This window comes from Pristiophorus japonicus, chromosome 2 (genome assembly GCF_044704955.1).
Source record: "Pristiophorus japonicus isolate sPriJap1 chromosome 2, sPriJap1.hap1, whole genome shotgun sequence".
In the NCBI taxonomy this organism is placed as follows: domain Eukaryota; kingdom Metazoa; phylum Chordata; class Chondrichthyes; family Pristiophoridae; genus Pristiophorus; species Pristiophorus japonicus.
In genome coordinates this window covers 138,266,822-138,338,910 of record NC_091978.1, presented here as the reverse complement: position 1 = coordinate 138,338,910, position 72,089 = coordinate 138,266,822, and the positions used below count along the sequence as shown (strand labels likewise).

Sequence of the window (72,089 nt, the reverse complement as noted above, 5' to 3'; positions counted from 1 at the left end):
TGACTTTGGGGGGGGGGGGGGAGTGATGTTATGTGTGCAACATCTTGTAACCAGCATTCTACCGCCACCAGAGGACGCATCTGTTGGAGTCCCAAGGTATCCCAGCATCCCTTGGGAGCACTGCATATAAGCAGGCCTCCTATGCTGTGCTGGCACTCTGGAGTCAGAACAAAGAGCCTAAGGTCACATTCACTCAAGTCTACAGTACTGTCACATTGCTTTATTTGAGACATAACAGAGGGCAAAGGTGTTGATGGTGAGGATATGAAGTCTGTGGTGGACCCTGAAAATAATGGGGATGAAATTGGATTAAGTCCGAAAATGGGTGTGGGTATCATGAAACAAGATCTGCTCGTGCCCCTTCAAAATTCGTGCTGCTATAATGATTGGAATGCTGAACTCAGCGCTAAACACGCTGCTGTTTGGCTCAGCGGTTAAGAGGGGAGTCAATATCAGGTGCAGTGTGCTCATCAATAACATTTTCCTAGCCTCGCTGCAGTTCTTAAAGGGGAGGTGCTTTTTTGCAGAAGTACCTCATTGTCACTGTGGATGTAACCATGATGCAACAACAGGGACGAGAAAGGGCACGGCGCTTCTCAGATGCAGCCCTGGAGGCCTTGATCCACAGATGAAAACAGGTTCTCTACTCACAGTGGGGAGGAGGGGGGGAGGGGCAGGAGGCCTTCCAGACAGAACACCAGAAGGCAGTAGGAGGAAATAGCACACGCCGTCAGTGCCACAAGTATTGTCCCCAGGACCTAGATTCAGCGCTGCAAGAAGTTTACTGACCTCACACGAGTGGTCAAGATGAGTAAATCATTTTCAAACGCCATATCCTATCAACTGTGCCAAGAGCCTCACAAACTGCTCAATGCACCACACCACCATCACTCACCTACCAACAATCTCTAACAATCACAACTCATACCTCACAGTCATAGTTTCTCCTCACTCTCACACACTTATCACTGCTGCAAGCCTCACACTCACCTCTCATACCTTGCACACAATGCCTGCTATTCAACCATGACAAGCACATCACCAAACACATTGAAGCACACTTACTGACACACTTCCTTTTCTCTTGCAGGCCAAGGTGGCTCACAACCAGTGTGAGCAGAAGCAGACAGGCAGGGGTGAAGCACATCTGCAGAACCTTACTGTGCTGGAAGAGACTGTGCTGGAGATAATTGGTGCAAGCATGCACATCTTGCTTCCCCACCCCTCCCCTCACCACACCCTGACTCCTGTTCCTTTCTCTTTTCAGATACCCAGGAATTGCCAGCAACCAAGCCAGTCCCCGACCAAGTAGACGAGGAGAGTGATGAAGAAGAAGATGCACCATGACACATCTGACACTCCAGGCACCAGCTCAGAAAATGACACTGTGCAAAATTTAGAGCGTAGCACAGGGAGGTGGGATCTGCATGTGGTGAGTCACCGGGCATGAGTAAGCTGCAGCCAGGCCAGGGGGAAAGGGTAGCTCGGGTGCCAGCTCGCCGGATGGCGAGTTCACACATTAATTCTGCTGCACAGGACTCAGTTGAGGACTTTAATGGAGCGGCCTCAGAAGAAGGATGATGGGCATGCACACAGAAATGCTTGATGCAATGGCAGGCCTGGCCAAAGAGCTTCTTGTCAGTGTCAAGGAGCATGAAGGGCTCTGGCTCCTACATTGCACGGGGCTTTGCACGGAGCTTGGAGCCCATGATTTTCAGGATGGAAATGATGGGCAACTTCATTAGATGCTGGGTGTGATGGGCGATGTCGCAATTTCCATTGCAGCACTAGCGGAAGTGACCCAACGTCTGAGTGGTGTAATGGAAGCTCACACTGCTCTCAGGCAGGCTCAGTTTGGTGCCACGCAAGCTCAAACTGATGCCATCGTTTATGAGTGTGGATAGGGGCTGACAGTGTCTCACAACAGTCCAGCAATCTGTCCTCCCAACAGATGTATAGGAATGCTATCTCCTTCTTAGGCAGTCTCTCGGAGTCGAGGATGACTTGCTTCCATACTAATATGAGTTCTCAGGTGACTGAGCAGACCAATGCAGGACCCACGGTCTCTGTTACAGGTAGGCTAGATGGTGGTTGAAGGGAAGGGTGGGTGGAGTGCTTGAGTTGTTGTGCGCTCCTTCTGCTGTTTGCGCTTGGCTTCCACGTGTTCCCGCGAAGAGACTCAAGGTGTTCGGTGCCTTCCTGGAATGCTATCTAGAGTGGCAGTGGCTCCATGGAGCAAGAACTTGCTGTCCTTTCTCAGCATCCCTACTCCCATCAGTGCTACTCCACCAGTGCCATTGCTGCTGCCTATAAGCCAGCCCAGACTGCTGCCGCCCATGCCAAGGCAGTGCAGTCTACAGCCTTTCCTTCTCGGCACAGATGCTTGAGGTTGTCCTGCAAGGCCACCTGCAGTGTCCCCTACGGAAAGTCAGCCACCTTCCACCAGCCATGTTGCAGCCACTGGGGTAGCACTGCGTAGGAGCACTAGAATAGGCAAAGGGGCATGAAAGACAGGCACTAAGGGTGATTAGTTGATTTTGTTATGTAGTATTGGATTGAATTATTTATAAATAATGTTTGGAATGTTTATTCAGTGGTGACTCTCATTTCAGCTTTGTGCCCAAGAGGACGCTGTGATCTTCCATGACAAAAGGATGGTAAGCAATGTTCTCTTTAATTTTTTTTTGGGTGCATGGCCTCTTTAAGGGCTGTGCAGCCTATTCAAAATACCGCACCTGCACGGTTTTTCCTATTTAAAAGCTGATGAGCTGGCTACGCGGGCCTGTAGAGTGACGCGCGGCTGTGAAGCTGTGCAGCTTAACGGGAACATTGATGGTAAAATGGGGAAGCATTGAACAACGGGAATCTGTTTCATTCATTGGAACCAGAGTATGATGAGGCACTCATGGACAGCCCATCCAGAATGGGGATCTGCTGCCTGCCTCCTCCCTCATCCTCCTCCTCATCATCCTCCTCCCCTTCCTCCACCTGAGGTGGTCACGGAACCCGTGGAGGCAAGGGCTGCACTCTCATTATGGCCAAGTTGTAGAGGATGCAACAGATCACCATGCAATGGGACATCAGCTGTGGCGTGTACTGGAGGGCTCCTCCCGAGTAGTCAAAGCAACGTAACTGTTGCTTGACCCTGATGGTCGTCTCAATGAGGTTTCTTATGGCAGCATGGCTGTCATTTTATGAGAGCTGGCCATGAGTGGTGGGGTTGTGGAGGGTAGTCAACAGCCAGGTAGAGAGCGGATAGCCCTTGTCTCCGAGCAACCACCCTCGGGTTCGACATGGTGGCTGGAAGATTGCTGGCACTGCGGACTGGCGCAGGATGATGGCATCATGACTGCTGCCAGGATACTGAGCATTCACCATCATGATGTGCTGGACGTGGGCGGACACCAACTTTACACTAAATGAATGGTAGCCTTTGCGGTTGCGCTACTGTGTTATTTTCTCTATGACATCATAAACACACACTTACAAGATGGCTTCCACTCAGGAACTTGTCAGGTGACCTGTCACCTGATGCTTTTATTGTATTTACAGCAATGGCTGCATTACCACAGCAGTCCACTATTCATCCCCTTAATGAAGAAGTAATTATAACAAAATAATCATCATACATAACTTGCATGGTTATACATAACAAAAGATATGGACTTATTTTGCCATATTTACAAATCAAACTTAACCACTGGTTTTCTGTTTCGCAGAGGATACCTTCGCTCTCGAACAGAACTTACCAAATGTGGTGTCAAACTTAGACTTATTCTAGGCTGAGCCCAAGGAGTGTTTTTCTCCAAGAGATACCCTTGATCTACATTTAGACTCTCTACAACTTCAGACTGCTGGTCTGCCTGACTCGGACTCAGACTTAAATTCTAACTTTCTCTTGGACTTGTTTCTATTACATCTGATGTAGGATTTGCTACTGGTACTCTACTTATAACAAAACTATCTGATGAGTCAGAAATAATCGAATCATTCCAACTTCTAACTCCTTCCACATCTGTCGGTATAATATGATCAATGTGAACAAACCTAACTTGTCCATGATCAAACATCTTGACCAAATATGTGCGAGGGCCACATATCTTCACCACTCTTCCTGGTAACCACTTTAATCATTTATGGTGATGGTTCTTCACTCTAATCTTCTGATTTTATTTCACACTTCTCTCTCTATTGGGTGTAACATGATGGGGAAGGCAATCTAGACATAACATCAGCATTACTGTGATCAACTGATCGTCAGTAATCAATGTCATATGTATATGCTGACAAAATCAAAGCCCATCTTTACAATTGGGCTGCAGCTAAGGTTGGAACTGGGGACTTTGGATGGAGGATTGCGGTCAGGGGCTTATAGTCCGTAACGATGGTAAACTTATGACCATACAAGTATTTGTGGACCTTCTTGACCCTAAACTTAATGCCAAAGCTTCCCTTTCGATCTGCGCATAATTACGCTCAAAGGCACTGAGAGTGCATGAAGCAAAAGCAATTGGTCTCTCCTCCCCACTATGTAGTACATGAAAGATCACTGCCCCAACTCCATACGAAGAGATGTCACATGCTCGCTTGATCTTCTTAGATACGTCATAGTGAACTAACATGGTGCTTTCTACCAATTTGCTTTTACACTCCTTGAATGCTGTGTCGTATTCTTCTGACCACTTCCAATGGACCTGTTTTTTCAATAGTTCATTCAGTGGATGTAACACTGTAGCCAAATTTGGTAGGAACTCCCATAATAGTTCAAAAGACCCAAAAATAATCGAAGTTCAGTGACATTCTTTGGAGTGGGTGCATTTCTAATTGCATCCAGCTTTCCCTTGGTTGGATGTAAACCATCTTTGTCTACACTGTGCCCTAATTATCTACTGAGTTTAGAAATAACTCACACTTGTGAACAGTCACTCATACTCTGTGCTTCTCTAGACGTTTGAGCACTGCATTCAACACGTTATTATTGATTTGCCTGTTGGATGCTGAAATTAGTATGTCATCTAAATAGCATAGTACCCCTTCAATGCCTTGCAAAATCTGGTTCATCACCCCTTGGAACATGGCAGAAGACACTCCATATGGTAGCCTATTAAATTGATATTGGCCTAGATGAGTATTTATAGTCAAGCATGACTTGGACTCCTCATCTGGTTCAAATTGTAAGTAGGCATTTGTGAGATCTAACTTTGAGAAGATCTGACCACCTGTCAGCATTGTGAACAAATCTACATTTGGCAATGTATTGGGGAGATTAACCTCTAGGACCTGGTTTACGGTTACTTTATACTCACCACACAACCTTACCTTACCATCTGACTTAGGTACAACAACAATGGGTGTAGCCAATTGCATAGATCTATCTTAGAGATAATGTTCTCATTTAGACTTTTGAGTTCTTGCTCAACTTTCTCCTTGAGTGCGTATGGTACGGGACGTGGCTTGCAGTAAACTGGTTTAGCATCCTTCTGTACTCTGACACTTGCCTTGAAACCTTGGATCGGACTGCCTGTTTCACAGAACACCTTCGGATACTTCTTGATGATATCACCCTTCGATGCAAATCTTGTTTCAACATGAAAAATCTCATTCCAATACAGATTCAGCGATCCCAACCAATTTCTACCTAGTAAGGCAGGCTTGTCTGCTGCCACTACTAAGAGAGGAAAGCTCTGAAATTGATCCTTGTATTATGGTGATACGTCCTACCACAAGGATTTTCTCTTCTGAGTAGCCTCGCAGTTCTATCTTCGACTTTTCCAGTGGAAAATCACTCAACTTGTCGAGATATATCGATTCCGGTAGTATGCTCATGGATGCACCAGTGTCGATTTTCATGGGTATCTTGGTTCCTGCAATATCTACTTGGATGTTGATACTTTTCGAATCACTGTTAGATACCCTCGTGCCCCTGGTGACGTGTATCTCTTCGTCCTGTTGCTTTTCTACCATGCTATGTAGCCTCTGGGGATTTCTACATATAGCCTTGAAAGTTGGTTTACTCTTCAGTCGGCATGCCTTCGCAAGATGCCCAGTTTTCTTGCAGAAGAAATATTCTGCCTTTGAGCAATGTGTTGTCCCAGGCACTGATAGCATGACTTCAATGCTCTTTTACCTTGGCCAGTTGCTGAGGCCTTAGGGCCCAACTACCTTTTACTTTTAACCTGCAGGCGTTTCACCTCGGTTGTCTGAACGACTGGAAATGGTACGAAATTCTCAGGAATATTGGTCGGCCATATCCATTGACATAGCTTTCTGACAAGCTATTTCAAAAGTCAAGTTAGGGATTGTCAACAACTTTCTTCCTACAAACAAAGTGGTCACGCAATGCTCGGTCCTGAAAGTTTCTGAAATGACAGTGATGCTACAATGCTACAATGTACTCAGTGATACTTTGTGTGAATTAATTGATCCCTTGTTCTAAAACAATAACTTTGAGCAATTTCCAGGGGCTCAATACAGTAGTGCAATCTCCATAAGTGATGTGTCCTTTGGCTTGACGGGACCAAACACAGTTTTCAGGGTTTCATACACCTCGGGGCCTGCTTTAGTCAGGAAAATAACCCATTTTCTTTCTAACACCACCCGGTTACAGTTTTCATCATAAGGGACTTCGATGATACTATTTGCGGTGGAAAACATTTTTTTGCTGCTCCACAGTCACATTAAAATGCACCCAAGTGCCCTATTATTGCCATAGGCGCGGCCATCTGGACTCTTCAGTTCAGCCAGGTGTGCTTGTAATTTATCTTGGATTTTTAGCTGTGCTGCAACACAAAGTATCTCTCTCGTCTGGCTGGAATCATCCAAATACAAAAATTTCAGCTAGGATATCCAGAAATCCAATCCTTCATCGCCAATGTGTTATTTTCTCTATGGCATCATAAATTCACGCTTACAAGATGGCTTCAACTCAGGAACTTGTCAAGTGACCTGTCACCTGATGCTTTTATTGTATTTACAGCAATGGCTGCATTACCACAATAGTCCACTAGATGGAGAAGTAGTCCACCATGTGCAGCTATATATTATAGCTACATCTCAGGATTGATATGCAGCACCTGCAAAGCCATGCATGTGCAGTCGATGACGCCCTGCAGATTGAGGAAGCCTGATATCCTGGCAAAGCCACATGCGAGTTCCTCCTGCTTCTCTTTGTTCAAATGAAAGGGAAATCATGTTTGACAAATTTGCTGGAGTTCTTTGAGGATGTAATGAGCAGGGTAGATAAGGGGGAACCAGTGGATGTGGTGTATTTGGATTTCCAGAAGTCATTCGATATGGTGCCACATAAAAGTTTACTGCACAAGATAAAAGTTCATGGGGTTGGGGGTAATATATTAGCATGGATAGAGGATTGGCTAACTAACAGAAAAAAAGAGAGTCAGGATAAATGGGTTATTTTATAGTTAACAAACAGTAACTAATGGGGTGCCGCAGGGATCAGTGCTGGGGCCTCAACTATTTACAATCTATATTAATGACTGGATGAAGGGACCAAGTGTAATGTAGCCAAGTTTGCTGATGATACAAAGATGGGTGGGAGAGTAAATTGTGAGGAGGACACAAAAAATCTGCAACGGGATCTAGCAGGCTAAGTGAGTGGCAAAAAATTGGCAAATGGAGTATAATGTGGGAAAATATGAGATTATCCACTTTGGCAGAAAAAAATAGAAAAGTAAATTATAATTTAAAAGGATAAAAATTGCAAAGTGCTGCAGTACAGAGGAACCTGGGAGTCCTTGTGCATGAAACACAAAAAGTTCATGTGCAAGTACAGCAAGTAATCAGGAAGGCAAATGGAAGGGGGATGGAGTAGAAAAGCATAGAAGTCCTGCTACAACTTTACAGGGTATTGATGAGGCCACACCTAGAGTACTGCAGACAGCTTTGGTCTCCGTATTTAAGGAAGGAAATACTTTCATTGGAAACAGTTCAGAGAAGGTTCACTAGGTTGATTCCGGAGATGAGGGGGTTGACTTCTGAAGATAGGTTGAGCAGTTTGGACCTATACACATTGGAGTTGATAAGAATGAGAGGTGATCTTATTGAAACTTATAAGATAATGAGGGGACTTGACAAGGTTGATGCAGAGAAGATATTTCCACTCATAGGGGAAACTAAAACTAGGGGATATAGTCTCAGAATAAGGGGCTGCCCATTTAAAACTGAGACGAGGAGGAATTTCTTCTCTCAGACGGTTGTAAATCTGTGCAATTCTCTGCCTCAGAGAGCTGTGAAGGCTGGTTAATTGAATATATTTAAGGCGGAGAGGGACAGATTTCTGAGCGATCAGGGAATAAAGGGTTATGGGGAGTGTGCAGGGAAGTGAAGCTGAGTCCATGATCAGATCAGCCATGATCTTATTGAATAGCGGAGCAGGCTTGAGGAGCCAGGTGGCCTACTCCTGCTCCTATTTCTTATGTTCTCATGTTCTTAGAAGACAATGAAGTCCGTTCTCCTGGAGAACAGAGCTTCTGTGTTGAATGGCAAACTGGGCGATGTTAGCTATGTTGCATGGAATGATCGGTGGCAAAAAAATCAGGGCCACAGTCACCTTGAGGGCCACTGGCAGAGCCATTATCGCTGTACTCTGAGGCAGCAGGTCTGGTTTGAAGAGGTGGCAGCGTTCTGCGACCACTTCCCTGTTGAAGTAGAGCCTCCAAATACACCTCCTCGCTTAAGTGCAGGTAGGAGAAGTGCTCTCTGAAGACCCTAGGTGGGTAAGGCCTCCTGCCCCTCCCCCTTCTCCCTCTGTGAACAGCTTGTCCTCTTCTTTGCTTCCTCTGCCCCATCTTCCTGTCGTGCTGCAGCATAAGGGGGACAGCAACTATAGTTCCCATGACTGGGAGCAAGTAGTTTGAGCAGAACCCTTGAAATCGGAAGTAAGACCTTCTCCACTTGCAGCACACTCCCTGTCACCTCACCGACTAATAACTGTGAAAAGCTCCAAACAGTTGCACCAATTACACAGAGGCAGTAGAAATCCAGAAGCAAGTTACCTGAAAGTTGTTGATGATCCTTTTAAATACCATTCTTGGGCGGTCCCTCATGCAGCTGAACACACCTTCAGTTGTGTGTGCTTTGGAGAGGGTGTGCAGTTGAGTGGTGACTTCCAAAATTGCATGTCGTGTGTCAAATCAGCATTGCATGCAACGAACTGCCCACAGTGGCAACCGCCGTGACCCATGCCGGAAGTGGCTGCAAGCGAGGCAGCCGTCATATTTCTGCCGAAACCGGCCGTAAATGCCGGTGCTAAGAGGAAGAATTTTGCAGCCAATGGCTTTGATCTTCCTAATGCTTAGCTGGAAGAAAGTTTTGCTCATCCAAGACTGAATATCAGACGTCAGTCTGACAACATAGAGGCAATGGAATTATTGAGAGAGGTGATAAATAGGGCATATCAAAATTGGACCCACCTATTCTGAGAAAGAATGTAACCAGTACAACATCCACCATGAAATAATGTATTTAGGTTGCTTCAAAATCTACTATCTGATTAAATTTAACGACTTGCTGACTGTCATGTAGTCTTTACCTAGATGGTTTGTTACGGCCTTGAACTCCACTGAATGTTTGTATTGTAAAAGCTCCTTTTTTATGTTCCCTATTTTTTCAGCTCCAGCTGCTCTCCTAGTCTTGTAAATGTTTCAATTGTAAATTAGGGGACAATTTGGCTATTTTAAGTTCCCATAAACATAATAGGCCTGATAATCTGCCAGTGTAGGTGCGATGGAATGGGCACCATTGGCCCCGATAACAACAGGAGGTGGGAAGTGAGTGGGGGTGTGATGGATTTAGCAGTTGGGAAACCCGGCCTTTAACAGCAAGCCCTGATTCCAATTTTTTCAATGGGTTTCCAGGCCGCAGCCAGCCAGATTGACAGGCTGTTTTGAAGGGTGGCAGCCAGGGAGCAGAGGTGAGTTGAACATGGAGGGGAGGGAGACGGACATTGGAGGGGTCGGACGTGGGGGGATGTGAGTCAGACATCAGGAGTCTGTCTGATCGTTGGCGGGATGGGTGGTGGGAGCGGTTAGCCAATTGAGGGAGGTCGGATAGTGGAGTGGTTTACAGGGTAGCTTGGGGGACTGGAAGCAAAGCACTTCTGCTCCTCCTGGCCCAAAAGCAGTGCTGGAAGAACACTTACCTGTTCCATCTAGCTGTTATTGTCTCCCTTCAGCTGCTGGGAGTTAAATGTGAAATAGAGGTTAAATTTAAGGCAAACAGACTCATTTAAATATTTGAGGGATGAAACCTCCTCCGGAGAGCAGATTAGTTGCCCGGCCCCCAACCTGCCTCCATTACAACCGTAAATGTTCCCGTTGGAGGTGGGTTGGGATCGTGTTTGCCATTTTTAAATTTTTAGTTTTAAATCCAGAGCATTCAGGGTCTACTCGTGGTCAGACATTTGCTCTCTCTTTGGTGGGTGCCTGTGCCAGTATGGGCAAATCTTGGATGCGCACTGTGAGGAGGGGCAGGAAATGTGGTGCACAATAGCCACTTGGTGAAGACTTCCCTGCTGATTAGTCCCCTTTATAGGAAGGCCAATTCTAACTTTGTGTGGCAGATTTTCCAGTGTTTTCCAAGCCTTGAGGATGAGGCCATTTACATACCTCGGGGCGGGTGCCCTGTGCCTGTAGTGGTGCAACAGAGGTGCCCGCCCCCAGGTGCTGTCACTGTGAAGGGCCGAGCCCAAGGCCCTTATCGGAATGAAGATTGAAGTGGAAAAAATGTTTTTATTCTCCCCAATGAACGGAAATATCAATTATCTTTGGTCCTTAACTTCATTGGTGTCTTTAGGAGGCCCACAACAATTGTACTGGGCCTAACAAGGGTGAGTTGAAGGGAATTCTTCTAAACCACTGCTGGAATCGTGAGGGGAAAGGTGGATGCAAGATGCATTCAATCCCCTGGACTGGGAATTGCTTGAGAAAGTAAGGCTGGAACCTGTTGGGTTCTGGTTCTGTTTTAAATGGTAACATTCCCCCCTCCCTCCATGACTCCTTTGCTGACATTTCCACCCTCCCGTGCCCCCTTGAATTTTGACCCCTTTGCATTTTCCCTTGACTCAATTGGAGAACTTATACCACGTATGGAAAAATACTTTCCTTGTTAATTTCCCCACCAATTATTTCCTCTCCACTCCTCTCTTAAACTCATTGGACTTCCAACAGAGGTCACTGGAGAAGAATCAGAAACGAGAACATTGACTGTTTTTCCTTCCCTATTTTTCTTTTTACAGCAGTTTGCTGTCAGGAGACACACTGATGTTCTCTCCAACAAGGATGTTATATAAAATGCAAAAGGTGCTTTGTGAGTCAACATGACCGAATGGTGATCAGACTGGCTCCATTAATCTAATCTCTATTGCTGTTCACTCAATCAGACTGTTGCTCAACTGGAGGGAATTATTTGCTGGATTGGTATTACTGCTAACTTGGCTCATTGTAGACCTTTGCCTGACTATTGCAATGCGCTTTAATCAGAACTCAATAAAACAGACTCCAGACTGTAATTGTGATTTAATTATGTTATAAATGGTGAAGTAGTCAAGGCCAACTTTTTATCTGGCATTAACTGTAATATCAGTAAGCATAAATTTAAAAAACAGATCAAACCAGGTGCAAGGTGCATTTACGAACTGAACTATTGGGGGAGTTCACTGGCAAGTCAGGAGTGGCGCTACAATACTGAATCATTCATCAATGACCACTTCATAGCCTTTGACAGAGTTTGGCCATGTGCATTTCCAAACAAGTTACCATCATATAGCATCCTACCAAACCTATGTTCCTGCCCACCTAGTTTCCTTCCAAATTGCATTATCTCTGGTGTAACTGTAGACTCATTCTTTGACTCTTTTCCCATTAACTCAAGGGTTATTAAGGCTCTGACCTCTCTTCTACTCGGTCCCTTCTTCTTCTTAATGATCTGCTCCACTTGCCATCAAACGCTGTTCACTATCTATGAATTGAAGCATGAACTTATGTGCAAAGTATCTGATAAAGTAATGCTAACGTTACTGATAACTCACTGGAAATAGTATGAAAGACCTCATACTGTCATGGTCTGTCTGACTGATGGGCAAATAATACTCTGACAAATAAGTCTAAACCCCAAATCAGTCTTAATAAAGAAGCAACATTGAGTAAAAGCAAGATCAAACATTGCAGATTTCTTTAGATTACAGCAAAACACTTGATTTCTCATCTGTACTTTAAATAATAATTCATTAATTCCTTAATTTCATAGATAATAACCATCTCAAAACTTTGATATTTTTTGTAACTTGGTGCACACACCTGTGGGAAAAACTTAATAGAGAACTGGAATATTCATGGAGTATTTCCACTCGCTCCAGCTAATCAACCGCTTGGAGAAGGAGAAAGTCGCCAGAAAATCACAAATGGGTTTAAAGTTATCAGTCTAACCGATAATTGTAAACATTATATCAGGAAAGACTATAAAGCAAAACATCTCTCATAAAAGCAAGATTAGTTTCCCCCTCCCACTGGTGAGCTGGCAAATGATTAGCTCGAGCTCCTTCTTGCAGTTAGATAGTCAATATTAAGTGTTTTTGTCACCAATGTGTATTTGTGAACTAGTGCTTTTTAAGCAGTGCATCTAGATAGAGGTAACTAACTTGCTGCTTTGAAGTATCTTTGGCACATGAGACAAATAAAGTGTACTTCGGGTAACGCACAGATCAAGAAACAAGCATAACCCGTCGAAACTTTGGTCAACAATCTGTAATGCTGGATCTCTTCCAACTTTGTGTATCACATGCAATTCTGGTGTTGAAAAAAACAGGAGCAAGAAGCTCTATCTGAAACAAATGGAGATTTACTGTGTTATTTAAATGTAGATTGGGTGACATAATTTTGACATGCATCAGATTTCCTAATATTCCAGCATGAATTATGTTGGCTGATCTTGTTACCCATTATTCAGGGTTGGTAATAATTGAGCTATATGTGGAAGTTTCAAAAGGCTTAGTAAGAGGATTCAGTGAATAACAGTGAGGCAACTTTTGTGTCAATTGTCTTGATTTTATTCCGCTGCCACCTTGGTTTTCCAGAGCCTTTGTGGCAATTGTTCTGCTGCCTTGCTTTTTCTACAGCCCAAAATGCCACAATGAGTTGCCTATGACCAGGAATGAATGCATGCAGCCAACTACCTACATTGATCAACTATTGTCTCAGTTTTTCTTTTCAACCTTGGTGCTATCCTGCACTATGGATATTAACCTTTAGCATTGGCTTGTCAGTAAATTCAATGATGGCTGTTGGATAATGGACATGGTGCATGTCGGGTAAGGATAGCTTTGAGCTTGGTGGTAATTCCCTTCATGGTCAAATAGCCTTCCGACACCCAAGCCCATAAAATTCATGGGCTTTCTGGTACACTCTCAGATGGTTTGGCAAATAGGCTGTGACCTGCATATTGTGGGTCCCGGTATTCGCTAGTAGCATCTGGACGAGCTAGTCTGGACCAGAACCTCCATCCATCCCAGTCATGGGACCCTGTGCCAACAGGGACAGGGTGGGACTTGCTCCACTGGGTGTTCCAGTTTTCTTGGCTTCAGTGGGATATGGAGGCCAGTACGCCCAGTATGAAAAATCCCCAAATTTGACGGGAATGATTGGGCACTTGACCTCAGATGGTTTCTGGCCCTGCGATGAGCCCATTGGGGTTTGGGCACCCACCAGACTCATGCTAATTAGATTCCCTTCCTCTAACCCATACTCACAATTTATATATAGAGGACTAGAATACAAGGGGGTAGAAGTTATGCAGCAGCTATACAAAACCTTGGTTAGACCACATCTGAAGTACTATGAGCAGTTCTGGGCATCACACCTTAGAAAGGATATATTGGCTTTGGAGTGAGTGCAGCGTAGGTTTACCAGAATGATATCCAGACTTTTAGGGTTAACATATAAGGTGAGATTACACAAATTAGGGTTGTATTCCCTAGAATTTAGACGGTTAAGGGGCTATCTGATAGAAGTTTTCAAGATAGTAAGGGGAACAGATAAGGTAGATGGAGAGAAACTATTTCCACTGGTTGGGGATTCTAGGACTTGGAGGCATAGTCTAAACATTAGAGCCAGATCTTTCAAGAGTGAAAATAGGAAACATTTCGACAATCAAAGTGTGGTAAAAGTTTGGAACTCTCTTCCGCAAATGGCAATTGATGCTAGACGAATTGTTAATTTTAAATTAGAGATTGATAACTTTCTGTTAACCAAAGGTATTAAGGGATATGGGCCAAAGATGGGTACATGGAGTTAGGTCGCAGATCAGCCATGATCTCATTGAATGGCGGAGCAAGCTTGAGGGGCTGAATAGTCAATTCCTGTTCCTATTCATTGAAAGTTTGCAGACGTATTTGTGTTGCCAACAATGCTTGGATGTACTTCTGGAGTTTTGATCACATGATACTTGATTGTATGACACTTTCCTGCAGTTTGCAAATGTAATTGCATTTACCGTATAAAGGTTGGATCCCCTGTAGTTGAGTGTATTAGATCCCCGTGAGCTTACCAAAAAATAGTTTTACTCACTGGCAGAGGCACTCTGGTATTGGGGAATTGGGAAATTTCCCAAGAGCCCCCATGAATGGTTTCCTACCAGCCATGGGAGGTGTGCTTTCTGATCTCCCTCTGCTCTGAGAGTTATGCTCTTTGATTCGTGATCAGCCCAAGAGGTCTGCTCTCTGAGCCCCCACTGTATGTGAGAAATAAAAGGTGGTCAATTCATTATAATATAAAACAAAAGCAGAAAATGCTGCAAATGCTCAACAAATGAAGCAGCAATCCGGGAGGGTTGGCAACCTTGCCACACACACAAACAGGCACTGGGATCTTGAATTTCAATACCATTTCACCCTTCACTCAATGAAAAATGATAGAGATATGTCATGTATGTACATGCTGTCTGTAGCCACCAGATGGTGCCATTGTTGGAGGCCACTGAGCAGTACGCACATCGTGCTGCTCTGGTATAAAAGGCCAGCCATTTTGTGAGTCAGGCACTTTGGGCCATAATAAAGCAGAAGCAAGGTTATACCTTGCTTAGTTAAACAGTAGTCAGTTTGTACCTTTATTGCATACATAACAAAATAGAAATGTATTTGTTGGAGGGGCGGGTGGGGAGGAAAGTTCAACAGTGTTTATTAACTATTTCAGTCCCAAAATGATCTGATAATTCCTCCACAGGTAGGTTACAGATGCAACGAAAGTGGGGAAAGGCAAATAGAAAAAGGAATTGTTATCATCATCATCATAGGTAGTCCTTCGGAATCGAGGAAGACTTGCTTCCACTCCTGAAATGAGTTCTTTGGTGGCTGAACAGTCCAATACGAGAGCCACAGACTCTGTCACAGGTGGGACAGACAGTCGTTGAGGAAAGGGGTGGGTGGGACAGGTTTGCCGCATACTCCTTCCACTGCCTGTGCCGGACATCTCCACACTCTCGGCATTGAGACTCGAAGTGCTCAACGCCTTCCCAGATGCATTTACTCCACTTAGGGCTGTTTTTGGCCAGGGACTCCCAAGTATCAGTGGTGATGTTGCACTTTATCAGGGAGACCTTGAGGGTGCCCTTGTAATGTTTCTGCTGCCCACCTTTGGCTCATTTGCCGTGAAGGAGCTCCGCATAGAGCACTTGTTTTAGGAGTCTCGTCTCTGGCATGGTAACTATGTGGCCTGCGCAGCGAAGCTGATCGAATGTAGTCAGTGCTTCAATGCTGGGGATATTAGCCTGGACGAGGACACTGATGTTGGTGCGCCTGTCCTCCCAGGGGATTTGCAGGATCTTGCGGAGACATCGTTGGTGATATAAGCTCCAACGATTTGAGGTGTAGAAACATAGAAACATAGAAAATAGGTGCAGGAGTAGGCCATTCGGCCCTTTGAGCCTGCACCGCCATTCAATGAGTTCATGGCTGAACATGCAACTTCAATACCCCATTCCTGCTTTCTCGCCATACCCCTTGATCCCCCTAGTAGTAAGGACTACATCCAACTCCTTTTTGAATATATTTAGTGAATTGGCCTCAACAACTTCCTGTGGTAGAGAATTCCACATGTTCACCACTCTCTGGGTGAAGAAGTTTCTCCTCATCTCGGTCCTAAATGGCTTACCCCTTATCCTTAGACTGTGACCCCTGGTTCTGGACTTCCCCAACATTGGGAACATTCTTCCTGCATCTAACCTGTCTAAACCTGTCAGAATTTTAAACGTTTCTATGAGATCCCCTCTCATTCTTCTGAACTCTAGTGAATACAAGACCAGTTGATCCAGTCTTTCTTGATAGGTCAGTCCCGCCATCCCGGGAATCAGTCTGGTGAACCTTCGCTGCACTCCCTCAATAGCCAGAATGTCCTTCCTCAAGTTAGGAGACCAAAACTGTACACAATACTTCAGGTGTGGCCTCACCAAGGCCCTGTACAACTGTAGTAACACCTCCCTGCCCCTGTACTCAAATCCCCTCGCTATGAAGGCCAACATGCCATTTGCTTTCTTAACCGCCTGCTGTACCTGCATGCCAACCTTCAATGACTGATGTACCATGACACCCAGGTCTCATTGCACCTCCCCTTTTCCTAATCTGTCACCATTCAGATAATAGTCTGTCTCTGTGTTTTTACCACCAAAGTGGATAACCTCACATTTATCCACATTATACTTCATCTGCCATGCATTTGCCCACTCACCTAACCTATCCAAGTCACTCTGCAGCCTCATAACATTCTCCTCGCAGCTCACACTGCCACCCAACTTAGTGTCATCCGCAAATTTAGAGATACTACATCTAATCCCCTCGTCTAAATCATTAAAGTATAATATAAACAGCTGAGGCCCCAGCACAGAAACTTGCGCTAACCCACCCACTAGTCACTGCCTGCCAATCTGAAAAGGGCCCATTTACTCCTACTCTTTGCTTCCTGTATGCCAACCAGTTCTCAGTCCGCGTCAGCACACTACCTCCAATCCCATGTGCTTTAACTTTGCACATTAATCTCTTTGTGTGGGACCTTGTCGAAAGCCTTCTGAAAGTCCAAATACACCACATCAACTGGTTCCCCCATGTCCACTCTACTGGAAAGAACCTCAAAAAATTCCAGAAGATTTGTCAAGCATGATTTCACTTTCACAAATCCATGCTGACTTGGACCTATCATGTCACCTCTTTCCAAATGTGCTGCTATGACATCCTTAATAGTTGATTCCATCATTTTACCCACTACCGATGTCAGGCTGACAGGTCTACAATCCCCTGTTTTCTCTCTCCCTCCTTTTTTAAAAAGTGGGGTTACATTGGCTACCCTCCACTCCATAGGAACTGATCCAGAGTCTATGGAATGTTGGAAAATGACTGTCAATGCATCCGCTATTTCCAAGGCCACCTCCTTAAGTACTCTGGGATGCAGACCATCAGGCCCTGGGGATTTATCGGCCTTCAATCCCATCAATTTCCCCAACACAATTTCCCGACTAATAAGGATTTCCCTCAGTTCCTCCTTCTTACTAGACTCTCTGACCCCTTTTATATCTGGAAGGTTGTTTTTGTCCTCCTTAATGAATACCGAACCAAAGTACTTGTTCAATTGGTCTGCCATTTCTTTGTTCCCCGTTATGACTTCCCCTGATTCTGACTGCAAGGGACCTACGTTTGTCTTTACTAACCTTTTTCTCTTTACATATCTATAGAAGCTTTTGCAATCCGTCTTAATGTTCCCTGCAAGCTTCCTCTCGTACTCTATTTTCCCTGCCCTAATCAAACCCTTTGTCCTCCTCTGCTGAGTTCTAAATTTCTCCCAGTCCCCGGGTTCACTGCTATTTCTGGCCAATTTGTATGCCACTTCCTTGGCTTTAATTCTATCCCTGATTTCCCTTGATAGCCACGGTTGAGCCACCTTCTCTTTTTTATTTTTACGCCAGACAGGGATGTACAATTGTTGTAGTTCATCCATGCGGTCTCTAAATGTCTGCCATTGCCCATCCACTGTCAACCCCTTAAGTATCATTCGCCAATCTTTCCTAGCCAATTCATGCCGCATACCTTCAAAGTTACCCTTCTTTAAGTTCTGGACCATGGTCTCTGAATTAACTATTTCATTCTCCATCCTAATGTAGAATTCCACCATATTATGGTCACTCTTCCCCAAAGGGCCTCGCACAACAAGATTGCTAATTAATCCTCTCTCATTACACAACACCCAGTCTAAGATGGCCTCCCCCCTAGTTGGGTCCTCGACATATTGGTCTAGAAAACCATCCCTTATGCACTCCAGGAAATCCTCCTCCACCGTATTGCTTCCAGTTTGGTTAGCCCAATCTATATGCATATTAAAGTCACCCATGATAACTGCTGCACCTTTATTGCATACACCCCTAATTTGCTGTTTGATGCCCCCCCCCAACATCACTACTACTGTTTGGAGGTCTGTCCACAACTCCCACTAACATCTTTTGCCCTTTGGTGTTCTGCAGCTCTACCCATATAGATTCCACATCATCTTCTGTACATGTCTTCTGTACATCGTCCATGCCTCTGAGCCATAAAAGGAGGGCAGGTATTACTACAGCCCTGTAGACCATGAGCTTGGTGGTAGATTTGAGGGCCTGGTCTTCGAAAACTCTTTTCCTCAGGTGGCCGAAGGCTGCACTGGCGTATTGGAGGCGATGTTGAATCTCCACTTCAATGTCTGCTTTTGTTGATAAGAGACTCCATAGGTATGGAAAATGGTCCACGTTGTTGAGGGCCACACTGAGGATCTTGATGACTGGGGGGCAGTGCTGTGCGGCGAGGACAGGCTGGTGGAGGACCTTTGTCTTATGGATGTTTAGCTTAAGGCCCATGCTTTCATATGTCTCATCGACTATATCCTGGAGTTCAGCATCAGAATGTGTGCAGACGGAGGCGTCGTCCGCGTATTGTAGCTCAATGACAGAGGTTGGTGTGATCTTGGACCTGGCCTGGAGGTGGCGTAGGTTAAACAGCTTCCCACTGGTTCTGTAGTTTAGTTCCACTCCAGTGGGGAGCTTGTTGACTGCGAGGTGGAGCTTGGCAGCGAGGAAGATTGAGAAGTGTGTTGGAGCGATGACCCAGCCCTATTTGACCCTGGTCCGGATGTGGATTGGGTCTGTAATGGATCCATTAGTAAGGATCACGGCCTGCATGTCATCATGGAGCAGGCGAAGGATGTTGACAGACTTTAGGGGGCATCCGAAACGGAGGAGGACGCTCCATAGACCCTTGCGGTTGACAGTGTCAAAGGCCTTTGTAAGATTGAAAAAGGCGCTGCTCTCTGCATTTTTCCTGCAGCTGTCACGCTGCAAAGATCATGTCCATTGTGCCCCGTAGGGGACGAAACCCACACTGTGACTCCGGGAGGAGCTCCTCGGCCACAGGGAGAAGACGGTAGAGGAGAACTCTAAGCGACGACTTTCCCAGTGGCTGACAGCAGGGAGATTCCCCTGTAGTTGTTGCAGTCGGACTTGTCCCCTTTTTTAAAGATGGTCACGATCACTGCATCTCTGAGATCTCCCGGCATACTCTCCTCCTTCCAGATGAGAGAGATGAGCTCATGTATCCGCGCCAACAGCGCCTCTCCGCCATACTTTAGCGCCTCAGCAGGGATTCCATCTGCTCCCGTAGCCTTGTTATTCTTGAGCTGTTTTGTGGCTTTTCCTTCCTCATGCAACGTTAGGGTTTCACTGAGGTGGTGGCGGGTCGCATGCTGCGGGATGGAGTTGAGAACACGCGAGTAAAAGGTAGAGGAGATCTTCAAGGTGCTCCTTCCAGCGGGCCCTGACAGCCTCGGTGTCCTTGATGAGTGTTTCCCCATTCTTGGCCAGCAGTGGGGTGGGGCCTTGGGAGTTTGGACCATAGGTTGCCTTGACTGTGTTGAAGAATCCTCGCATATCGTGGCTGTCGGCCACTTGTTGTATCTCCTGTGCATTCTGTGATGTATGTATGTAAACCTCACCAATATGTAAGTCTTGCCACCAGGGGGCACACCTGTGGGAGACCCAAGGGTCACCTGTGCACCCTGGGCAAGTAGGTATAAAAGGTAATCTACCATGCTGCTTCCTCACTCTGGAGTCACATTAAAGAGACCAAGGTCACAACAGTTTGAGCATACGATACAGTCTTGTGGAGTTATTCTGAACATAACACTTTCTCCATTCAGCACCTGTTCTTTAGGTCCCGGGTTTTTTGTTGGACCTCAGCCTTGAGCCGTCTGTAATGTTGCTTTGCTGCTCCCGACTTGGGTTGTTGCTTGAGGCTCAGAAATGCTATGCGCTTGCGATCTCCTGATCATTTTCATCAAACCAATCCTGATGTTTTCTGGTTGAGTGATCAAGTATCTCTTCACAGGCACTGGTTATGGAGGCCTGGTGGGCATTCAGCATCTCAGGGTCATCAAGGCATGCCAGGTTAGCTGTGAGGCACTGGCTGTATAGGGCTCTCTTAGCTGTGTCTTTAAGTGTCCCGGCATTAATTTTTTTTGCAGCACTGCTTCTGCTGTCCCCTCTGTTTTAGGGCTATGTTAATGTCGATGATGGATCGGATTAGGCGGTGGTCCGTCCAGCAGTCATCAGCTCCTGTCATGGCGCGGGTGATGCGCACATCCTTGTGATCCCTGGCTCGGACGATGACATAGTCAAGCAGGTGCCAGTGTTTGGAGCGAGGGTGTTGCCACGATGCCTTGTATTTGTCCCTCTGGCGGAACACGGTGTTGGTGATGAGAAGTTCATGTTCTAGACATTTTATCAGAAGTAGGGTACCGCTGGTGTTGGCTTTCCCGACCCCCTCTCTGCCAATCACACCTCTCCAGAGGGCTGTGTCTTTGCCGACCCTGGCATTGAAGTCACCTAGGAGGATCAATTTGTTGCCCGTAGGGACGCGGGACAGGGATGTCTCGAGGTTGGAATAAAAACCCTCTTTAGTCTCATCCGTTGCATCGAGTGTTGGGGCGTATGCACTGATGACTGTGGTGCATTGGTTCCGGGATAGGGCAAGGCGAAAAGTCATGAGGCGTTCGTTAATCCCGCAGGGGGAGTCTTTGAGGCGGTTGGCCAGCTTATTTTTGACGGCGAAGCCAACTCTGTGAAGGCAGCGTTCTTCCTCTGGTTTTCCTTTCCAGAAAAAGGTGTAACCTCCACCTTGTTCCTTGAGCTGGCCTTCCCTGCTCGCCAGGTCTCGCTTAGGGCGGCGATATCGATGTTAAAGCGTCTAAGTTCCCGGGCAACTATGGTGGTGCGGCGTTCTGGCCTGTCGCTGTTAGAGTTGTCCATGAGGGTCCTGATTAAAGAGGAACCCCATCTTATTAAATGCTTACTTTGTAGTGGTGTTAATAAGCACTGGCTTCAAATCATTGCTGATTTAGTCCAGCTCAATTAAAGGTAGACTGTTTCAAAAAGTTATTTGTATTAGTACTAGTCCCCATGGATAAAATGAGTCTGATTGATCTGAAGTGGAAATTGTAGTTGGGCATGTATATAGAATCATAGGCCTAGAAATTCCCTGGTATAGCGCCAGCTGTTAAGGCCGGTTTTGTTGAAAAAATGGCGGGCGTGTCGCTTCCGTCCGTTTCTGGAGCGGGACACAGTGGCCACCATTTTGGCGAGGGCCATAGCGCTGCCATTGACAACGTGGCCTCTCAAATTTAAATAAGCAGATCATGATGTCAATTGGCATGCAACATCTGATTTGACGCCATGACAGTTATTTTGGAGGTTCTTACACTCCATATTGCCATGTCCTGAATACTCACAGAAGTAGCCATGTAGAGATGCTGTCAGCGCTTCTTAAAGGGACATACACATTTTCAGGTAAGTTTGGATTTCAGCTTTTGGACTAAGTGGACATTTAAAAAGTTGTTAAAATGGGCAAGGAGTGCAGTGCTTGCAAGGCTTTGCCTCTGAGAAGACAGAAAATGCTGGAAATACTCAGCAGGTCAGGCAGTATCCGTGGCGAGAGAAACAGAGTTATCATCTCAGGTTGAGATGCTGCCTGACCTGCTGATAATTTCCAGCATTCTCTGCTTTTATTTCAGATTTCGAGCATTCGCAGCATTTTGCCTCTAAGAGGACTGCTCACAGTCCTGGGGGGCACATGGAGATGAAGCAGAGGCAGCAAAGGGGATAAGCTGCTCGCAGAGAGAAGAGGAAGCAGAAGAGGTGGAAGCAGAAGGAAGGATGCAACCTAGACAGCCTCTTTCTGTCTGGGATATCTGGGATAGAATCATGCACCTGCAGTACCAGTGACCACAACCCCAATTTGGTGCTACACCGGGGAATTTTTAGAACTGGATCTCTATGCGTAAAGACAAGGATCCCTTATGCCTTCTTAACAAACTTTTCAACATCCTGCCACCTTCAAAGACATGTGTACGTACACCCCAGGTCTCTCTATTCCTGCATCCCCATTAAAATTATACCAATTAGTTTATATTGCCTCTCCTCATTTTTCCTACAAAAATGAATCACTTCACACTTCTCTGCGTTGAATCTCATCTGTCTGCTCAGTTCACCAGTCTGTGTCCACCTGAAGTCTATTATTATCTGCCTCATTGTTCGCTCTATTTCTGAGTTTTGTGTCATCTGCAAACTTTGAAATGATGTCCTGTATACGCAAGTCCAGGTCATTAACATGTATCAAAATGAGCAGTGGTTCCTACATCGAGCCCTGGGGGACACTACTGCACATTTCCCTCCACTCTGAAAAACAACCATTTACTATTACTCTCTGCTGTCTGTCTCTTAGCCAATTTTGTATCCACACAGTCACTGCCCCTTTAATCCCCTGGGCTTCAATTTTGCTAACAAGTCTATTATGTGGTACTTTATCAAACGGCTTTTGAAACTGCACTATCTTCATCAACTCTTTCCATTAATTCATCAAAGAACTCAATCAAGTTAGTCAAACAAGATTTGCCTTTAACAAATCCGTGCTGGCTTTTATTTATTAACCCATATTTTTCTAAGTGCCAATTAACTTTGTCCCAGATTATTGTCTCTAAAAATGTCCCCACAATGTTAGGGTGACTGGCCTGTAATCACCGGGTTTATCCCTCTCCCCTTTTTTGAACATGTAACATTTGCAATCCTCCATTCCTCTGATACCACTCCCATATCTAAGTAGGATTGCAAGATTGTGGCCAGGATCTCCACAATTTCCACCCTTACTTCCCTCAGCAACCTCGGCTGCATCCTTTCCAGACTGGGTGTCTTTTCTACTTTGACCACTGCCAATCTTTTAAGTACTTTATCTATTTTCATCCTATCCAATTTCTCTACTACTTCCTTCTTTACTGCTACATTGGCAGCATCCTCTCCTTTAGTGAAGACAGATGCAAAATACTCATTTAATAGCTCAGTCATGCCCTCTGCCGCCACAAAAAGATCTCCTTTTTGATCCTTAAATAGCCCCACCCTTCCTTTGACAACCCTTTTACTATTTATATGCTTATAAAATACTTTTGTGTTCTGTTTTATGTTACCGCCCAATCTATTCTCATACACTCTACCACTTTTATTTCCTTTTTTAGTTCTCTCCTGTAATTTTGGTGTTCAGCTTGGTTCTATATTGAATTATCATAAGCTTCCTTTTTTGCTTCATTTTAATCTCTATTGCTTTAATCATCCAGGGAGCTCTAGCTGTGGATGCTCTTTCTTTCCTCTTTGTGGAAATGTGCTCAGTCTATACCCGAACGATCTCCTTTTTAAAGGCTTCTCATTGCTCATTTATTCTTTTACCTGCCAATCTTTGATTCCAATCCAGCTAGATTTTCAATTTACTGAAATTAGCCATCCTCCAGTTGAGTATTTTCACATTTGATTTATCCTGTTCTTTTCCATAACTACTGTAAATCTAAACCTAATGATATTCTGGCAGACATGTTTGAATAACTCTGTAAATAAACTGAGTATTCCAGACTAATTGAGTTGAAGAGATCAAATAATGTCAATGTGCACTTAATCATATTACAGAGCTATAATAATTAACAAGAAGGTTCAATTATTGACTAAGAATTTAAAGTTTCCTTTTCCCCCCGTAAATACAACATATTGGCCCCAATATTGACTGTGAAAGTGTTTTGGAGCAGGGTGAGGAATTATGGTTGGTTTTCCCAAATGCCATGGAGTTTTAATTCCATGGCTTGCGTGTTTTTTTAAAACAGATTCTCCACCCAGAAGCCAGCCTGATTGACAGGCTTGACTCCCTATCGGGCAGGGAACACTCTGCAAGAAGGCCGCAGTTAAGGATCAGATACGTTTTGTGGTTGTTGGGAGTAGAAATCGCGGGAGGGGGTGGCCGCTGGATAGAGCATGGTTGGAGGAGTCGAGGAAGATCGCAAAAGGGTTGGAGATTGGGGGTTGGTGATTGCAGGAGCAAGAGATGGGGGTCGGGGGGAGAGTTGGGGATTGCGGGGATAGTTGGAGAAGATTGGGGTTAGCGCTCACGGTTTGGAAGAGATGGTGGGGTCGGTGATCGTGCAAGGGTCAGGGGGAAATGTGAGGGTTTGTGAGGGAGATGGTGGAGGTGTGCAGAGTGGTGGTTTACAGGGTAGCTTATTGGGTGTGGAGGAAACAGTTCTACTCCTCCTGGCCCACAAGCACTCCTGTGAAGGCACTTACCTGATGGATCCAGCCCTTCTCACCTCGTTTTACCTGTCAGGTTTCCTGAGGCACGGGAAACCTAGCCAACATAGGTTAAAAATAGAAACCCTGTAAAAATGAAGGCTCACAACCTCCTTAAAAGGTTTCAACGACCAACTCACCTCCTGAGAATGGGTTGGTTGCCCACTCCTCGTCCGCTTATGTTAAAACTGGAAGTGGGCAGGTTCAAGGTGGGTTGGGTTCCTGTTTCAGATTTTTACCATTTTAACTTCCCACCCGAACCAAACCCATCAGTTTTAAGGAGTTAAAATTACCCACTTTATGTACAATTCTCTACATTATTCATATTATTCATATTTACTATCCAAATATAAGAAGGTGATTTGTTGCTGTTTTGTATCTTAATTCACCATTGCCACCAAGTTAAATTATCCAATGGAACATCAGGGCCCCAAATTTCCTCATGAGTTTCTTTGGACTCTTGTCGCAGCTCCAGCGAGACATACAGGAAAAAGGGAGGGACCACAATATGCTAGGTTACCGTTGACTCTGAAAGTTTCCGACTAGCCTTGTAAGGGAGTGTAACCTCTGCCAGCTCTTTGTAAGGCTAGTGGCACCAAGGGGTAGATCTAGGGGTGAGGATTCCCTCAGCTGGGAGATCCTACTTCCCCAGTCCAGTAGGAATCTGGCATAATGCTGGAGGCTAGTAAAGGGGAGAGAGATGAGTTACAACAACCCTCAGAAGGGCACAAATGAGCCCTACTTGGTCTGGGGAGAAGGCAGTCTGGAAATGCAGCTTATCATCCCAATTAGAAACTTCATGGAACAACCTGATTTATTGTTGAGTGCGTCATAGCGATTCTGAGGCAATGATTCCTTTGTTTCGACTGCTATTCTCTGCAGTCCATCCAAAGTCTCCAAAATGATTGCTGCCTACTGTATTCTGCATGATTTCACCATCCAAAGAGAAGTGAGCATGCAGCGGGAAGAGAAAGAGGATCATGGGGCAGCAAGCCCATTGGCCAAGGCTGATAAAAAGGAACCTGATGTGGAACTCTAGGATTACAAATTACTTCCCATATTGGATACATCCTATCACTGAATAACTGCATTCCAGGCTTGGTCCCCCCAAGAGAGCACCATTTCCACCATTGCATGGACCAGCAGCTTGCTTCCACTCAGTGTACCAGTTTATCGATGTCTCACCAGGCCAGCAATACAGCAACTCCTGGACTGGGGTCTCCATCCCTGGCCTTGCCCCCTCCCCTGCCAATAGCCTTGTAAAGATGGAATATTGGGTATATCTGCAGTTTAAGTCATGACATGTTCTTGTCCCAATGCACTCCTATTGTATCTACTTCTTTTCTTATGTCATACTTTAAGCCCTTAGATTTCAGTTTTTACAGAAAAACAAACTGAATTTGCAGAATGTGATCACAAAACATGAATTAAAAATTCTGAAAACCAATGTAATTAAAATAAATGTAATTTATTCAGTCGCTTTGAAGCAGTGGCTTTTATTCAGGGTTGTTTTTCAGTTGTATGTTATTTTTTGAGTTATCAGCTTTTTGGGGGCTTTTCTCGCTTTTTGAAGCTGCTCATCAACTTTTATGAAACTGTTTGTTAGTTTTCCATGTTTTCTAGGTATTCATCCCATTGGCCCTGTGTCTGCTGATATCCACACCTCCCCTTCCGCAGCTTCATGTGGGCCGACTTCACTCTGACTGCTTGGCAACACTCACAAAGCAATAACTGAGTTGTGCCAGCAGCCAGACAGCTGTGGGTACAAATCAAAATCAATTTTCAAAAGGCATTCGATAAGGTGCCACACAAGAGTTGTTACACAGAATTAGGGCTCATAGGTTTGAGGGTAATAGATGAGCTAGGATTGAGGATTGGTTAACAGATAGAAAACAGAGACCAGTAATTGTCGGGTTGGCAGATTGTAACTAGTGGGGTGTTGCAAGGATCTGTGCTGGGGCTTCAGCTATTTACAATCTATATTAATTGCTTAGATGAGGAGATCAAGTGTAATGTATCCAAACTTGCTGACGATACAAAGCGAGGGAAAGCAAATTGTGAGGAGGATACAAAAAATCTGCAAAGGGATATAGACAGATTAAGTGAGTGGGCAAAAATTTGGTAGCTGGAGCATAATGTGGGAAAATGTGAGGATATCCACTTTGGCAGAAATAATAGAAAAGGAAATTATAATTTAAATGGAGAAAAATTGCAAAGTGCTGCAGTACAGAGGGACCTGGGGTCCTTGTGCATGAAACATAAAGAGTTAGTATACAGGTACAGCAAGTAATCAGGAAGGCAAATGGAATGTTGGCCTTTATCTGGGGATAGAGTATAAAAGCAGAGAAGTCCTGCTACAACTGTACAGGGCATTGGCGAGGCCACACCTGGAGTACTGCGTTCAGTTTTGGTCTCCGTATTTAAGGAAGGATATACTTGCATTGGATGCTGTTCAGAGAAGGTTCACTAGATTGATTCTGGAATTGAGGAGTTTATCTTATGAGGATAGGTTGAGTAGGTTGGGCCAATACACATTGGAGTTTAGAAGAATGAGAAGTGATCTTATTGAAACTTATAAAATAATGAGGGGGCTCGACAAGGTGGATGCAGAGAAGAGATTTCCACTCATAGGGGAAACTAAAACGAGGGGGCATAGTCTCAGAATAAGGGGCCACCCATTGAAAACTGAGATGAGGAGAAATTTCTTCTCTCAGAGGGTTGTAAAACTATGGAATTCTCTGCCCCAGAGAGCTGTGGAGGCTGGGGGACCGAAATTCACCGTCCCCGAAGGGACGGCACCGCAGAGTTTGGGTGGGTGACCGATAAAACCGATTGGCCGCGCAGTCGGATGATTTTCCCTCCCCGAGCCATATTCAGCTCGGGGGGGGGGATTTGAGTGGTGTGCACTCCTGCCGGAAATGGCACGGTGAAGCCGCTGTAAAGGAGACTTTCCAGCGGACAACTCTGCAGCATGCGGGACGCTGAAAAGCGGCAAGGACCGAGATTTTCAGCTGCAAAAACGTAAGCCTTTTCCCAGCAATGCCCCCGCGAGTTACTCGAGTCGGTGCTCGAACGGGACACTGCTGGAGTGTTGCCGCGATTGGGGCCCTTTGGTAGGGAAATCATTTTATTAATTTTAGTATTTTTGTTTTAGATTTCAGCAGCCCCTGTATTTATCTTTTAATAGTTTTATTAATTGTTTTGGCTCAATTCAACCTGCTGAGTGCTGCTCAGAGGTTTGCACATACTTTTGTACAACTTTCAGGTCTGACTCTTTAGTGGAATCCTGTGGGCTGCAGAGACCTGCTTGGCAGTGTTCACCCTGAGGATGGGAGGAGTGTTGGGAGGGCGTCACCTGGTCAGAAGCAGGGCAGCACGCAGGAGATGGCGTCGCTGTTCAGCACCATGCAGACAGGCAGCGGGCAAGGGAGGCAGCAGCCATGATTTGTTCATTTTGCGCCAGACCAGTGTGCCCGCTGTCGTCACTGGCCCGAATGAGGATTGCGGTTGGCTGTTTGGGGACAAGGGATATCCTCTGTCCACTTGGCTGCTCACTCCTCTGCGGAACCTCAGGACAGCGCCAGAGCATGCATACAATGATGCTCATTGTGCCATCAGGTGCATCATTGAGCAGTGCATAGGCGTCCTTAAGCAGAGATTCCGGTGCCTAGACTGCTCTGATGGCACCTTGCAGTACTCTCCTCAACGGGTCTCCATAATTGTCGTGGTCTGCTGCATGCTGCATAACCAGGCCATGATGAGGGAACAGCCGCTGGAGGTCGAGCCAGCAGTACCACCTGAGGAGAAGGAGGTGCAGGAGGAGGAGGTGCAGGAGGAGGAGGCGCAGGAGGATCCCCATCGCCCCAAAGCTAGGAGGCGTCGACCCTCCGCCACCTTAGAAGGGCTGGGTGCAGACTGGCCAGCACCTTGCTGGGTGGGTGCATCCTCACATATATAGGGGTGCCTGACACCTCCCCTGCAATCTCCCTCCATGCATTATGTACTGCCTGTCTGCCAGGTCTCCCCACATCAGGAAACAGTAATCTTCTTCTGTCCTCCACACCATCCATCAGTGTCTCCAACTCCATATCAGTGAACCTGTTGGCTCTCCTTGCACCTCTTACACCAGCCATCCTTCCAAACTCCTTCCCACTCAGGGCATTGCTGCAAACCTTAGCCTTTAAAAAGGCCAGGGGACAGCTGGCTCATTAGAAACCGTTACCTGCATGCTGAATTTCTCAGTGGTGATAACACTCAAATTAAGACAGCCACACCACTGAAAAATCCACTTTGGATGGGTTCATTAGCGCTGGAACCCATTTGTTCACATTTAGAGCTGAATATGGGGTGGTCCAGCCACTCAAAAATTTCGGCGCTAATGGCCACAAAAAGGTGGGGTGGGAGCACCAGCTTTCCAGCGGTACTGAATTTTGGGCCCTGGGTCATTGAATATAATTAAGGCGGAGATGGACAGACTTTTGAGCGATAAGGGAATAAAGAGTTATGGAGAGCGGGTCGGGAAGTGGCGCTGAATCCATGATCAGGTCAGCCATGATCTTATTGAATGGCGGAGCAGGCTCGAGGGGCCAAATGGCCTACTCCTGCTCCTGCTCCTATTTCTTATATTCTTATGTTCTTATGTAGGTGGGAAAGTAAGCTGCGAGGAAGACATGAGAGTGGGCAAGAAGCTGGCAGATGGAGTATAATGTGGGGAATTGTGAATTTATCCATTTTGGTAGGAAGAATAGAAAAGCATAATATTTTTTTTTAAAAGTGAAAAACTTGTAAATGTTGGTATGCATGGGGTTTTTGGGTGTCCTTGTACACAAATCACAAAGCCATTAGGAAGGCAACTGTTATGTTAGCCTTTATTGCAAGCGGGTTGGAGTGTAAGAGCAAGGAACTCTTGCTGCACTTATATAGGGCTTTGGTGAGATCAGACCTGGAGTACCGTGTACAGGTTTGGACTCCTTACCTAAAGAAGGATATATTTGCCTTAGAGGTGGTGCAACGTGGGTTCAAGTTCCATTCCATCGGCTTGAGCAAAAAAATCTAGGCTGATACTCTAGTGCAGTACTGAGGGAATGTCATATCAGACATTAAACCGAGGCCCCATCTGCTCTCTCAGATGGATATTAAAGATACCAGGACACTATTTCAAAGAAGAGCAGGGGAGTTATCCCTGGTGTCCTGGCCAATATTTATCCCTCAATCAACATCACTAAAACAGATTATCTGATCATTATCACATTGCTGTTTGTGGGAGCTTGCTGTGCGCAAATTGTCTGCACTTCAAAAGTATTTCATTGGCTGTAAAGCGCTTTAGAACATCCTGAGGTCATGAAAGGTGCTATATAAATGCAAGTCTTTCCTTTTTTTTAATGTAGGTTCACTAGATTGATTTTTGGGATAAAAATGCTGTCCTGTGAGGAGATATTAAGTAGAATGTGCTTATATTCTCTGGTATTTAGGAGAATGAGAGGTGATCTCATTCAAACATATAACATTTTTAAAAGGTAGATACTGAGAGGCTGGTTCCCCTGGCTGGAGAATCTAGATCTAAGGGTCATCGTCTCCACATAAGGGGTCAGCCATTTAACAATGAGAGATTTCTTCACTCAGAGAGTTGTGAATCTTTGGAATTTTCTATTCTAGAGGCCTGTGAATGCACAGTCGTTGAGTATATTCAAGACGGAGATCGATATATTTTTGAGGACTAAGGGAATCAAGGGATATGGGGATAGGGTGAGAAAAGCACAAGAAATCCAGCAGCTAGCCGACAATCACAACGTGCGCAATCAAGTTGACCTACGGCCCAATCACCCAAGACCCTAACCCACTGTTGGCCAAGAACGGAGAGGTGCTCATCAAGGACAGAGAGGCAATCAGTGCCCGCACTTCGAGGATCTCCTTAACCGAGACTCTGGGCTAGAACCTCAAAAAGCCTACTAAGCACCAAGAACATAGTTGGCACCGAGTTTTTGTCCAACAAATAAGATATAACATGGAAGGGATGGAGGAGGCCCTGGAGGTGATAGCCAGGAACACTGGTGGCAGAGGGCTCCCAGTGGTCCCGGAGCACAGCACTGCACCCCAAGGTGCTGCACCCCCATTGCCAACCACACGAAAGCCAGGAGGAAGATTTTGCTTCTGGCTCGGAGCACATTCCCACCTCGGAACCGTCCTCTCCCGTATCCGTCCAAGCAGCGTTTCGGTCATCACCTCCCCCCTGCAATGAAGCATCGCCTGAGGAGTTCCTCGGCCAGGCAGCTTGGAGTTAGGAGGGGAAGGGGAAAGGGTAGAGGTGGGGAGGAGAAGCGAGGGGGGGATTGGGGGGGGGGGGTTGGGTTGGGGGGAAGGGTTGGTTTGTACAGAAATACTGATGATTTCAGACTAATGTTCGGTTTAAATGTTTTTTATTGAACAAAACCTTGTAGTGCATTCGCTCAGATAGCTGCACTGTTACATGCTGGTGATTCCTTATCAAAGGGTATAATTACACTTAGTTTCAATCAATTTAAACTTTAACTGTCACCAAGATGGTGCCCACCATTAATGTATGACCTGCACACCCAGCAGTATGTCAGCCTTGTAAATAACACCAACGTTCTTTCAGGCAAAGCGATCATTGATGAGCTCCTGATGTAAGGCTTTTGCAGCTATCATGCCACCACGGGCCCTTTCATGCAGTCTACAGGGCGGCGGGGGCATGGCCTCAGCATCTGCCTGATTGTCTGGGCCGATGTCAGCGTCCGTCTCCTCGTCCTCTTCCTCTCTCTGGTGAGGTGGACTGTCAGACTCATGGTTTTCTCCACGATATTGCGAATTGCTCTGTGGCTTTCGTTGTATCGCCTTTCGACTTCGGTGTGGGTGTCATGCAGTGGGGTCATCAGCCAGGTGGCGAGGCTATATCCTTTGTCACCAAGCATCCAGCATTGACCTTGTGGCTGATTGTTAAACAAGACAAATACAGTGCTCTTATGCAGGATGTGAGCATCATGGATGCTGCCCGGAAATTTAGCATTCACTGCCATTATAATTTGCTGGTGGTTGACAACCAGTTGGACATTCAGAGAATGGAATCCCTTGCGGTTCCTGAAAGCCTCAGCATCCTGAAAATGTGCCCGCATCACGATGTCCATACAGTCTATTGCTCCCTGCACATAGAAACATAGAAACATAGAAAATAGGTGCAGGAGTAGGCCATTCGGCCCTTCGAGCCTGCACCGCGATTCAATGAGTTCATGGTTGAACATGCAACTTCAATACACAATTCCTGCTTTCTCGCCATACCCCTTGATCCTCCGAGTAGTAAGGACTACATCTAACTCCTTTTTGAATATACTTAGTGAATTGGCCTCAACAACTTTCTGTGGTAGAGAATTCTACATGTTCACCACTCTCTGGGTGAAGAAGTTTCTCCTCATCTCGGTCCAAAATGGCTTACCCCTTATTCTTAGAGGAAGGATTGGGGAAGTTTGCAATTCTGGAGAATCCTAGAGCCCTCTCACTCTGTGCCTTCCTGGTTATAGGGAAGCTGATTAAATCCCTCCTGCGTGAGTACAGGGCTTCAGTGACCTGTTTAATGCAGCGATGTGTGGCATGTGAGACAGTCTGCAAATGTCTCCAGCTGTGGCCTGAAAAGAACCCGAGGCATAGAACGACAGGGCTGCGGTGACTTTGACCTCGACGGACAGTGCAGTACTGATGGTGCTGGCAAGCTGCAGATCTGCCCTTATCAGCTGGCATACCTCAGTGATAACCTCTTTGTGGAAACGCAGTCTCCGAAGGCAGGTGATGTCGGGTAAGTTAAGATAAGAGTGCTTCTCCTTGTACTTGCGGGGGGTGTAACTTCTGGTCCTCCTCATCAGTCTGTCACGTCTTACATTGGGCACATAATGCAGTGGAGCGTACCTTCGGTGATCTCGAGTCTGCTGCATGTAATTGGTTACCAAGAGAAGGTGAGAAAGGACAGGCTCCATTGCAGTAGCTCTCTGTTTTCCACCGATTGGTCACAAACAAGAAATGTCCCGAAGAAGACACCTATTCAATTCCAATTGGTCACAGTATGGTCAAGATGTTTGTCGAGATGTTCACATAAACTCCAATGACCGGCAGAATACATCCGAACTCCGCCGAGGTTGAAGCACAGCAGCCTTTGAATGAAGCGACCTGCGATTTAAAAAAAAGCAGCCACACCGCTAGCTTTAGTTCAAAACAGTTCCACTTTTTCTGGGCGTATTTTTGGGCGAGCGATATTGTGGGTGATGTGTGCGAGGTGGTGAAAGTGATGGTGGGCGATCTCCTGGGCGTTAGTTTCACCAAATGTGCTCTTATGACAAAAAAAACGGGCGGGCGGTATTATTGAATCTCGGCATTAATTCCATGCAGAAATAACGCTGGCCGATATTATGGGCGTTAATTTTGCCCATTCTGATGATTCCGCCCCCAAAAAATGGGCGGGCGGTAATATTTTTTCCCGCCATTAAGCACATGGGGAAAGTAACGCTCGCCGATAAGTTTCCGAAAAATGCCTGTCAGTTTCCATTTGTGGCTAAATGGGCGATATATGGGCGTTATACGTCATTTCAGCGGTAAAATAAACGTTAAGTGGGTATTAAGCATGCAAAAAAAGTCGAGGTTCTAGCCCTCTGTCTTCGATGTGGGTGTTCTCGACTCCATCCCACAGCATGCTACCCGCCACCATCTCAGCACAACCCCAGCCTGGCACAAGGTTGAAAAGGCCATCCGACAACTGACGAACAACAAGGAATCAAGGGCAGATGGAATCTCCGCAGAAGCACTAAAACATGGCAGAGAAGCACTACTGGCGTGGCTCCATGAACTCATCTCACTTATCTGGAAAGAGGAGATCATGCCAGGAGGTCTCAGAGGTGTTGTAATCGTGACCATCTTCAAGAAAGGCGACAAGTCCAACTGCAGTAACTACAGAGGAATCACCATGCTGTCGACCACCGGGAACGTCATCACAAGAATCCTCCTCAATTGCCTTCTCCCTGTTCCTGAAGAGCTCCTCCCAGAGTCGCAATGCAGATTCCGCCCATTAAGGGGCACAATGGACATGATCTTCAATGCGTGGCAGGTATGAGAAATGCAGGGCACAGCACCAACTGCTGTACATGGCCTTCTTTGACCTCACAAAAGCCTACGACACTGTCAACTGTGAGGGATTATGGAGCGTCCTCCTCAGATTCGGCTACCCTCAAAAGTTTGTCACCATCCTCTGCCTGCTCCACGATGACATGCAAGCCCTTATCCTGACCAACGGATCCATCACAGACCTGTTCCACGTTCGAACCGAGGTCAAGCAAGGCTGCGTCATTGCACCAACACTCTTCTCGCTATTCTTGCTGCAATGTTCCATCTTATCCTCAGCAAGCTCCCCGCTGGAATGCAGCTAAATTACAGGACAAACGGGAATCTGTTCAACCTCTGCCACCTCCAGGCCAGATCCAAGGTTGTCTCATCCTCCATCATCGAATTGCAGTTATGCAGATGATGCTTGCATCTGCGCACACTCAAAGGCCGAATTGCAAGCTATTGTCAACACCTTCACCGAGCTGTACGAGAACATGGGCCTTATAATAAACATCTGTAAGACAAAGGTCCTCTACCAACCTGTCCTCATCACACAGCACTGCCCCCCATTATCAAAATCCATAATGAGGCCTTGGACAAAGTGGACCATTTTCCATACCTCGGGAGCCTACTGTCAACAAGGGCAGACATCGACGATGCGATCCAACATTGCCTTCAATGTGCCAGTGCAAACTTCGGTCTCCTGAGGAAGAGGTGGTTGAAGACCAGGACCTCAAACCCTGCAGCAAACTCATGGTCTACAGAGCAGTGGTGATACCCGCCCTCCTACATGGCTCAGAGACATGGACTATGTACAGCAGGCACCTCAAAACACTGGAGAAGTACCACCAATGTTGCCTTTGCAAAATCTTGCAAATCTATTGGCAGAATAGGTGCACCAACATCAATGTTCTCGCTCAGGCCAACATCCCAGCATCGAAGCATTGACCACGCTCGATCAGCTCCACTGGAGAGGCCATATCGTCCGCATACTTGACATGAGACTCCCAAAACAAACGCTCTACTCGGAGCTCCGACATGCCAAGCAAGCCCCAGGTGGGCAGAGGAAATATTTCAAGGGCACCCTCAAAGCCTCCTTGAAAAAGTGCAATATCCTCATCGACACCTGGGAAGCCCTGGCCCAAGACCGCCCAACATGGAGGAAAGCATCTGGGAGGGCGCTGAGCACTTTGAGTCTTTTTGCCGAGAGCAAGCGTCTACTGCGGAAGGAGCGTGTGGGAACCCAGGTACCCCAACCTCCCATTCCTTCAACCACCGTCTGCCCCACCTGTGACAGAGACTGTAGGTCCCGCATTGGATGCTTCAGTCACCTGAGAACTCATTTTTAGTGTGGAAACAAGTCATCCTCGACTCCGAGGGACTGCCTATGATGATAAGTCTGTGAGATAAATGTTAAAAGTCATGGAAGCATACATAGATGCAAATGGTACTCACCCAGATGAGCCTCGTAAGGTGGTTGAACTTTTTGCATCACTATGTGCCAGTCCTGGGCAGAGTTGTCTGCAGCAGACATCTCCTGCGCTATTTCCCTCCATATTCTCTTAAACACAGGAGAGAGTGGTCTGGCTCCCCCAGCAAGATGGAGTGAGACCCTCCTCCTCTCCACTGTGTGGACTAAAGCTTCACTTGCCTCATGGCTGAAGCACCTGGCATGCTTCCTTCCCTCCTGATCCTCCATCTCAGCAGAAGTGGCTGAAGTAGGTGGGTTTTATGCGCATGTGTACAGGAAGCTGCCACGCCCTGCATCAGCATTTGCGACCGAAAAAAAAAAAATTCAATGCGCATGCACAAAGTGGCCGCCTCCTTTAACACCAAAAGTTCTCGGCTCAGGCGCACAAGGTCAGTCGTGCAATACTGACTTAACGCCAATGCTCCTCCAGATGATTTTTCTTTCGAAACTTCCAGACGAAAACGCAAACTATTTTCAGACGTAAAATTTGATGTTCCGCCGGAATTAACGCCTTGAAATCCAAAAAAACAAAACTCCTGCCCTTGGTCTTCTACTTTCCAACATCACCAAAACTGGTCAATCTCATTATTTCTGAATGCATTTATCCTCCTCTCCGCAATGTTCAACACAGTTAACCATTTCATCCTCCTCCAATGCCTTTCCGTCTTACTGTCCACACTTGGTTCCATTTTTATGTCTCTCCATCTAGTCAGCACATATCTAGCAATAGTTTTTCCTCCACCTTCGCAGTATCCTAAGGTTCCAGCCTTGAATCCCTCCTTTTCCCTGTTGACACATTCCCTCTCAGCAACATTATTTGCAGGCACAGGGTCAGCTTGCATCATCATCATCATCATTATAGGCAGTCCCTCGGAATCGAGGAAGACTTGCTTCCACTCGTAATATGAGTTCTTAGGTGGCTGAACAGTCCAATACGAGAACCACAGACCCTGTCACAGGTGGGATAGATAGTCGTTGAGGGAAGGGGTGGGTGGGATTGGTTTGGCGCATGCTCTTTCCACTGCCTGCGCTTGATTTCTGCATACTCTCGGCGACAATACTCGAGGAGCTCAGTGCCCTGCCGGTTGCACTTCCTCCACTTAGGGCGGTCTTTGGCCAGAGACTCCGGCTCGTTTGCCGTGAAGGAGTTCCGAGGAGAGCGCTTGCTTTAGGAGTCTCGTGTCAGGCATGCGAACTATGTGACCTGCCCAGTTAGGCTGATCAAGTGTGGTTAGTGCTTCAATGCTGGGGATGTTGGCCTGGTCGAGGACACTAATGTTGGTGCGTCTGTCTTCCCAGGGGATTTGCAGCATCTTGCGCAGACATCGTTGGTGGTATTTCTCCAGCGACTTGAGGTGTCTACTGTACATGGTCCATGTTTCTGAGCCATACAGGAGGGCAGGTATTACTTCAGCCCTGTAAACCATGTAGGAAATGAAAGCAATAGTAAGGAAGGACATTAGCTTGGATGATGTGGAATCTGTATGGGTAGAGCTGCGGAACATCAAAGGGCAGAAAATGCTAGTGGGAGTTGTGTACAGACCATCAAACAGTAGTAGTGAGGTTGGGGACAGCATCAAACAAGAAATTAGGGATGTGTGCAATAAAGGTACAGCAGTTATCATGGGCGACTTTAATCTACATATAGATTGGGCTAACCAAACTGTTAGCAATGCGGCGGAGGAGGATTTCCTGGAGTGTATTAGCGATGATTTTCTAGACCAATATGTCGAGGAACCAACTAGAGGACTGGCCATCCTAGACTAGGTGATGTGTAATGAGAAAGGACTAATTAGCAATCTTCCCTTGGGGAAGAGTGACCATAATATGGTAGAATTCTTTATTAAGATGGAGAGTGACACAGTTAATTCAGAAACTAGGGTCCTGAACTTAAAGAAAGGTAACTTCGATGGTATGAGACATGAATTGGCTAGAATAGACTGGCAAATGATATTTAACGGTTTGACGGTGGAGAGGCAATGGCAAACATTTAAAGATCACATGGATGAACTTCAACAATTGTACATCCCTGTCTGGAGTAAAAATAAAACGGGGAAGATGGCTTAACCGTGGCTAACAACAGAAATTAAGGATAGTGTTAAATCCAAGGAAGAGGCATATAAATTGGCCAGAAAAAGCAGCAAACCTGAGGACTGGGAGAAATTTAGAATTCAGCAGAGGAGGACAAAGCATTTAATTAGGAGGGGGAAAATAGAGTACGAGAGGAAGCTTGCTGGGAACATAAAAACTGACTGCAAAAGCTTCTATAGATATGTGAAGAGAAAAAGATGAGTGAAGACAAAGGTAGGTCGTTTGCAGTCAGAATCAAGTGAATTTATAATGGGGAACAAAGAAATGGCAGACCAGTTGAACAAATACTTTGGTTCGGTCTTCATGAAGGAAGAAAAAATAACCTTCAGGAAATACTAGGGAACCGAGGGTCTAGTGAGAAGGAGGAACTGAAGGAAATCCTTATTAGTCGGGAAATTGTGTTAGGGAAATTGATGGGATTGAAGGCCGATAAGTCTGCATCCCAGAGTACTTAAGAAAATGGCCCTAGAAATAATGAATGCATTGGTGATCATTTTCCAACAGTCTATCGACTCTGGATCAGTTCCGATGGACGGAAGGGTAGCTAATGTAACATCACTTTTTAAAAAAAGAAGGGGAGAGAAAACGGATAATTATAGACCGGTTAGCCTGACATCAGTAGTGGGGAAAATATTGGAATCAATTATTAAAGATGAAATCGCAGCACATTTGGAAAGCAGTGACAGGATCAGTCCAAGTCAGCATGGATTTATGAGAGGGAAATCATGCTTGACAAATCTTCTAGAATTTTTTGAGGATGTAACTAGTAGAGTGGACAAGGGAGAACCAGTGGATGTGGTGTATTTGGACTTTCAAAAGATTCTTGACAAGGTCCCACACAAGAGATTGGTGTGCAAAATTAAAGCACATGGTATTGGAGGTAATGTATTGACGTGGATAGAGAACTGGTTGGCAGACAGGAAGCAGAGTCGGGATAAACGGGTCCTTTTCAGAATGGCAGGCAGTGACTAGTGGGGTGCCGCAGGACTCAGTGCTGGGACCCCAGCTATTTACAATATAGATCAATGATTTAGATGAAGGAATTGAGTGTAATATCTCCAAGTTTGTTGATAACACTAAGCTGGGTGGGGTGTGAGCTGTGAGGAGGATGCTAAGAGGCTGCAGGGTGACTTGGATAGGTTAGGTGAGTGGGAAAATGCATGGCAGATGCAGTATAATGTGGATAAATGTGAGGTTATCCACTTTGGTGGCAAAAACACGAAGCCAGAATATTATCTGAATGGCGGCAGATTAGGAAAAGGAGAGGTGCAACGAGACCTAGGTGTCATGGTACATCAGTCATTGAAAGTTGGCATGCAGGTACAGCAGGCAGTGAAGAAGGCAAATGGGCATGTTGGCCTTTATAGCTAGGGGATTTGAGTATAGGAGCAGGGAGGTTTTACTGCAGTTGTACATGGCCTTGGTGAGGCCTCACCTGGAATATTGTGATCAGCTTTGGTCTCCTAATCTGAGGAAGGACGTTCTTGCTATTGAGGGAGTGCAGCGAAGGTTCACCAGACTGATTCCCGGGATGGCAGAACTGACATATGAGGAGAGACTGGATCAACTGGGCCTGTATTCACTGGAGTTTAGAAGGATGAGAGGGGATCTCATAGAAACATATAAAATTCTGACAGGACTGGACAGGTTAGATGCAGGGAGAATGTTCCTGATGTTGGGGAAGTCCAGAACCAGGGGACACAGTCTTAGGATAAGGGGTAAGCCATTTAGATGAGGAGAAACGTCTTCACTCAGAGAGTTGTTAACTGTGGAATTCTCTACCGCTGAGAGTTGTTGATGCCAGTTCGTTGGATATATTCAAGAGGCAGTTAGATATGGCACTTACGGCTAACGGGATAAAAGGGTGTGGAGAGAAAGCAGGAAAGGGGTACTGAGGTAAATGAGCAGCCATGATCTTATTGAATGGCGGTGCAGGCTCGATTGGCCGAATGGCCGACTCCTGCACCTATTTTCTATGTTTCTATGTTTCTATGAGCTTGGTGACAGTTTTGAGGGCCTGGTCTTCAAACTCTTTTCATCAGTTGGGCGAAGGCTGCAGTGGAGCACTGGAGGCGGTGTTGGATCTCGTCGTCAATGCCTGTTCTTGTTGATAGTAGGCTCCCGAGATAAGGGAAGTGGTCCACGTTGTCCAGGGCCGTGCCGTGGATCTTGATGATTGGGGGGCAGTGCTGTGTAGCTAGGACAGGCTGGTGGAGGACCTTTGTCTTACTGATGTTTAGCGTCGTAAGCCCCATGCTTTCGTATGCCTCAGTAAATACTTCAACTCTGTCCTGGAGTTCAGCCTCCATGTGTGCGCAGACGCAGGCATCGTCCGTGTACTGTAGCTCGACGACAGAGGTTGGGGTGGTCTTGGATCCGGCTTGGAGATGGCAAAGGTTGAACAGGTTACCACTGGTTCTGTAGTTTAGTTCCACTCCAGCGGGGAGCTTGTTGACTGTGTGCACGTGTGTGCTGACAAGGTCCCACACAAGTGATTGGTGTGCAAAATTAAATCACATTGTATTGGGGGTAATGTACTGACGTGGATAGAGAACTGTTGGCAGACAGGAAGCAGAGAGTAGGGATAAACAGGTCCTTTTCAGAATGGCAGGCAGTGACTAATGGGGTGCCGCGGGGCTCAGTGCTGGGACTTCAGCTATTTACAATATACATTAATGATTTAGATGAAGGAATTGAGTATAATATCTCCAAGTTTGCAGATGACATTAAGCTGGGTGGCAGTGTGAGCTGTGAGGAGGACGCTAAGAGGCTCCAGGGTGACTTGGACAGATGAGTGGACAAATGCATAGCAGATGCAGTATAATGTGGATAAATGTGAGGTTATCCACTTTGGTGGAAAAACATGAAGGCAGAATATTTTCTGAATGGCAGCAGATTAGGAAAAGAGGAGGTGCAACGAGACCTAGGTGTCATGGTACATCAGTCATTGAAAGTTGGCATGCAGGTACAGCAGGCAGTGAAGCAGGCAAATGGTATGTTGGCCTTCATAGCAAGGGGATTTGAGTATCGGAGCAGGGTGGTCTTACTGCAGTTGTACAGGGCCTTAGTGAGGCCTCACCTGGAATATTGTGTTCAGTTTTGGTCTCCTAATCTGAGGAAGGACGTTCTTGCTATTGAGGGAGTGCAGCGAAGGTTCACCAGACTGATTCCCGGGATGGCAGAACTGACATATGAGGAGAGACTGCATCGACTGGGCCTGTATTCACTGGAGTTTAGAAGGATGAGAGGGGATCTCATAGAAACATATAAAATTCTGATGGGACTGGACAGGTTAGATGCAGGAAGAATGTTCCCGATGTTGGGGAAGTCCAGAACCAGGCGACACAGTCTAAGGATAAGGGGGTAAGCCATTTAGGACCAAGAGGAGGAGAAACTTCTTCACTCAGAGAGTTGTTAACCTGTGGAATTCCCTGCCGCAGAGATTTGTTGATGCCAGTTCATTGGATATATTCAAGAGGGAATTCGATATGGCCCTTACGGCTAAAGGGATCAAGGGGTCTGGAGAGAAAGCAGGAAAGGGGTACTGAGGGAATGATCAGCCCTGATCCTATTGAATGGTGGTGCAGACTCGAAGGGCCGAATGGCCTACTCCTGCACCTATTTTCTATGTTTCTATGTTTCTCGCTTTACCACTTCACCGCCACCTTCGACAACCTCTTTTTTATTGTCAGATTGCTTGTGTGGATCCACATCAAATTGTGGATGAGCAAGAACAGTGGGAAGACCAAGGCCATCCTATTTAGCTCCTGTCAAAAATGTCCATACTGTTGCCTTCAACTGCATCTCTCTCTTGGCTGCTCACAAAGGCTGAACTATATTGTGTGCAACCTCAGTGTTCTGTTTGATCCCAATATGAGCTGCAAACCCCATATTTCAGCTATCGTCAAGACCACTTACTTCCACCGCCCCCCCCCTCGACCACATCACCTGTCTCCAGTCTAGCCTCATTCCCACCCCAGCTGAAAACCTTATTTATGCTTTTGTTCCCTCCAATTCAGATTCAATTTCTCCATCAGTCAGGCCTCCCGAGCTCTACCTTACACAAGCTCCAAATTTTCCAAAATGTTATCTGCATCCTGCCCTGCACTAAATCCCATTCACTTATCTTTCCTCTCTGAATTTCTTTGGTTGCCTCTCACCTCTCCTCTCTTCAGTATTTGATATAACTCAACACACCGTCTTCCTCAATCATTTCTACTCTGCAATTCAGTTCTGTGGGATTGACCTTTCCCTTTTCCACTGAATGAAGCCAATGCTTCTTCTCAGGACAATTTGGGATGGGCAATAAATGCTGGCCTTGCCCAAAATGCCCACATCCCATGAATAAAAAAAAATTCAATGCAGCAAATTGGCATCTCCATGAAATCTGCAGAAATCAAGTACTAAAACTGTAAGGGCTAGAACCTCCACTTTTGAGGTTATTGCCCAAAAATGGGCGTTATTTCCGGCATGGGCAGTAAAAAAGGGTTTTCAGATCGCCGGCTTCTCGCCCATTCTCAAAAAACTAGATTACATTTTTGAAAATGGGCGTTACCGTGAGCGATATAAAATGGGCGGTAGAATTAAATTTTTTTCACCTTCTTCCGTAAAGTGTGCACGTCCTTAGCAACGGCATGGCAACACTCGATTCCCGCGATTCTGGAGGTCAAGGGTCACCTTGACATGTGCAGAAGAGGAGACAGAGAGGGAGCTCAGAGGCACTGAAGGCATGGCTGGGTGTGGTGTGGCTGCTTTGGGCGGAAGGAGGGAGACTTTAGAGCTTCACAGCAAGTAGGCAAACAAAAATAGCTGTTACCTGCCACATATTTGACCGAATTTCCCCTATAATGGAGGGAGAGGAGGAGGCATCACAGCATGCTGTGGGGACTGATGCTGGAGAGAGCAGTGAGGTTGGAGAGTTGCACATTGGAGGCCGCAAAAGAGCTAGGAGGATCTCGGTCGAGGCAAATGCCTCCCTCCTGCAGGAGGTCGAGTCACACTGGGATGATTTGACACAGGGAGGGCGTGGAAAGCCCACCCCAAAGGCCTACCAGAGGATATGGACCGAGATAGCAGAGGTGGTCTCGTCGGCGACCAACAAGGTGCGTGAGGGCAACCAATGCCGCAAACGATGTAACGACCTTGTGGGATCCGCAAGAGTAAGTATTACATTGATTTACATGCACTTATCTGTTTATATAATTTGATTTGTAACAGTCATAGAAACATAGAAACATAGAAAATAGGTGCAGGAGCAGGCCATTCAGCCCTTCTAGCCTGCACCGCCATTCAATGAGTTCATGGCTGAACATGAAACTTCAGTACCCCCTTCCTGCTTTCTCGCCATAACCCTTGATCCCCCGAGTAGTAAGGACTTCATCTAACTCCCTTTTGAATATATTTAGTGAATTGGCCTCAACTACTTTCTGTGGTAGAGAATTCCACAGGTTCACCACTCTCTGGGTGAAGAAGTTTCTCCTCATCTCGGTCCTAAATGGCTTACCCCTTATCCTCAGACTGTGACCCCTGGTTCTGGACTTCCCCAACATTGGGAACATTCTTTCTGCATCTAACCTGTCTAAACCCGTCAGAATTTTAAACGTTTCTATGAGGTCCCCTCTCATTCTTCTGAACTCCAGTGAATACAAGCCCAATTGATCCAATCTTTCTTGATAGGTCAGTCCCGCCATCCCGGGAATCAGTCTGGTGAACCTTCGCTGCACTCCCTCAATAGCAAGAATGTCCTTCCTCAAGTTAGGAGACCAAAACTGTACACAATACTCCAGGTGTGGCCTCACCAAGGCCCTGTACAACTGTAGCAACACCTCCCTGCCCCTGTATTCAAATCCCCTCGCTATGAAGGCCAACATGCCATTTGCTTTCTTAACCGCCTGCTGTACCTGCATGCCAACCTTCAATGACTGATGTACCATGACACCCAGGTCTCGTTGCACCTTCCCTTTTCCTAATCTGTCACCATTCAGATAATAGTCTGTCTCTCTGTTTTTACCACCAAAGCCTGTGGTCATGAGTGACTATCAGCAGATGTGAGGTCTTGCACTTTTACCGGGAATGTTTTACTCAAAGCCTGTGGTCACGGTGTACGTCTTTAGGTAAAGAATAATAATAATCATAATAATCACGATTACATCTGTCGTTTATGTGTTGGATCAGTCTCTGTGACAGAATCTAGCAATGATATCATGCAATGCTCTCATGACATCTCGTCCTGTCACCTTTTACAGAAGAAGCTATCGACGATAAGGTCCGTGCAGAGGCGAACGGGTGGGGGGCCACCAGTCCCCAGCGACATCACTGAGATGGAGGAGCGAGTGCTCGCACTCTTGAGGAAGCACCCCCGGACAGCCACGCGCATCTGCAGACCCTGAAGTGATGCCACGTGAGTAAAGCTTACACCATTGCGTGATGTAAAGTCAATAGATGCCACACCAACTCATATCCGAACAATCATATATGATCGATGATTTCTAAAAATGTCACAGAAATTATGCTGGCCTAATGAAAATCATTGCAATGCACAATGTGTTGATGGTGATGAAATGTGATGTCTGTGATGATTTTGAGAGCATTGGTGCTTTTGTTGTGCATATGCTGTGTGTAGCGCTGGACTCACCTCGTCACCCTCGCACCCCCGTCTCCTCTAACAACCTCATTTATGTCTTGCAGCTCAGCCAGCAGCGTGGCCTCAGGCAGGGCCACAGAGGCCGGAAGGTGAGGATGCGGGGCAGGAGTCGGTGGACGATCCTACTACATCTGCTGCTGAGGAGCTCCGACTGTCACCCATCAATCCGCTGGGTCTGTTCTCGACGGATGAGAGCGCGGACTTCGAAGAACCTGCATCGCCACGTTCCAGAACCCATTCCACCCCAAGGCCATCTATTGGTCCTCTGGCCATTCCCGCCTCCACTCTGGAGGTGCCGGCCCCAAGCACCTCTTCACAGGGCACCCCATTTGTCCCCAGGACGGCGCTGACCCCACGGAGGTCTCGTGGACGCGGCAGCTCTGTTCCACGAGCGCAACATGACAGCGGACAGATGGTAGAGTGATCCAGGAGGACTGTAGACATTGGTGACCAGCTCATCGAAGCTTTGAGGGGCATATCCCGTCACCTGGCCACCATGACCGAGTACATTCCGCGCATGGCGGAGTCCCTGGATGCGAAAGCCAGGAACACTGCTGCCACAGCCCTCCCAGTGGTCCCAGAGCGCGGCACTCCACCCCTAGGTCCTGCACCATCACTGCAAATGACAGATGCGAGTAAGGACCAAGATCCTGCTTCTGCATCAGAGAATGTTGCCCCCTCGGTATCCCCCGCTCCCGTACCTGTCGAACCAACGCATCTGCCTTCATCCCTCCACAATGAGGTACCGCCTGGGGAGTTCCTCAGCTAGGCGCTGTGGAGCAAGGAGGGGAAGAGGTAGAGGTGGGGAGAAGGAGAGGGGGGAGGGATCGTGAGGTGTATATGCAGGTGATGGCTGTGTTATATCTCTATCTGGGTGTTTGCAATTTGTTGCAATGTATGGGGGCTGGGGACCATGCTCCTGCTTTGCCTTGTATTCTGTGTTGGTGGGCATGTTGAACATGTGATTGATGTCAATGGTGGAAAAAGTGGGATGTGGGCGGGGATTGGGTGTTATTGACTGTGATACTTATGATTTCAGACCAATGTTAGTATTAAACTTTTGTTATTGAACATAACCTTGCTGCTCATTGTCTCAGATAGCAGGACCATTACACACTGGTGATTCCTTAACATGAAAGGGTTAAATACAACTTAACATCAATCAACATAAACTTTAACTGGCACCAAGGTGATGGGCACCATTGATGTCTGAGCTGCACACACACAGCAGTGTGTCAGCGTTGTCACTCACATCAGCGCTCTTTCAGGCAAATCTTTCCGATATCAGCTCCTCAAGAAAGAGTGGGATTTAACAAATGCCAGCCACACCGTTGCCATTCGTTCTGGTTAGTTCCACTTTTTGCGGGTTCTTTTTTGAGCAAGCAATATTCTGGGCGATATGTGTGCGAGGTGGTGAAATTGGCGATCTCCATGGCCGCTAGTTTGAGTAAATATGCTCTTTACGACAAAAAACAGTCGCCGGGCGTTCATATTGAATCTCGCCGTTAATTCCGTGCGGAAAGTAACGCTGGGTGATATTATGGGCGTTGAATTCACCCATTCTGCTGATTCTGCCTCAAAAAAGGGGGTGGGTAGTAATATTTTTTCTCGGTGTTAAGCCCATTGGGAAAATAACGCTCGGCGATAAGTCTCCTAAAAAAACCTGTCAGTTTCCATTTTCTGCCAGAATGGGCGATATATGGGCGTTATACTTTCATTTCAGCAGTAAAATGGGAGTTAAGTGGTCGTTATGCATGCAAAAAAATGTGTAGGTTCTAGCCCTAACACCTAAACTGTTAAAAATGGCTAAATGTTGCAGTGGAAACCCTCTCAGTTAAGCACGAATAGAATTGGGCAAAAGTTGTTGACTTAGCGAGATGGTTGACCTATAGAGGTACGTAGTCCTGGGTATTCCATGGGCAACATTGATACAAGTATGCTCCACTGCAGTCGGTGTGGAGGCCCCGACCTGCGAGGGAACATCAGTGGCAGGTCGGGGCCATAAAAGGAGCGGCGAGTGACGGCCATGAGCAGCGTGGAGGCATGCCACTGCAAGGTACAGCGCGAGCTGGTGCAGGAGAGCGACGGCTGTGAAGAGTGACATCATCAAAGTCCAGGTCGGTGATTGGAGCGTGGGCAGACACAGCAGGAGCGGCGAGGTCGGGGCGAAGGAGAGGTGAGTGATTGTAGAGGGACGTGATCGGGGCCCAGGGGAGGCGCGAGTTCGGGGCCAGGGGCCCAGGGGCAGCACGGGCCAGCCCACACTGCGATACGTGTGCGCACTAGGTCCGTGCAACAGAGCTGGTCTCCAGTCGCCTTAGGTAATCCTTGCCACTGGACCAAGACCTAGCTCTGTCAAGCCTGTGTGGTGGCTAGTGCGCAACGGCCACCCCACAGACATCTTCCACCCTTTAGGATGTAGTTCGGGTCCTTCATTGAAACACCTGTGAACTCGTCGTTTTTTCTTGGCGTGGAAGCAAGTCATCCTCGTTTCGAGGGACTGCCTATGATGATGACTGCAGTGCTGTGTTACTTAAATTACAACTCTCCCTCCTGACTCCATGCTTTAGTCCAGGCTGCTGATTTTAAATTGTAGAGTTGTCATTTAAATATAACAGTCCTGGAGACCTGGAATGTATTCCCATCATCAGTTGTTCCACTCCGTTGGCCCACTAGTATAAAATAAGAGATTATAAACTGTGCTGGAGGGTGTGGGGTGGATCAACAATTCACAACAAAAGCTGATAAAGATGCAATTCTGTCCTTTTGTGCTATTACACACTATAAATGGCAATCTTATCTCAATCTCCTGACTTCTGATGGCTGATAGAGAGGTGAAAAAAATGCTCAATTTAGCTGAGTTGGTCTAATTTGTGGTATATTATTCACAAGCAGTTGGCTTCTAGTATACATTAAATGTTTGAATATCGGAGTTGATTCAACCATTTACTCACAGAAATGTTAAAGAACAGGATGTGAGGAAGCACATTCGGCATGGCACTCAGTCAAAATGGAAGTCCTGAAATCCACAATGGAGCTAATAAACCAATTAAATGGCTATTATTGATGGCACCAGAATGTCTGGAATTTGTAAGGGCTGTTGAAGAAGAAAACCATTTTATGGACTGTCCTGGTCGAACTTGATTAACAATATGCTACGCAAATACAAATTAAATTCCTCACTCAATCTCTACCTTTCTCTGTTGGGTGATTCTGTATCAACTCCAGGTGAAGAACTGAAGATGTAATCGCTACAAAATTCAGTTTTGATTTGATTTGATTTATGTGCTTTACGTCTTGACTAAAAGCTTAAATCAAGTGCAATCTGGTACCATGACAGTTGACTTGCCATTCTGACTGTTTTAGTTTGTCTTAATCATGTCTGGCAGTCAATATAAATTTGAATAATGGATCAGAATGTGTCCAGAGAGAATGGGGCTACAAGGCTGTGGCATCTTTGTTACAACTACATTGATTTAGCAGAAAAGGCTTAAGGAAACCCAGTGAAATGTAACAATTTCATCAACTAGTTTGAATAATGCAGAATCTTTCCAAAAGATATGTTCTACTTGTTATCGCTGAATGTCTCCTTTGTTTGATAATCAGTCGTTTTTAAATATTGGTAAAAAATGTTTATAAAATGTTATAGTTGGACAAATAAAATGAAATTAGTAATGCAAACAGAAATAAAGAGTATTTGCATTTGGTAAGCTGTTTACTCACACCTGTTTATGATGAAATAGTTTAGACATCCCTTAGAAAACAGCCATTGGATATACTGGAAAGCCAGGAGGGTTGATATTTGTGCAAGACAGACAAATGGGGCTAAAAATTCGATTGCGTAGCATCCGTTGTTTGGGCCCTATGGGTACCGTTTTGGGTCAAAAATTGTGTTCAAGCTGCGTGTGCACAATTCTGATGCAGGCGGAGCCGGGCGCTATCTTGGTGAGGGTGGTAGCGTTGGCGCTGGGAGCGTGCGCTAGAAGTATGTAGAGTAGGCAGATCATGATGTCAATCAGCGTGTAATGCTGATTTGACGCTGTAATATATGTGGTTAGAACAAATGAAGGACAGAGACACGATGAATTGCTACTCCATGTGCTTGCTTTATTAGGCCAGAGTGAACTGAGCATGATTATACCTAACCATGTGATAATACATTACATTTTCTTAAGGGGGAAAGCAGTGTATGTATTCCCCTCTCAATTCCCCACCGACACCTGAGAGTCCCTGGCCAAAGACCGCCCAAAGTGGAGGAAGTGCATCCGAGAGGGCGCTGAGCACCTTGAGTCTCATCGCTGAGAGCATGCAGAAATCAAGTGCAGGCAGCGGAAAGAACGTGCGGTAAACCAGTCCCACCCTACCTTTCCCTCAACGACTATCTGCCCCACCTGTGACAGGGACTGTGGTTCTTGTATTGGACTGTTCAGACACCTAAGGACTCATTTTTAGAATGGAAGCAAGTCTTCCTCGATTCCGAGGGTCTGCCTATATTGATGATGACAATAAAATTATGGTCAAACCTTTACCAGCATTATATGTACAGGTTGAACCTCTCAAATCTGGCACTCTTTGGTCCAGCAACCTCCCTTGTCTGGCATAATTCCTGGTGAGGGGTCGCGACCCATGCTGAGTTCATCAAGTTAAGTAATTTTTAAGATTACGGATAGTAAGAAAATCATCATAGGCAGTCCCTCAATTCGAGGATGACTTGCTTCCGTGTCAAAAAGTTCACAGGTGTTTCAATGAAGGACCTAAAATTCCAGGTCCCGAACTAAGATTCCAAATTTCCCCATGAGTTGCACCGTTTTTAGGTGTAACTTGATTTTTCTGGTGTATCTTTTAAGTTGCAAATATGGGCATTTAATTTGCGCCAGTGTAAGTGAGTTAGTTAGGTTTTTTGTTAGGTCAGTTTTTTTTTCCAAAAGGGTATGTTCCCAGCCACTTACACCATTTATGCCAATTTGGCCAGAAAAAAGTTGTACTAAACTAACTTAAGGCAGCATATGTGTTCACTTTTGTCCGCACAGAAAGACCTTACTTACAGTTGAGGAATCGGTGCAAGTAACTACATTTAAAGCACCACCAAGCACCAAACAAAGCACAAAAAGTAATAAGCAATTAATTAACAAATTAAATAAAAGCAACCCTGCACCTAAAGCACCAAGACCAAAGTAATAAGCAATCAATAAATAAACAATAAAATAATAGAAGGAACCCTGCACCTAAACAACATTTCAAGCACCGCCAAGCACAAAACAAAGCACACAAGCAGTAATAACTATTCAATAAAAACTAAAGAACTGAAGTAAATAATTAAATTAACAAAGTTAACAAATAAAGAGCTGAAGTAAACCTACTTTCAGCCTGGGATAGGGGAGAGGGGAGGGAGAACACAGCTGCCGCCCCATCGACTTTCAACCCTTTTCGGGCGGGAATTTTTTCCCTTTTTGCCCACTGACATCTTCAAAGAGCTTCACACATAAATTATTTGTAATACAACCTAACTGCATGTTGCTGGTTATTTATTGACACACAATGTAAAGTCCTGTCCCCTCAGTACAGATTCACACGAGGCATGTAGTGAAGTCAAGGTCACGCTGGACCTGCACCTTTATTTCACAGCTCTGGAATGCTGCACTTGCCTGAGACCTGTCCTTATATACCTGTCTCTTGCAAGTGCACCCCTGGTGGTAAGGTATGCTGGTGGTTACAGGTCATATCTTATTACAGTCATGTATAGCATGTTAGGATACAGTTATATATAATAATGTAAGATACATGACATCACCCTCCCCCAAGGTCTTATTGTCTTTATAGGTTCAGTCTCTCAGGTGGTCTACGCTCTCGCATGGAGCGTCTGAGTTGTGGTTCAGTTGTTTGCCTTGGTGTCTGTTTTTCTTTGGGTGTGGTTGCTGGTATCTCGCCTGGGCTGTCTGTTTCGATTGGTGTGATTGTTGTTGACTCACCTGGGCTGTCTGTTGGGATTGCCCTTTCCTCAGGTTGTTCCCTCTGTCTGTCCACCAGGTGTGGTGCGAGTTCCACATTGTAGTCTGCCTCTGGTTCTGCAGTGTTGTTGGTAAATCTGCTTTTGACTTGGTCTACATGCCTCCGGCAGGTTTTGCCATTGTCCATTTGTGCTACCAGTAGCCTGTTTCCTTCCTTGCCCGTTACTGTCCCTGCAAGCCATTTGGGACTCCTGCCATAGTTTAGTACAAACGCTTTGTCCCCTATCTCATTCCATCTCCCCTTCGAATTTCTGTCATGGTACTCAGTCAGCTTACAGCGCTTTGCCTCAACGATTTCGTGCATGTCTGGGAGGATTAATGAGAGCCTTGTTTTTAAAGTCCTTTTCATCAACAGTTGCGCGGGGGGATCCCAGTCAGTGAGTGCGGACGAGATCTGTATGCCAGCAGCAGTCGCGACAGGCTACCCTGCAGCGTGGGACCTTGGATTTTAAGCATGCCTTGTTTAATGATTTGCACTGCTCTCTCTGCCTGGCCGTTGGAGGCCAGCTTGAACGGTGCCGTCTTGATGTGATTTATTTCGTGGTCAATTATAAAGTCTTGGAATTCTGCGCTGGTGAAGCACGGACCATTGTCACTGACCAATGTGTCAGGGATTCCGTGCGTTGCAAACATGGTTGCGAGGCTTTCCACAGTGGTGGAGGTTGTGCTCGAATTTAAAATGGTGCATTCGATCCACTTTGAAAATGCATCTACAACTACGAGGAATATTTTGCCCATGAATGGGCCCGCATAGTCTACGTGCACCCGCGACCACGGTTTGGTAGGCCAGGGGCTCAGTGGAGCCTCTCTGGGGGCATTGCTGAGTTGGGCACAAATGGTGCACCTTCGGACGCAGAGCTCCAAGTCCGCGTCAATACCAGGCCACCAGACATGGGATCTGGCTATGGCCTTCATGAGAACGATCCCCGGGTGCTCGCAGTGGAACTCCTGGACAAATGCCTCTCTGCCTCACAGAGGCATGACTACTTGGCTGCCCCACATCAGGCAGTCTGCTTGTAGTGATAGATCATGCAGCGCCTGTGAAAGGGTTTTAATTCCTCGGGGCAGACATCGTGAGCCTCTGCCCAGTCACCGGTTAGGACACATCTTTTTACTAAGGATAATGTGGGGTCGCTGGCCGTCCAGGCTCTGATTTGGCGAGCCGTCATGGGCGAACCTGTGGACTCAAAGACATTGATTGCCATGACTATCTCATAGTCCTGTTCGTCAGACCCTTCCGTGGTCGCCAGGGGTAGCCTGCTGGGCGTGTCGGCACAGTTGTCTGTGCCTGGTCTGTGCCTTATTGTGTAGTCGTAGGACGCCAGCATGAGTGCCCACCGTTGAATTCGTGCCGAGGCATTGCCGTTTATTGCCTTGCTCTCGGATAGGAGGGACGTGAGGGGCTTGTGGTTGGTTTCTAACGCGAACTTGGCCCCGAAAAGGTATAGGTGCATCTTTTTGACACCGTACACGCGCGCGAGCGCCTCCTTCTCTACCATTCCGTGCCCGCGAAAGTAACCTGGAGGCATAAGCTATGGGTTGTAATTTGCCCTCACTATTGACATGTTGCAAAACGCACCCGACTCCATACGCTGACGCATCGCATGTGAGAACTAGCTTTTTACCTGGGTCAAAGAAAGTCAAAACACTGTTGGAACACAGAAGGTTGCGTTTCTTATTGAAGGCGCGTTCTTAGGCGTCCCCCCAAAACCAATCGCACCCCTTCCTAAGTAGCACGTGGAGAGGCTCCAGCAGCGTGCTTAAATTCTACATAAAGTTCCCAAAGTAATTGAGTAGCCCGAGAAAGGAGCACAGTTCGGAGACATTCCGGGGACTGGGTGCCAGGCGAAATGCTTCTGTCTTGGACTCTGTTGGGCGGATTCCATCAGCGGCAATCCTTCTGCCCAAAAATTCAACCTCGGGTGCGAGAAACAGGCACTTGGATTTCTTGACTCGTAGGCCTACCCGATCCAACCGCTTTAGTACTTCCTCCAAATTACGGAGATGGGAGTCGGTGTCCCTGCCCATAATAAGTATGTCGTCTTGAAATACAACTGTCCGCGGGATGGACTTGAGCAGACTCTCCATGTTGCGCTGGAATATGGTAGCTGCCGACCTGATGCCGAATGGGCATCGATTGTACATGAAAAGGCCTCGATGTGTGTTGATGATGGTGAGTAGCTTGGATTCCTCGGTCAATTCTTGCGTCATATACGCAGATGTGAGATCTAATTTTGAGAAAAGTTTACCTCCAGCCAATGTGGCAAATAAGTCCTCTGCTCTGGGCAGCGGGTACTGCTCCTGTCGGGAGACTCTGTTTATGGTAGATTTGTAGTCCCCACAGATTCGTACGGATCCATCAGGCTTCATGACTGGGACGATGGGACTTGCCCAGTCTCTAAATTCCACAGGTGATATAATGCCTTCCCGCAGAAGCCTGTCTAGTTCATGTTCAATCTTTTCCCTCATCACATAGGGTACAGCTCTGGCCTTGTGATGGACCGGTCTAGCATCCTGTGTGATGTAGATTTTGACTTTGGCCCCTTTGAAAGTGCCCACACCTGGCTGAAAGAGATGTTCAAATCACTTTATAACTGTTGAGCAGGAGGTCCATTCCCCTAATGACATGGCACGGGCATCATCCCATTTCCAGTTTAGTTTTGCCAGCCAGCTTCTCCGCAGCAGTGCTGCGGGGTCTCCGGGGACAATCCACAGGGGAAGTCGGTTCACTGTCCCTTTATGTGTGACAGAGAGCATGGCGCTGCCGAGGACTGGTACGATTTCTTTGGTATAGGTCCTTAGTGTGGTGTCGACCCTTGTGAGTTTTGGTCTGTCTCTTTTATGCGGCCATAGTTGTTCAAATTGTTGAGCGCCCATGAGAGATTGACTCGCTCCTGTATCCAGCTCCATGTTGACAGATATACCGTTGAGTAGGACCCTCATCATTATAGGAGACATCCTGTTGTAGGAGCAGCGGCCATTGATCGTGTTGACCCGCTGTACATTGGTGTCTCGGGTACTGTCCCCACCATCTTCTGGTCCGCTTTCCGACCCATCCGATTCGTATACCAGCCGAGCTGCCCTTTTTTTGCACATGCGGGCCAAATGCCCTGTATATTCACAATTTCTGCAAACAGCCTGCTGAAATCGACATCCCCTTGACGAGTGCCCACCCCCACACCTCCAGCACAGACCTGTTCTATTGTTTAAACTGTTCCCAAAGAATGAGCTGCGTCTGGCTGATCTCTCTTGAGCTTCTCTCAGTTTATAGTTGATTGCTCGCATTGTGGCTTCTGCCTGCTGTCGAGAGTTTTTTCTCCCAGTTTTGTCTGTGTGTGGGGGAAAGCAGCTTGTTTAGTGCTGTGAACTTCTTATTCCGATATTTCATTCGTTGTCGTATCTGCATTGTAAATCAACCTCGTTTCTTCTTCCCCTCCCAAGAATGTCTGTGCAACCAGTGCTGCTGCCTCTAAGGTCAGGTTCTTGGTCTCTATGAGCTTTCGGAATATGCCTGCATGGCCTATTCCTTCAATGAAAAAGTCTCTCAGCATTTCTCTCCTCAGTTCATCGGCGAACTCACATAAACTAGCCAACCTCCGAAGTTCCGCCACGAAGTCGGGTATGCTTTGGCCCACACAGCATCTGTAGTTGTAGAACCTGTGTCTGGCCATGTGTAGGCTGCTCGCTGGCTTCAGGTGGTCTCTTACCAGTGTGCTCAATTCTTCAAACGACTTGCTTGCTGGTTTCTCGAGTGCCAACAGATCCTTCATTAAAGCGTATGTTTTCGAGCCACAGCTGGTCAAGAGATGGGCTCTTCTATTGTCTGCCTTATCGTCGCCTAACCAGTCTTTGGTTACAAAGCTTTGCTGGAGCCTTTCTATAAAGTCCTCCGAATTGTCTCCCGCATTATACTTTTCATCGGATCCATTGTTTGCCATTCTGTGGATTCTGTAATCCCATAACTCGTTGCCACTGTAAAGTCCTGTCCCCTCAGTACAGATTCACACGAGGAATGTAGTGAAGTCAAGGTCACTCTGGACCTGCACCTTTATTTCACAGCTCTGGAATGCTGCACTTGCCTGAGACCTGTCCTTATATACCTGTCTCTTGCAAGTGCACCCCTGGTGGTAAGGTATGCTGGTGGTTACAGGTCATATCTTATTACAGTCATGTATAGCATGTTGGGATACAGTTATATATAATAATGTAAGATACATGACACACAGGATGGGATGTAAGTTAAGCACAAGGCTGTCACTGTACATGTGCTTCTTTAACATGACAAGACCACCACCCAACCAAACGAACACAAAGCCAGCCAGCATGGCAAGCGACGTTGCTACACGACAAGCTATCCTTGGTCCAAACCACTAGACTGTTGCCAAAGACAACCAACGTCTCCCCCCTCTCTCGCCCCGATGAAAACTCAGTCGCACCAACCTATTTCTTGCAGCCCGCTGTGGCCGGCTTGTGCGGCAGGCCATTCGGCCTGGGATAGGGGCTGGACGCGTTCTACAGGCATCATCATCACAATCATGGGATGGAGCTACTGCGCATGCGCGACCGTTCTACTGCGCACGCGCGCAGCTGCTGTCACTGTTTTCGGCGCTGGGCTTTAGCTCCGCCCCCCACTCCACGAGGAGCGCTGCGCCAGGACCCGGGACACACAGCAGAGCGGCCAGAATCGTGAATACGTTTTTCGGCGCCGTTTCCAGTGCACAAAGTCGGCACATCTTGGGAGCGTGCGCCAAAAAAAGGGGTTGTGGAAATTTGGGCCCTAAATTTTGAAGGGTGGAAGATGCCTGTGCGTGGATTTTTTTAACGTGTGGTGACCATTGCATACCAGCCACCACACGGGCTTGACAGAGCTAGGTCTTGGTCCAGTAGCCAGGATTAACCAAGATGACTGGAGACCAGTTCTGCTACATGGACCTAATGCGCACACATATCACAGAGTGGGCTGGCACGTGCTGCCCCTGGGCCCTCGCCTCTTCTGGGCCCTGAACTCATGCCTCTCCTGGGCCCAGATCACTTCCCTCTACAATCTCTTGCCACTCCTTCACCCAGACCTCGCTGCTCCTGCTGTACCTGCCCACGCTCCAATCACCGACCTGGACCTTGGTGACGTCCCTTTTCACTGCGACAGAGACAGATCCCTATACGCGAAGCTGATTCCTCCAAATGGCGCAGAATCAACCAAAGCAAAACAGGTTGAAAACTGCCACAGATCTGGTGAACCGGTGAGCGGGCGGGCGTCCCTCAGGCCTAGTGACATCGTTGCTGCCCCCCCCAACAACACCCACCCCGAGCTGCCGCTCACCTTTTTGATGTCGGACTTGAAGGCCGGATAGAAATCACTTTTATACATGAAATTGGTGAATGATTTCCTCATGTTGACGGGAACTGCTTCACAGCTGTCACGTCTGAAAATGGGGTTGAGATCAGGAGGAGCCGCGGGTTCCCATAGGGACGGAACGAGGCACTACAGAGCGGGCGGGAGCACTGCCGGGTCAGAGAGGAGGTGAGGGCTCGACTGGGTGTCAGGTGAGGTGATCTTAGTATTTATTTAAACGGAGTACTGCTGACAATGACCCGGCCGGGTTAGGGTTATGGTCAGGGTCGGGGTAGTCATTGTCAGCAGCGTTGTCAGACCTCTGTGATGGAATCAGTCACCTCCACTACCAAAACTAAGAAATCAAATGCTGGCCTTTGGCACCTGGAGAAGCCGTCGTATTCCTACATAGCCCTGATTGTGATGGCTATTCAGAGCTCTCCCACCAAATGTCTGACTCTCAGCGAGATCTACCACTTCCTACAGAGCTGCTTCCCCTTTTTCCGAAGCTCCTACCAAGGCTGGAAGAACTCCGTGCGTCGCAACCTCTCCTTGAACGAGTGCTTCATCAAACTGCTCAAGGGCCTGGGCAGACCTGGCAAAGGCCATTATGGACCAGTGAGTTCATGTTTGAGGAGGGCTGCTTCAGGCGCAGACTGAGGGGCTTTCGCAGGAAAAGCCAAGCCCTTAAGCCCATGTACAGCATGATGAATGGATTGGGGTTCAACTATATCCCAGAAACCTATAACTTCCAAGGGTCAAGAGGACCCATCTCATGTGCCCTCAACGGCCTTTCTATAGATAGCAGCACTAGCATGATGAATGGACATTTGCCCAGCAACGTTTACAGGATGAGACATCCTGTCTCTCACCTCTCGGCCAACAATGGTCACTATATGGGAAGCTGTACAAGATCTTCGGTCGGAGGCTACCCCAACCATGCCGACAGCTCACTGCCCTCATCTCCCTTGCTGAACAATGGGGCTCCTTACATCAAACAGCAGCCCCCCTTGCTATGCAACCTGTTGGCGAATCTCACTTCCAACCTGCGAGCACACTCCCTAGATCAGTCCTATTCACATCAAAATAGCCACAACGTGGCCAATATACAAGGTACGGAGCCCATGGTACTACAGTTACAGATTAGCAAAATCAGCTTTTGTAGGAAGCAATTCTAAAACTTTGCTGACAGTAGGATTTTAAATTCTGGGGTCTGGGGTTGGCGTGACCTCCCGTGGTCCACTAAATTCTCTTGTCCGGCACAGACCAAGTCCCGAGGGTGTCGGATTAGAGAGGTTCAACCTGTACCACATAACAAAAACTCCTGGCTTTTTTTTATTTTAAATGAACTACAAATCCAGTTCAATAACAGGGTTGCAGAGCCTTCCTGATCTCCTTACAGAAGACTTTGGTGTTGAACCAATTTTTGGGCTGTTTTGTTTTGATATCGAACTCTGATCCTGTTTCTATTTCAGACTTGTTTGAACTTGGTATTTTAGTTACTGAAGTCTGAATTAAGTCAAACTCACGTATGTGTTCATGATCGAGTGGTTCACAATCATGTTTTAGTTCATCTCTAGCAGAGATCATTTGATCTACATGAACACTTCAGATTTTGTCACCAATTTCAACTAAGTATCTCTTGGTTCCACCACCCTCTACTGAGGTTCCTACATCCCACTTGTATGAACACGACTTGTGAGGGGAGCTGAGAATACAAACACACTCCTTTTGTTTGAAACTGTGTTCTTTCGAATTGGAGTCATAATAACGTTTCTGACTCAACTGTTTCTGTTCAACTCTTGAGGCCAAATTCGGTTGAACGACTGAATTGTGTTCCCAACCTCCTCTTCATCAAGAGTTCTGCTGTGGTATGTCTAGTTGTAGTGTGAGGAGTAGTACTGTAGAAATTTGCCAAACATTGTTTCATGCTGAGTCCCGAACAACCCTGCAACACTTGCTTTTAGGGAGCTTCTTGCACTATTCTGATTGACCTTTCAGCTCCTCCATTTGAACCTGGATGATATGGTGGAATGAGAGTGTGTTTGATACCATTCCATGAATTCTTGGAATAGAGCAGAATGGAACTGAGAGCTATTGTCAGAAACAAGCTCTTCAGGTATGCCATGACATGCAAAGATGGACCTCAAACTCATCTGTGGTACGTTCAGTTATCGTATTTGAACCCATGTGTTTCACTTTAATCCACTTTGAATGACTATCTACAAGCACCAGGAAATAATCATTTGCTTTTTCACTGAAGTCTACATGTACTTTCTGAAAAGGTCTACTTGGCCATGACCAGGGTTAATAAGAACATAAGAACATAAGAATTAGGGACAGGAGTAGGCCATATGGCCTCTCGAGCCTGCTTCGCCATTTAATATGATCATGGGTGATCTGATCATGGACTCAGGTCCACTTCCCTGCCCGTTTCCCATAACCCCTTAATCCCTTATCGGTTAAGAAACTGTCGATCTCGGTCTTAAATATATTCAATGTCCCAGCTTCCACAACTCTCTGAGGCAGCGAATTCCACAGATTTACAACTCTCAGAGAAGAAATTCCTCCTCATCTCAGTTTTAAATGGGTGGCCCCTTATTCTAAGATTATGCCTCTTCGTTCTTGTTCCCCCTATCAGTGGAAACATCCTCTCTGCATCCACCTTGTCAAACCCCCTCATAATCTTATACGTTTCGATAAGATCACCTTTCAATCTTCTGAATTCCAATGAGTAGAGGCCCAACCTATTCAACCTTTCCTCATAAGTCAACCCCCTCATCAATGAAATCAACCTAGTGAACCTTCTCTGAACTGCCTCCAAAGCAAGTATATCCTTTCGTAAATATGGAAACTAAAACTGCACGAGCAATATCCTGTACAACTGTAGCAAGACTTCCCTGCTTTTATGCTCCATCCCCTTTGCAAGAAAGACCAAGATTCCATTGGCCTTCCTGATCACTTGCCTTTACTAACCTTTTGTGTTTCATACACAAGTACCCCCATGTCCCACTGTACTGCAGCACTTTGCAATCTTTTCCCATTTAAAAACTAACTTGCTCTTTGATTTTTTTTTGCCAAAGTGCATGACTTCATACTTTCCAACATTATACTCCATCTGCCAAATTTTTGTCTACTCACTTAGCCTGTCAATGTCCTTTTGCAGATTTTTTGTGTCCTCCTCACACATTGCTTTTCCTCCCATATTTGTATCATCAGGAAACTTGGCTACGTTACACTCAGTCCCTTCTTTCAAGTCGTTAATATAGATTGTAAATAGTTGGGGTCCCAGCACTGATCCCTGTGGCACCCCACTAGTTACTGATGCAGTCACTTCGTAGGAGCACTGGACAGGCAAAGGCACACTGAAAACAGGCACTAAGGGAATGCACAAGGGTGATTAGTTGACTTTGTTAGGTTATATTGGATGGTTTGATAGATTCAGTTGGATTGGAATGTTTCTTTTGTGGTGGTTTTTATTTTAGCATAGTGGCCAAGAGGACAGTGTGTGATAGTCAGCAACAGAGGGAAGGTAAGGTGTGGGACTATTGTTGAATGGCAAATTAAGATGCGTTCACTCATTGGATGAGTTGATCACGGGTGGAAAGCGGCTGTCTGGGTTGCCCTCTACCTTCTGCATCAGCAGGTTCATGTTCCATGGAGCCACTGCCACTTCCTTGGGGCGGCATCTCAGCATTCCTAACCATCTGTTGGAGTACAGATTGCTGGACTGCTGTGACACACTACAAGCTGCTTTCCACACTCGTAAACTCATCCACGATGACAGCACATTGTGCTTGTGTGGCAGCAAGCTGAGCTTGCATGACTTCAGTCTGAGCTTGCATGACAGAGGTATGAGCTTCCATTGCAGCACTCCAATGTTGGATGTCTTCTGCTTGTGCTACAATGGAAGCTAAGACATCAGCAATCAGGCTGCATGCTGGTTGGGTCCACAAATGTGCTAATGGATCTACCCACCACTTCCATGCTGGAAGTCATGGCTCCAAGCTCTGTGCAATGCCCTGTGTAATGTTGATGCTGGACTCGTTCATGCTCCTTGACATTGCACTCAGGCTTTCTGGCAGGGCTTCCAAGCATTTTGATGTGCATACCCTTCAGCGTTCTTCTGAAGGCCGCCCATCGAAGTGTTCATCTAAGTCCTCTGCAGCAAAACTCGTGTACATCCTCGCCCTCTGGGGAACTGGCACTTGTGTCACCCTTTCTCCCTACGCTGGCTGTAGCCCACTCGTGGCCGGTGACTCACCACTTGCAGATCCCGCATCTAACCTACCCTCTAAACTCCGTGCAGTGCCAGTATCTGAGCTTGTGGCTGTGAGTGTCAAATTGAGTGATGGTGTTTCTTTTCCTTCATCACTCTCCTCTCCTTCTTCTTCTTCTTCTACAAACTCTGGCCTTCATGAGGGGACAGCCGCTGGAGGTCAAGTCAGCAGTACTACCTGAGGAGGAGGAAGACAGGGAGGAGGAGGAAGATCCCCGTCGCCCCAGAGTTAGGAAACGTCAACCCATCGCCACCCTGGAAGGGCTGGGTGCAGTCTGGCCAGGTGCGTCCTCACATATATGGAGGTGCCTGACACCTCCCCTGCAATCTCCATTATATACTGTCTGTCTGCCAGGTCTCCCCATGTCAGGAAACAGTATTCTTCTTCTGTCCTTCACACTGTCCATCAGTGTCTCCAGCTCCATGGACTAGACTATCCACTTTTGTGCAAATCGGACAAAAATGGGCGTTATTTCTGGCGTGGGCGGTAAACATGGGTTTTGAGATCGATGGATTATTGTCCATTTCCAAAACCCTAACTTTGCATTTTTTTAAATGGGTGATACCGTGAGTGATCTGAAATGGGCGTTACCATGATCATTTTTTGATCTTCTGCCGTAAAATGTCGCCGACCATAGCAACGGCATGGCAACACTCGTTTCCCACGTTTCAAGAGGTCAGGGGTCATCATTACATGTGCAGAAGAGGAGACAGAGAGAGAGAGAGGGAGCAAAGAGGGACTGAAAGCGTGTGTGGTGTGTGCTTGTTTCACTGTTGTGGGAGGCATGAGTGAGATTCACCAGTAGTAAAAAGCCTACTAAGCACCAAGAAGGTAGTTGGCACCGAGTTTTTGTCCAACAAATAAGATATAACATGGAAGGGATAGAGGCGGCCCTGGAGCTGTTAGCCAGGAACACTGGCGGCAGATGGCTCCCAGAGGTCCAGGAGCGCGGCACTGCACCCCAAAGTGCCGCACCCCTATTGCCAATGACACATGAGAGCCAGGAGCAATATCTTGCTTCTGGCTCGGAGCACGTTCCCACCTCGGGACCATCCTCTCCCGAATCCGTTCAAGCAGCGGTTCTGCCGTCATGCCCCCCCAATGAAGCATCACCTGAGGAGCTTCTCGGCCAGGCGGCTTGGAGTGAGGAGGGGAAGGGGAAGGAGTAGAGGTGGGGAGGAGAAGTGGAGGGGTGGAGGAAAGTGAGGTGCATGGCCGCAGGTGTTGTCTGGGGCATATTTTTAGGTTGCTGCTGCTATTTTGGTGCGAGGGTCGGGGCAAGGGGGCTACCTAGTCGGTTTGCATTTGTGTTCTGTTTGCTGGAAATGGGGACTATTGTAATGATGCAAATGTAATAAATTTGTTGTGGGATGAGGCAGGGGTGGGGTGTGGTGTTTTTTTATTTTACAGATATACTTATGATTTCAGACAAATGATTAAATGTTTTTTATTTAACATAACCTTGTTGTGCATTGTCTCAGATAGCTGCACTGTTATACACTCGTGATTCCTTAACACGAAAGGGGATTAATTCAACGTCACTTGAATCAACTTAAACTTTAACTGTCACCAAGGTGATGCACACCATTGATGTATGACCTGCACACCCAGCAGTGTTGCAGCTTTGTAAATAACAACAACATTCTTTCAAGCAAAGTGCGCATTTATGAGCTGTTGACGTAAGAGTCTTGCAGCTATGTAGCCACCACTGGCCCTTTCCTGTGGTATAGAGGCGGGTGGGGGCATGGTTTTAGTGTCAGCCTGATTGTCTGGCCCGAGGTCTGTGTCCACCTCCTCATCTTCCTCTTCCTCTCTCTCCTGAGGTGGACCGTCAGTCCCTTCTGGCAATTCTTGTCCCCTCCTGATAGCCAAGTTGTGCAACATGGGGCACACCACCACGAATTGAGCTACATGCTCAGGGTAGTATTGGAGCTCACCTCCTGAGTGGTCCAGGCATCTAAAGCGCTGCTTAAGCACTCCAATGGTTTTCTCGATGATATTGCAAGTGAATCTGTGGCTCTCGTTGTATCGCTGCTTGGCTTCGGTGGGGGTGACATGCAGGGGGGTCAGCAGCCAGGTGGCGAGACCATAACCTTTATCATCAAGCATCCAGCATTGACCTTGTGGCTGACTGGTAAACATGTGAGCATCATGGATGCTGCCCGGAAATTTTGCATTCACGGCTATAATAATTTGCTGGAGGTCGACAACGAGTTGCACATTCAGGGAGTGGATTCCCTTGCGGTTCCTAAAAATCTCTACATCCTGAAAATGTGCCCGCATCGTGATGTGTGTACAGTCTCTATTGCTCCCTGCACATTGGGAAGTTAGCAATTCAGTAGAATCCTAAAGCCCTCTCAGTCTGAGCCTCCCTGGTCATAGGGAAGCTGATAAAGTCCATCCTGCGTGCGTAAAGGGCTTCAGTGACCTGTCTAATGCAGCAATGTGTGGCATGCTGAGATATAGCGCAAATGTCACCAGCTAAGGCCTGATAGGAACCCGACACATAGAACGAAAGTGCCGTGGTGACCTTGACCTCTACGGACAGTGCGGTCCTGATGGTGCTGGCAGGCTGCAGATCTCCCCTGATAAGCTGGCATATCTCACTGATAACCTCCTTGTGGAAGCAGAGTCTCCTAAAGCAGATGGTGTCGGACAAGTTGAGGTAAGACTGCTTCTCCCTGTAAGTGCGGGGGGTGCAACGTCTGGTCCTCCTCATCAGTCTGGCACGTCTTACATTGGACACATAATGCTGTCGAATATATCTTCTGCCATCTCAAGTCTGCAGCATGTGCGTGTCATCAAGACAGGCTGAGAAATGACAGGCCCCATTCCATCAGCTATCAGTATTACACCGATTGTTCACAAACAATAAATGTTCCCACTAAGACACCTAAAGTAAATTCCAATCGTCCAAAGTATGAAAAGATGTTTGTTCAGATGTTCTCATCACCTAAAAAGACCAACAGAGTACATCCAAACTCCTCCGAAGTTGAAGAAGAGCAGCCTTTTAAATGATGCGACCTGCGACTTAGAAAATAGCGTCCATATTGCTGTGATTATTTCAGGTCAGTTCAACTTTTTCATAGCGGATTTTTCGGTGAGCGATATCGTCGGCGAGATGTGTGCGAGGTGCCGAAAGTAAGGTTGGCCGATTTTCTGGGCGTTAGTTTCGGCTAATGTGATCTTTACGAATAAAAACAGTGGCCAGGCGATATTATTAAATCTTGGCGTTAATTATGCACAGAAAATAACGCTGTGTGATATTATGGGTATTGGTTTTGCCCATTCTGATCTTTCCACCCAAACAAAGTGGCCGGGCGGCATTATTCTTTATCGCTGTTACGTACATGCTGAAAGTAACCCTCGGCGATAAGTGACCGAGAAATGGGTGTTACTTTCAATTTTGTGGCTAACGGAATGATATATGGCCATAACAGCTCATTTCAGCATTAAAATCGATGTTAAGTGGGCGGTATGCATGCAAAAATAATGGAAAATCTAGCCCCATATCAGTGAACCTGTTGGCTCTACTTGCAACTCTTACACCAGTCATCCTTCCAAACTCCTTCTCCCGTCAGAGCCTTGCTGCAAACCCTGGCCTTTCTGGCTCATTAGAAACCCTTACCTGCATGCTGAATTTCTCAGTGGTGATAATGCTCAAACTAAGACAGCCACACCGCTGAAAAATACATTTTAGAAAGGTTCGTTAGCACTGGAACCCATTTGTTCACTTTTTGGACCTGAATATGGGGTGGCCCAGCCACGAAAAAATGTTGGCGCTAATGGCTACAAAAAGGTAGGGGGAGAACCAGTTTTCCAGTGGTTCTGAATTTCAGGCCCATCCTCTCTGCATCTACTTTGTCGAGCCCCCTCAGTATCATATGTTTCAATAAGATCACCTCTCATTATTCTGAACTCCAATGTGTATAGGCCCAACCTACTCAACCTTTCTTCATAAGTCAACCCCTTCACCTCAGGAATCGACTGAGTGAACCTTCTCTGAACTGCCTCCATTGCAAAACTGTATGCAGTGTTCTAGGTGTGACCTCACCAATACTCTGTACAGTTGTAGCAGGACTTCTCTGCTTTTATACTCCACCACCTTTGCAATAAAGGTCAACATTCCATTTGCCTTCCTGATTATTTGCTGTACCTGCATACTAGCTTTTTGTGTTTCATGCACAAGGACCCCCAGATCTCTCTTTAGTGCAGCATTTTGTAATTTTTCTCCATTTAAATAATAATTTGCTTTTTTATTTTTTCTGCCAAAGTGGATAACCTCACACTTTCCCACATTATACTCCTTCTGCCAAAATTTTGCCCACTCACTTAGCCTGTCTATATCTATTTGCAGATTTTTTGTGTCATCCTCACAATTTGCTTTCCCACCCATCTTTGTATCATCAGCAAACTTGGCTACATTACACTCGATCCCTTCATTCAAATCATTAATATAGATTGTAAATAGTTGAGGCCCCACCACTGATCCCTGTGGCACCCAACTTGTTATGTCTTGGATAAAGGGTCAGACTAGATACTGCAAGCTCAAACTAAGTGTGACCGTAGTCCTTTATTACAGATCTCAGAATGCCTCTCCAGCCTGTGAGGCCTCCTTATATACAGGTGCTCTCAAGGGATTGTGAGATCCCTTGGGATTCCAGGGGATAAGCCCTCTGGTGGTTAGACATGGTAATCACAGGTTTACATACATAACAACATTCCTGCCCACCCCGCCCCGCCCCGCCGCCAAAGTCAATAGTGTAACTCTTTACAAGGTGAGTCGATCTGGGCCTTCCTTTCCCTGGTTGATCGTCTCGGTGCAAATGCCGGTGTTGGTGAGTCGTTTGTTGGGCCCTCGCTGGGCTGTTGCGTAGCTGGCCTTGCTGGGCTGCTACGGGTGATGGGTCTGCTTCGTGGTCAACCACTGGGTTGGTTGCCACTGGTGTGTGTGTAGGAGGGTCGAAAAAGGTAGAGTCTACGTGGGTTGTTCTGGATAGTCCGTAAATCTGAGTTTGGTTTGGTCTAAGTGTTTTCTGCAGGTGAGCCCATTTGAGAGTTTGAGCACAAACACCCTACACTCCCCTCTTTGGCTAAAACAGTGCCAGCAAGCTACTTGGGACCTTGTCCATAGTTCAACACAAATACAGGATCATTTACTTCAATCTCGTGTGACACATTTGCGCGATCATGATATGTATTCTGTTGAAGCCGCCTGCTCTCTACCTGTTTGTGAAGATCAGGGTGGACTAACGAGAGCCTTGTCTTAAGTGTCCTTTTCATGAGCAGTTCAGCGGGAGGGACCCCGGTGAGTGAGTGGGGTCTTGTGCAGTAACTAAGCAGCACTCGGGATTACCGAGCCTGCAGTGAGCCTTCAGTTACCTTTTTCAAGCTCTACTTGATTGTTTGAACTGCTCGTCCCGCCTGACCGTCGGATGCTGGCTTAAACATAGAAACATAGAAACATAGAAAATAGGTGCAGGAGTAGGCCATTCGGCCCTTTGAGCCTGCACCACCATTCAATAAGATCATGGCTGAACTTTCACCTCAGTACCCCTTTCCTGCTTTCTTTCCATACCCCTTGATCCCTTTAGCCATAAGGGCCATATCTAACTCCCTCTTGAATATATCCAATGAACTGGCATCAACAACTCAGTGGCAGGGAATTCCACAGGTTAACAACTCTCTGAGTGAAGAAGTTTCTCCTCATCTCAGTCCTAAGTGGCTTACCCCTGATCCTTAGACTATGTCCCCTGGTTCTGGGCTTCCCCAATATCAGGAACATTCTTCCTGTATCTAACTTGTCCAGTCCCGTCAGATTTTATATGTTTCTATGAGATCTCCTCTCATCCTTCTAAACTCCAGTGAATACAGGCCCAGTCGATTCAGTCTCCACTCATATGTCAGTCCTGCCATCCCGGGAATCAGTCTGGTGAACCTTCGCTGCACTGCCTCAATAGCAAGAACATCCTTCCTCAGATTAGGAGACCAAAACTGAACACAATATTCCAGGTGAGGCCTCACTAAAGCCCTATACAACTGCAGTGAGACTTCCCTGCTCCTATACTCAAATCCCCTAGCTATGAAGGCCAACATACCATTTGTCTTCTTCACCGCCTGCTGTACCAGCATGCCAACTTTCAATGACTGATGCACCATGACACCCAGGTCTCGTTGCACTTCCCCTTTTCCTAATCTGCCACCATTCAGATAATATTTTTCCTTCGTGTTTTTGCCACCAAAGTGGATAACCTCACATTTATCCACATTATACTGCATCTGCCATGCGTTTGCCCACTCACCTAACCTGTCCAACTCACCCTGCAGCCTTTTAGCGTCCTCCTCATAGCTCACACCACCACCCAGCTTAGTGTCATCTGCAAACTTGGAGATATTACACTCAATTCCCTCATCCAAATCATCAATATATATTGTAAATAACTGGGGTCCCAGCACTGAGCCCTGCGGCACTCCACTAGTCACTGCCTGCCATTCTGAAAATAACCTGTTTATCCCGACTCTCTGCTTCCTGTCTGCCAACCAATTCTCTATCCACGTCAGTACATTACCCCCAATACCATGTGCTTTGATTTTGCACACCAATCTCTTGTGTGGGACCTTGTCAAAAGCCTTTTGAAAGTCCAAATGCACCACATCAACTGGTTCTCCCTTGTCCACTCTACTAGTTACATCCTCAAAAAGTTCTAAAAGATTTGTCAAATCGGATTTCCCTTTCATAAATCTATGCTGACTTGGACCGATCCCGTCACTGGGATGGGATCAGTCCAAGTGTGCTGCTATTTCATCTTTAATAATTGATTCCAACATTTTCCCCACTACTGATGTCAGGCTAACCGATCTATAATTACCCGTTTTCTCTCTCCCTCCTTTTTTAATAAAGTGGTGTTACATTAGCTACCCTCCAGTCCATAGGAACTGATCCAGAGTCGATAGACTGTTGGAAAATGATCACCATTGCATCCACTATTTCTCGGGCTACTTCCTTAAATACTCTGGGATGCAGACTATCAGGCCCCAGGGATTTATCGGCCTTCAATCCCATCAATTTCCCTAACACAATTTCCCATCTAATAAGGATTTCCTTCAGTTGATCCTTCTCACTAGACCTTTGTTACCCTAGTATTTATGCAAGGTTATTTGTGTCTTCCTTCGTGAAGTCAGAACCAAAGTATTTGTTTAACTGGTCCACGATTTCTTTGTTCCCCATTAGAAATTCACCTGAATCTGACTGCAAGGGACCTACGTTTGTTTTCACTAATCTTTTTCTCTTCACATATCTATAGAAGCTTTTGCAGTCAGTTTTTCTGTTCCCAGCAAGCTTCCTCTCGCACTCAATTTTCCCCCTCCTAATTAAACCCTTTGTCCTCCTCTGCTGTATTACAAAATTCTCCCAGTCCTTGGGTTTGCTGCTTTTTCTGGCCAATTTATCTGCCTCTTCCTTGGATTTAACACTATCCTTAATTTCTCTTGTTAGCCACGGTTGAGCCACCTTCCCCATTTTATTTTTACTCCAGACAGGGATGTACAATTGTTGAAGTTCATCCATGTGATCTTTAAATGTTTGCCATTGTTTATCCACCGTCAACCCTCCAAGCATCACTCACCAGTCCAATGTAGCCAATTCACGTCTCATACCATTGAAGTTACCTTTCCCCAAGTTCAGGAACTAGTCTCTGAACTCTCCATCTTAATAAAGAATTCTACCATGTTATGGTCACTCTTCCCCAAGGGGCCTCGCACAACAAGATTGCCAATCAGTCCTTTCTCATTGCACATCACCCAGTCTAGGATGGCCAGTCCTCCAGTTGGTTCCTCGACATATTGGTCTAGAAAACCATCCCGAATACACTCCAGGAATTCTTCCTCCACCGCATTGCTACCAGTTTGGTTAGCCTAATCAATATGTAGATTAAAGTCGCCCATGATAACTGCTGTACCTTTATTGCACGCATCCCTAATTTCTTGTTTGATGCTGTCCCCAACCTCACTACTACTGTTTGGTGGTCTGTGCACAACTCCCACTAGCGTTTTCTGCCCTTTGGTATTCCTTGGCTCCACCCATACAGATTCCACATCTTCCAAGCTAATGTGCTTCCTTACTATTGCATTAATTTCCTCTTTAACCAGCAACGCCACCCCATCTCCTTTTCCTTTCTGACTATCCTTCCTAAATGTTGAATTCCCCTGGATGTTGAGTTCCCAGCCTTGTTCACCCTGTAGCCATGTCTCCATGATGAAAATTACATCATATCCGTTAACTGCTATCTGCATAGTTAATTCGTCCACCTTATTCCGAATACTCCTCGCATTGAGGCACAGAGCCTTCAGGCTTGTTTTTAACACACTTTGCCCTTTTAGAATTTTGCTGTAATGTGGCCCGTTTTGCTTTTTGCCTTGGGTTTCTTTGCCCTCCACTTTTAATTTTCTTCTTTCTATCTTTTGCTTCTGCCCCCATTCTACTTCCCTCTGTCTCCCTGCATAGGTTCCCAGCCCCTGCCATATTAGTTTAACCCCTTCCCAACTGCACTAGCAAACACTCCCCGTAGGACATTGGTTCCGATCCTGCCCAGGTGCAGTCCGTCCGGTTTGTACTGGTCCCACCTCCCACAGAACCGGTTCCAATGTCCCAGGAATCTGAATCCCTCCCTTCTGCACCACTCCTCAAGCCATGTATTCATCTGTGCTATCCTGCGATTCCTACTCTGACTAACAAGTGGCACTGGTAGCAATCCTGAGATTACTACTTTTGAGGCCCTACTTTTTAATTTAGCTCCTAGCTCCCTAAATTCAACTTGTAGAACCTCATCCCATTTTTTAGCTATATAGTTGGTACCTATATGTACCACGACAACTGGCTGTTCACTCTCCCTTTTCAAAATGTCCTGCACCCGCTCCAAGACATCCTTGACCCTTGCACCGGAGGCAACATACCATCCTGGAGTCTCGGGTGCGGCTGCAGAAACATCTATCTATTCCCCTTACAATAGAATCCCCTATCACTATAGCTCTCCCACTCCTTTTCCTGCCCTCCTGTGCAGCAGAGCCACCCATGGTGCCATGAACTTGGCTGCTGCTGCTCTCCCCTGATGAGTTATCACCCCCAACAGTCCCCAAAGTGGTGTATCTGTTTTGCAGGGGGATGACCGCAGGGGACCCCTGCACTACCTTCCTTCCACTGCTCTTCCTGTGGTCACCCATCCCCTATCTGGCTATGTACCCGTTATCTGCGGTGTGACCAACTCACTAAACGTGCTATTCACGACATCCTCAGCTTTGCGGATGCTCCAGAATAAATCCACCCGCAGCTCCAGTGCCGCAACGCAGTCTGTCAGGTGCTGCAGGCGGATGCACTTCCCGCAAATGTAGTCGTCAGGGACACGGGAAGCGTCCCTGCCTTCCCACATAGCACAGGAGGAGCCTAACACGTGCCCGAGCTCTCCTACCATGACTTAACCCTTAGATTAACTTAATTTGGCAACAACAATGCTAAAAGGTTACTTACTGATAAAGAAAAGAAAAAGAAATCTACTCACCAATCACCAGCCAGCCAATCACTTACCCCCTTGGCTGTGACGTCACCCTTCGATTTCTTTCTACTTCTTTTTTGCCTCCCTGCTGCAGCTGCACCAGCTGGCCTCTTGTAAGCCTCCCCACACTGCCGCTCCATCACTCCGACTTCCCGCTGGCTCCCGACGCCTGTTGGGCCTTATGTAGGCCTCCCCACACTGCCGCTCCATCACTCCGACTTCCCGCTGGCTCCCGACGCCTGTTGGGCCTTATGTAGGCCTCCCCACACTGCCGCTCCATCACTCCGACGTCCTGCTGGCTCCTGACGCCTGTTGGGCCTTATGTAGGCCTCCCCACACTGCCGCTCCATCACTCCGATGTCCCGTTGGCTCCTGACGCCTGTTGGGCCTTATGTAGGCCTCCCCACACTGCCGCTCCGTCACTCCGATTCCCGTTGGCTCCTGACGCCTGTTGGGCCTTATGTAGGCCTCCGCACGCTGCTGCTCCGCCTCTCCGACGTCCCCTTGTTTTCAGAAAAGAGGGATTTAAGCGGCTTATGGTCGGTTTCCAATTTAAATTTGAACCCGAACAGATATTGATGCATTTTCTTTACCCCGTAAACACACACCGACGCTTCTTTTTCGATCACACTGTAGGCCCTCTCAGCATTAGACAGACTTCTGGATACATAAGCAACCGGTTGAAATTTCCCAAATTCATTAGCTTGTTGCAATACAATATGCTTATGCACCCAGAAGTCTGTCTAAGGCCGAGAGGGCCGATAGTATGACGATGCATCACATGCTAGTGCCAAACGTTTACATGGATCATACAACACATGCAATTTGTTTGAACATAACAGCTTCCTAGCTTTCTCAAAGGCATTTTCTTAGCTTTTATCGCATATCCATTCATCCCCTTTACTCAGTAGAGATTGCAGGGGTTCGAACAATGTGCTGAGATCCGATAAGAAGTTACCAAAATAGTTCAGGAGTCCTAGAAACGACTGCAGCTCCATAACATTCTGTGGCCTCGGTGCGTTCTCGATTGCCTCCGTCTTCGAATCGGTGGCCTGATGCCATCCGCCGCAATTCTTCTCCCCAGGAACTCCACTTCAGGCACCAGGAAAATGCACTTCGAGGGTTTTAGCCTGAGCCCCACACGATTAAGCCGACTAAGAACCTCCTCCAGGTTCTGCAGATCGACGGTGTCCCGACCTATAACCAAGATGTCGTCCTGGAAGACCACGGTGCGCAGGACCGACTTCAGCAGGCTTTCCATGTTCCTCTGGAATATCGCTGCGGCCGATTGAATCCCAAACGGGCATCTGTTGTAAACTAAAAGACCTTTGTGCATGTTGATGCAGTTGAGGCCTCTCGATGATTCCTCCAGCTCCTGCGTCATGTAGACTGAGGTCAAGTCCAGCTTCGTGAATGTTTTCCCTTCCGCCAGCGTTGCAAATAAGTCCTCTGCCTTCGGTAGCAGGTATTGATCCTGCAGTGAGAAATGATTGAAAGTTACTTTGTAATCACCACAGATTCTGATGGGGCCGCCTCCCTTGAGAACTGGAACAATCGGACTGGTCCACTCATTGAATTCGATCGGTGAAATGATGCTCTCTCATTGCAGCCTGTTCAGCTCGATCTCCACCCTCTCTCTCATCATGTAAGGTACCGCTCTCACCTTGTGATGGATGGGTCGTGCCCCTGGAATCAAATGGATCAGCACTTTTGCTCTTTGGAACTTCCCGATGCCTGGTTCGAACAGTGCGGGGAACTTGCTTAGGACTTGGGCACATGAGGTGTCGTCAACAACGTCCCAGTTCCAGCATATCTTTCTCAGCCAGCTCCTGCCGAACAGCTTGGGACCATCGCCCGGTACCACCCAGTGTGTTAAATTGTGCACTGCTCCATCGTAGGAGACCTTTACGGTAGCACTGTCAATTACTGGAATCAGTTCCTTTGTGTACGTTCTAAGTTTGGTACGAATGGGAGTCAGGACTGGCCTTGAAGCCTTGTTGCACCACAACTTATCAAAAGTCTTTTTACTCATTATGGACTGGCTTGCGCCTGTGTCCAGCTCCATGGACACCGGGAGTCCATTTAATTCAACCTTCAGCATTATCGGGGGACACTTTGTGGTAAATGTGTGCACCTCATATACCTCTGCCTCCTCGGTCTGAGACTCTGGTTCATCATGATCCACCGTGGATCTGTCCTCCTCTGCAACATGGTGGTTTGCAGGATTAGCGGGGTTTGCAGCTCGCCTGCACATACGTTGGAGGTGTGCCATTGTTCCACAGCCCTTGCAAACGTATCCTTTGAAGCAGCATGAATGGAATCGATGATCACCCCTGCAGTGCCAACAAGGTGTTAATTGCCTTGTATTCACCACCCTTGATGGCGGACTCTGAGTCATCTGTGGACGTGCAGCTTCAGGCGTGTAAGTCCTGCCCTGTACATTTCGATTCAAAAATAACATTACTTTGTTCACAGTACTTGCAGCAGCATTAGTGTGCTGGGAAATTTGATTGGTATTGTCACTGGTGGAGATAAACGCCTGGGCTATCACTATGGCTTTACTCAAGTTTGGGGTCTCTACAGTCAAAAGTTTGCCAAGTATTACTTCATGGCCAATGCCAAGTACAAAGAAGTCCCTGAGCATATGCTCCAAGTGTCCTTCAAATTCGCAATGTCCTGCAAGACGCCTTAGATCGGCGACGTAGCTCGCCACTTCCTGGCCTTCAGACCTCTTGTATGTGTAGAACCGATACCTCGCCATCAGAACGTTTTCCTTCAGGTTTAAATGCTCCCGGACCAGTGTGCACAACTCATCGTTCGACTTGTCTGTGGTTTTTGCTGGAGCAAGTAGGTTTTTCATGAGGCCATACGTTGGTGCCCCGCAAACGGTGAGGAGGATCGCCCTTCGTTTGGCAGCGTTCCCTTCTCCTTCCAGCTCGTTGGCC

The 72,089-nt window shown here is 46.7% G+C and overlaps 1 pseudogene; it reads left to right on the top strand.

Annotated features, from left to right (window-relative positions):
• The first annotated feature begins 27,643 nt into the window (after positions 1 to 27,643).
• On the top strand, positions 27,644 to 56,494 carry LOC139228957 (forkhead box protein F1-like; annotated as a pseudogene).
• The last annotated feature ends 15,595 nt before the right edge of the window (positions 56,495 to 72,089 follow it).